Below are 72,089 nucleotides of genomic sequence, written 5' to 3'. Positions count from 1 at the left end.
AATGCTGTAAGGAAGGTGGCACTGCTGGCTGACACAAAGATCTCGTCCTTGGTGAATCCACCTAATGGTGTATGGTTGTGGATGTGCTATAGTCTTTAGGCCCAACCACTTCACGACCTCTGTTGAAATGAGGTTCTTTTGGCTCCTGCTATCAACAATGAACTGCATCAGAGAACCCTTCAGCCAAATCTGTGAGTGGAAGAGGCATTCCCCCTTCTTTGGATCTCGAGCCTCAATCTTCTAGATCTTGGTGGTGGCCAAGCTAACACTGGGCTCCACATCAATGATCTACTTCCATTTTCCAGTTCCCTTATCGAGTTTTGATTCAGAGTCAGAACCCGCATCTGATTCGGAAGCCTTCAGCTCTACCACTAGTGATTGCTTGGCCCGCCACTCACTTGTATTGTGAGGGGATCTCTTATGGAACTCACACCATTTTCCCATGTCCTTCTTTGTCTTTGGGGTGTTGTTTTTTTCTTGCAGCATCGACGGGTTGTCCTGGGTATTGTCGCCTTGGCTTGTTCCTTTGTTTTGTGGTTTGGGGGCGCCTTTTGCTTGCTTTGGATTCGCATATCCAAATTCTCACTTCTTTTGTTTAAACTTTTGAATCTTGACAGCGTACCAATACGCCGTGCCAAGCGAAGAAATGTCCAAGAACTCTGTCTCATCCTGGATGTACTTGTGTAGACAGTTGCAGTACTTGAGCACCAAATTCCGATCAGTATACTTGATACCCAGCTTCGTGCAAAGGGTATGCAAAGTATTTGTGAACTCTGGCACATCTTGGTCCCTTCCCTACCATAACATGGTCCAATTTATGTATTTGTCTTCATAGCTCCCGACAGGGTAGTATTGTTCCTTGATGGCGTCTCGGAAAGAATTCCAAGTGGGTGTGGCTGAGAACAACGAGGGTTCACTCTCGTCCTTTTATTCATAGTAGGTTTCCCACCAATCCTTGATGTGTGGGGCGGCTTTAAGAAGTGCAAGAGTAATATTTTCTTGATTGGAAAAGCCATGAACTGAAAAATATCCTTCCAATAGATTTAACCATTTATTTATGGCGTCTTCATCTATGAGGCCTTTGAATATGGGGATATCAAAATTAACTTGTACCTTAAAATGAATGGCGCCTCCAGAGTGCCTATTGGATGAAAATGCATCACATGTGGGTAGTCGTCGAAGGATCTGGGCAAAGTTATCCATCATTGTGTCCCTTTGTCGCTCGAGGGCTTCCTCGAGCAACATTTTGAAAGGATCTCCTGCCCCCTCATCTTTCTTTTCTTTTGCCATGGGAGGTAGTCAAGTTTTGAAAAAATAGTAAATGCTGAAATGAACAAGGAAACATATGAAACTGACTGGGGGGTCTAGATGGAATAGGAAGGTGGGCACCAATATCCACCTAGATCATGTTGGGTCCCTGCCATGTCTTCCTAATTTAATTTAATTTGATTTGATTTAACTTAATAATTTTAACCTAATTGAATTTATATTTCTTTTTATTTTAATTTCTCTTATTTTTATTGCCGATTTTTATATGTATGTTTCCTTGTATCTTATTTTATTTATTTGTTTTTATCTATTTTATTTTTTGTTTTTTTATTACTCAAGGGTTTTTATTAATTTTGATTATTTTTTCGTTTTAATTATATTCTCATTGTTTCCATATTGTTTATTCAAGTATTTATATCTTTATTATTGTTTCATTGATTATTCAAAAAAAATTAATTTATTATTTGGGTTTTGACTCTATTATTTTTTATTATTTTTATGGTCTTAACTCCTAGTTTGACTTTGAATTTTTAATTTTATTCTTATTTTAATGTAATTATTTAACTAAATATGGAACCATAACTTAATATTTGATTTTATTTAATATAATTTAATCTAAGTAATTGATATTATATATTAAAATATTATCTTTCCAAAAACTATATGTTTATTATAGTAGTTAATATTATTAAGGGTGTTTACATTGTTCTCTCTATTTAATATATGGTGCCAAGAATCTGTCTCTCCATCTTGTCTTGACGATGAACTACACTAGATGATTCTAAAAGCATCAACAAAGCTTAGCTTCTCTTATGTGATTATTAATGAAATTTTTTCTAAATTGTCCAATATAAATCACAAAACCTCAATTGAAAAACAATTTTTTTTATATAGTTATTATTTTTAATAATAACTTTTAATATTATATTTTTCATGATCTTTTAAAATTTTGATAATAAAAATATATAACAAAAATTATCAAAATATATAATAAAATATTTTTGTTAAGATTTCTATGAACATTTATCTATTATGTTAATTTATTGCATTCCAAACCATTTCAACCCACCTATTTAATTAATATCGTTATGCAAATTTGCGACATTCCAAACCCAAATGAAGTGATTTCAACTTTTATCAAACTCCGCTCATCTTTGGAGGGAAATGTGTAACTTTAAAGTTGTTTATAGAGTTCACAATTTTGCTATAAATATATTATTTGGTTTGAATTCTATAATTTTTTAATTGCAAAATCTTAAATTTTTAGTATTTTAATTATAAATTTTAGTATTTTAATTATAATTTTAATATTAAAAATAGATTCATCATAAAAATCCATCGTAGCACTCCAAATTCCACAATTTAACAACTGTAATTTAAGTTTTAAATTTTTTTACTAGTTTTAATTAAAAAATATGCTCCAAAAACCACCATTTTCTAAACAAAAATGTCAGGTTATTTAGATTAGACAGTACCTTTGTACCCAAGAAGATATGGACATACCGAACCCATTCATAGAAAAACACCTCTGTCATCCCAATAATTTTTGCTTGGAAAATTCTTATAATATTTTGATAAATTTCAGCAAGGATTTTTGTAAATCCAGGTTATAGTTATTAAATTTCAATATTTTGGGTGCCTTATAAATTTTTGATGGCGTTGAATCTATTTTCACCTTGAAAAACACACGATTTAAACACTCTTCATGTAAGATTTGTTGAATTTTTTTGCGTGAATTTTGGCCAAAAGTGGTTGTCCAGCGATTCCTCTGCCTCTGTAGACATGTCCAAATTTTAACTTCTCAATTCAGTTTTTGCTACTCCAAAATCCCTATCGTCCTATTCTCAAATTTTACATCTCACGAGTCTATGGCCAACCTCATTTACCATACTATTGATCCATAAATGAGAGAAGACCGTGTATGAGCGAGATAATATATGCCCACGGCTAAATCAAAACAAATACATTATCCACTTTAATCCACCTTTAGCATTTACTGCACAGCGCAATTAACATAATAAATAAAAGTTGTCACCCACCATAGACTCGTTAAATTATTGCGAAAATAATTCTACTTAACCCCACATATCACGATTTTCGATAGTAGTAAGTGCACAATAAACGACAAATCTTTGAGTAATTATTTCTTCGAGGAGAGTCGGGGTTAACTACCAGTCTCAGTCAATCAGGACTCCGGAGATTCCGTAATAGTGGCCTGCCGTTAATTTTTATTTAATATATCCCTGCGACTAGAGTTAGAATTTCAAATTTATCTTTCTGTGAATGGAAATTTGATGATTTTTTTTCCTATTTGATATTGTTGTTTTAGGTAGATTAGTTAGTGTTAGTTTTTGTGTTGTTATGTGTTATATTGTTATTAAAATCGAAAAGTATTTAGATTTATAATACCCCAAAATATAGAGGTTTAATTAGTTTGGGGAAATCATAATTTGTTGGATGTGAAATTTGAAGGTTTAATTAGTTTTTGGAAATTATATTTTTTGGATGTATTTTTTCTGGTTTATTTTAATTAAAATTTTATAAATATTTTTAAAAATTTGACTTTAAATTGTTTTATCTATAAAATACTCTTGTGCTAAGAGTTTTTCAGAGTGCTGAATCTATTTATGTATTCAAAAAATATTTTAAATAACAAAAAATCACCAATTTACTTGAAATTATATTGCCAAATTCCCATCAAAAAATTATTTTGTCTATAAATTAAACTACACTTGTAAAAATATGTTTATTTATAAAAACCCTCAACTATTATATAATCAATCTTTTAACAAATATGTAATTATAAAATTTAACTTTTACAACCTTACCTGTTATTTCAAACGTACTTATTTATTTTAAGCACATATATTGATACACATATATTGATGTAAATGGGAAATACTCTTTAAAAAATTCTACAATGTAAGATCAACAATACCTCTTTCCATCGTATATAGAAAAATAAAATTACTTTAAAAATAACTCATTCATATAATTGACAGATAGAAAACAATACAAATAAGATTTTTTTCATTCATCATGGACTTTGAAAATGTCTTTAATCAGAAGCCGGTCAGTGTCAACTCTGAATCGGAAAACCGTGCTCATAGTAAACATATAGGTATATTGAATTGTATAAATATGAGAGGTGGCATGGCGATTTTACCATCGTTGCAAAACACGAAGACACTAAAGAGAGTAGGGAAGACTACCCAAAAATATATAGAGTTATTAGGATTTTTTTGGAGTTTAAGGTATATTTTTCGTAGGAATCGGGTGAAAATGGTTGAGTTGATTTTTTTAATGGTTTATATAGATTTAGCATTTTTAAAAAAATGTAGATATTTTGATTGTGAAGAGTTTAATTATCAAATTTGTAATTTCAATGAATCTCTATCAGATTCTAGACAAATTAAGTTGAAAATAAACCAAAAAAAAACTTTCTAAAAAATCTTACTTAAAATCTAATATTGAAGCCAAAATGCTAAAACTATAGATTTCCTAATATGAGGTGACATAAATTTTCCCATGATATGAGTTGATTTTCCACATTTTTATGCCATTAATGTCTTCACGCAACACAATTTATCCATTACAGTTTAGGAGCCTGGAGAGTCTTTAGTGTCACTTTTTGGAGTTTCTAGTGCCCGAATCCTACAGAGAAATTTGAGGTGAAATCTTGATTTGTGTTTATTTAAACTAGATTTTTGACTATATATGGATTCAGCAACTTGGACACTTTTATTGTGTAGGGGTTACCGATCAAACTTGTGATTTCAATAAATTCTTACCAGATTTGAAAGAATTTAGACCACAAAAATCCTCTAAAAAATCACACTAAAACTATAAACCCATTAATATAATCCAGTTGTATATGCCCTGTTGTTAAATTTAAATAAAAACATATACAACGGGACCGCAGCTTTATAAACTAGAAAATAAAAATTGCTACCCATAAAATTAACCCTGACATCTAGCGTGTTAAATAGATACGGATCTGTACTGTTTTTGTTTAATTGGTGGAAGCCTAATCACTACAGTAATGCTTTTACTGTTCCCCTGATCTGGAACAGAGGGCAGTTACAGAGCGCAGTAACAATGAGAAACACACAGATGGGCATTCTGGGCATACCGGCCCGCAGGGTTGGAAATTGACGGGCATTTTGTCTGTCATGAGGCATTTCACCCGTAAAATACGTTTTAAATTTTTAAATGACCGTTTAAGGTGAAGTGTTCTGAAATGTGAAGAACGTATTTTTGACGGGTTAATTTTTTTGAAAAACGTTATTAATACCTTATCTCGCACCATTCCATTAGCCGAAGATTTTTTCTCTGGGAAAGGATATAGTATAGTTTCGGGATGGTAATGTTGATCAAATACGGAATGGTCTGGTCAGCAAACCAACATTAATTTGGAATCTTTCCCTGGACGATTTCCGGGATCTGTGCATGGTCTCCCTGTCTTTCCTCTTTCATCTTCGGATTCCAACAGTAGCAAACCCAACGAATGTGGGCTTGTTTTCTTTGTACAATCGAGTTCATGAATCAATCTAAGTGTTGTTGCGTGTAATGGTAGAATTCTTCAATTCTTTGATCATCGGAGACTGTAAAACTGTTGACACGCTGCATGATAGTTTGATTAGAAAAAACTTCTTCAAACTGATTGGCCTCTGAAGCTAATGTACCTGGTCCCTTGCAGAAATCTTGTAACACAAAATCTGTTGAAGAATCGCATGGAGGCAAAATCAGACTACAGTCTAGAGACGATAGCTCGTTCAACTCTAGCAAATTTTTGGCTAAAAGAGCTGCATCTGCTCCAAGATAATAGTAAGATGGAGATCTCTCCAATGCTAACGACGACATAGATATGGTAAAAATTCTACTTTCTTTAAAAAATTAAGGACATTTTGCCCGGTAAAATGCCCTATGATTGGGAAAAATGCCAAATTCCAACCTTGTTGAAGGAAAACAACACGAGAGAATAGAATGAAGTGGTGGTTGTATGCAAGTTGGGTTTCGAACTTTCCATGAAACCAGGTCTGTTATAAGAATAGCCCTGAAACCAAATGCTAATACAGTAGAGGCATTTTGTATGAGTCTGAAGATTCTGCGTGCAGGGGTGGGTTCTTAGTATCAAGAAGTAAAACAATCGACCCAAATTAATATCATTATTGCTGGCATTTCTTGTTCCATGAATTCCTTGGGTTTTTTTTAATATTCTATTGACTCCATTGGTTATGCGTGCATTTACTTATAATTTACCTATCCATTATCATTGTTGCCCTTAATTATTGGTTTCGAAAAATCCAATCTATGGAATGTTTGGATCATAGATTTGAGTTACTACAAATTTAATTCATATATTTTTAATGCTTAGAAGAAGGGAACTATCCACAATGATTTGTATCATCTTTTAACAAATTTTTGTTTTTGCACATTGTGGGAAACAGTGAAGCCCTTGTATCATCTTTTAACAAATTTTTGTTTTTGCACATTGTGGGAAACAGTGAAGCCCTCTATAACTGTGGTAGACTCTATTGCTTGATCACCTCACTAATCACGGCACACCCATTGCTTTAAATACAATTGGAGGACAACTCTGTTGTAGAAATTCTACTTTGTCATGCTTGGATATATGCCTTCACATTTATTTTTCCAAGGACGACTCTATTGCTTGATCACCTCACTAATCATGGGACACCCATTGCTTTAAATACAATTGCAGGACAACTCTGTTGTAGAAATTCTACTTTGCAATGCTTGGATATATGCCTTCACATTTATTTTTCCAAGGACAAACCTTGTTCGAGTTCTCAATTTCTGATGGCCTCAATATTCAAGTACTCATTCTTTTATAAGTATATAGATATATATCAAATTTTTATAATCTCATACCATAAAATAATTAGTTATAGTTGTTGTACCATATTCTCGCAGATTTTTTAGCTTGCACTTTATTGGTAAATGGAGAGTGGAACACTTTACAATTGTTGCAAACTTTGTTTCTTAATCATCTCTCTAATCATGGATACTAATTTTCTTATAAATAATTGTAAGATACTTTGTTTCAAAAATTCTATTTTGCAAGCTTTGGTTATACTTCTCCACGTTTACTTTTGCAATAGTGAACCTTATTTCAATTTTCTATTTATGGTAGGCCACTTTTGCATTGGTAAACCTGGTTTAAGTTCTCAATTTATGGTAAGCTACAACATTCATAGACCCATGCGTCTATATATATAGAGATAGATATTGATTTTTGATAATTCAATATCGGTAAAAAAAAATTAATCACCATAATTGGTGAATAATTTAGGGCTCATTATCCATCATTTTTTCCATTTGAAAACATTGTGAATAGATTTACTGTTAGTAAATATATTATGAGTTGAACCCAAACAAAAATGGGTAACTCACGCAAACCCCACTACATTAGTCATCCACCATCCCTCACATCTCGGTCTTGACTACTTGAGCTACTGAGTTGTTAATATTGGAAACATTGATTGCCATCTTGAGATCAAAATTGTGCACTTTGGCTTCTTGTTAATTGTAAACAAAATAATGTAGATTTACAATAATAATGTAGATATGTTACCTTGGGATTTTTTTTTTGACAAAACCATCTAGAAATTGCTTTGTTTGGCTCTTTTTATGCTTTGGCAATTATTACAAATAGAAGCTATAAATTTGTAGATATATATGTATATATATAATGTATTTTTACTCCTAGGCTTCACATTTTTAGTCTTTCTCTATTTGATTTTGTGCCACAAGTATTGTAAGCTTTCAATTTTTCACGGGTAAATCTATTTAGGCCCCTTTTGATTTGTTGATGTGACTTGAGGTGCATGTTACATATGAATGTTCTAGCATGTCCAGGTCAAGGACAACAAGTTATGGAGATTTTATTGTTATTATTCATGAAATTTCAAACTAAAATTCATGATTCAATAAATCTTTTCTATGTTATGGTCATTTTGTTTCTTTGCTTATAATAAATATGTGAAAATTTTTAACATACTTGTAATATTGAAGGGTAATATTTTAATCAAATCTTCATTGGTGAAGGGTTAATTTATTATTAAGACGTCACTTTTGAAGGGAAAAATTTTAAACATAACGTTTCTTGATGGGCAGCATAAAGACGCAAAGGTCAAAAAAAAATTGTCTGACAGGTAAAGAGGAATCCAATTTCCAACCCTGCCGGCCCGTAATCAAATTTGAAGTGCTTTAATTTCATATCAATCAAAAGGGCATATATTGATGCAGTTTTTTTATAATGAAAAGTAAATAAAAATATATTTAATTTGACGATAATATATTATTTTTAATTAAACTTATTTGTATTAAATAAATTAAATATTTAAAATTAAATAGCTACAGTGATTAAGAGTATGGGTTGTCCAATGTAAAGTAGAAAATTGTTAATGTTTACATTATATAATATAATAGCTGGTTAAATTTAATAAAATTTAACTGGGAAACAACATTAAAAAAAACTATGAATTGTCAAACTCTAAAGTTAAAAAATTATGAAAGATAAATTAATAAACTTATTACAATTTTATTTTAATTATTATTTTTATTGATTAATTTAATTTAATTTATATGTAATTCGATGAGTCAAAATGTTAAAACAAAACATTATAACATTTTTTCTATATTACACAATAACATTTTTATTCTAGAGAATGGAAAAATTTACACTTTATTAAGTTTTTTTAAAACTCTTACACAATTTATTTTTATAAAATTACATTATAAAAATAAATATAAATAAAAAAATATATATATTTGAGAAACTTGGATTTGTTCAATCTTGAACGAGTCATGTAACAAATTCTCATAATCCTCTCAGAAATTATCAAAAATAAATTTCTCAAAATATATTATTAATATATATTATTTTACAGAAACAATTATAAATAAGGTAAAAAGTATTTGTTCAGGCTTAAACCAGCCTGGTAACAAATTCACATAATACTCTTCCAACATTAAATTGTAAATAAAAATTATCATAAATATTTTTCTCAAAGGTATATATTTTAGTATTTTACAGAAATAACTATAAATAAGCTAATTTGCATGAGCTTTATAATATATATATCAAAATAAAAAACTTAAAAACCATATAACTAATTTATATCAAACAATTATTGTAATTTTTTTTTTCAAAATATATATATATATAGAAATTTCATTTACTTATAGTATTTTTCTTTAAATAAAAATATTAACTTAAAGCCAATTTTAACCAAATTGATCCTTTTGCGGGTTTCTCCCTGAGATAATTTATCATGAAAGAAAACGTGATTAAATCTAATTATCACTGGTTACTGCCAAAGTTTGATAGATATTAGAGTGATAATTAGTTTGAATATTATCGAGGTGAAGTGATGTGTGTGGGAAAAGAAGGAATTACAAAAGGTGGTAGTAAGGAGTGTATGTAATCTTTTTTTTGATAATTGGTTTCTCATGCAATTTTTGCCAGTAGTAATAAGAAATTAGTTAGTTTTTTTAATAATATAAAAGGTGAAGGTCATACAGATGTAAGTGAAATGAAGATTTGAGTTGGCTCTTTCAATGTGTGTTAGGGAGCATGAACAATGAAGTGAGAAGCTACTTCATATAAATCCAAGAACTAAATCTCTTTACTCTTAGTTTCTTTCATGTTTTTTTCTTTCTAAGGGTATTAGCTTATTTTAAGCCCAAGGGGTCGTGGACATGTCAATACATCAAAATCAACCTAATTTGTTGCAATACTTCAGACCTAGAATTTGATTATATAATAATGGCCCAACATACTTTGTTGTAGTACTTTGGACTTAGAATTTGATTATATAACTGTGGCCCAAACATAATTTGTTGCACTACTTTTGATCTAGAATTTGATTATATCACCATGACCAGCTATTCTTGTAACAATGTTTAAGCTCCGGCTAGAAAGACCTGTATTTGATATTATCCAAAATGTCTAGAGATTTGGCGAGCCAACAATATACATGGTGAATGTCTAGAAATTTGGCGAGCCAACAATGGACCTATAATAGCAATTTTTTTGTTTATTATTATTATAAAAGATAAAAAAGAAATCTTTCGCTGTAAAGTAAAACAAATCAGATAAAAAAACTTCTAATTGAGTTAAAACTAAAACAAAGTAGGTTAGACCAAAAAAACAAACCTTCAATAGATTCCATTATTCTGAGCTTGACTGTATTCATGGACAAGCTAAAAAGATGTTTACATGCTTTAATTTAATACCACTTAAATTAAATAGTTTGACTGACTTCCTAGTAGATCCAAATGTTTTGGTGCAGTGTGTCCAAACTTGTTTCAGGCAAATGTATAAGTTGTGAGGTTATCTCCTTGCCCGTAGCCACCGGCTACATATCATGATATTTCCTGCATGCATGGTCATGATCAACACAACATGATGGTATCCCTCACTAAGAGACATTCATGTGGATTCCCTTCATCCATCCATTTCGATTTTGACAATTTCACCACTAAGAATTCCAGGTTACATGTACATGTACATGTGGGAGAAGGGGAATTTGAGTGGAAAATGTAGTGGAGTAGAGATGAGATCAATATTACAAATCTTTTTGCATCTGTAATATGATCTGATTGCATAATGCATACGTACAAAAAGACATTTTCCCTGACAAAAGTTCTGAAGGCAATGGCAGGTTCACGTCATTATCTACGTATGAGAAAACGAAATTGAGTGGAACATGTGCCTCCATACAGATAAAATCCATATTCCAAATCTCTTTGCATTTATGATCTGATCTGATCTTTGCATTTATCGTCGATAGTTCTGGGAAAAGTAATGGAAGGTTAACGTTGTTGGTTGTCTGTGATTGGATTGAGTGACATATATATATAATGCTATGGAATTGATTCCAACCTGAGTGACATATATATATAATGCTATGCAATTGATTCCAACCTGGTGAACCAGATTCCAGATCCAGATCAGTTACAGTGTCTGCGTAGCACAATGGTTAATAAAATTTGGCATTTACGTAAAGGAGTACTTCGTACATCGACGACAACAATTTATCGGGCAATCTTTCACGAGGCATTTTCTTGTATTATTTAACTTTTTTTGTCGTATTATTTTTTTAATTTTTTGTGTTGTAATTATTTTGTTCGTAGTTGCATAATATAATTCCGTAGATCAGCACTCTGCATCTGTTATTAAGACAAAGAAAACCAGTACAAGTAAAGGTATCAAGAAAGCACAATCACATACATTCAAGTAAATATTTAACAGAAGCACAACAAAATGAATCCCATTAATCTGGAACATTTTAGTTCTTGAATATGTAACGGTGGTGGAACTGGAATTCGAAGCTACTATCATTGCCCGGTAGAACCTGCAAAATGATATTTGGTAAAAAAATAATTAGACAACTCAAATAAGCTTATATGTCTTATTGTGATGATTACACACCTTAGTCAGACAGGTAAATCTAGACACTCTACACTGGTGTAAGTAGTTGCGAGGTTGTAGAACTAACTACGCACTTTCATTTTTACCTTGAAAATTTCTGCTAAACATATTGCCATTGTTTGATGCGTATTTGTAGACAAAATTGTATAGATATTTATTTTAGTTTGGTCAAGATGCACATATATTCTAGTATTTCAATGACCAGTCCATGGCGGTGCCTAGTTCCTTGTGAGCACTGAGGACTGATATAGGAATATTGGGTTATGGTGCTGTATGATTTGTCGACATGTTATTGATTTCTAGCTGTGAGACATTTTCTAGTACCTCCTGTCGTTAAGAACATGTGATCATCATCTGTTAGAGCTATTTTTGGGTATGGATTATTGATTCATCCTGCCTCATAAATCCTATGCCATAAACAACGATAAGAAATCATTCCCATAATTCAAGGAACCTATTTGGAATTCATAGCTTTGGGCCTCCGTGTCATTATGTTCCTTAAATGTCTAAAACACCTACAACCTTTTTCAACTTCAATGATTCTTGTGAAACTTTTATTGGAAGTATGTATACTATGTATTTTTGTGCTCTTTTATTAACTCGAGGATTTTTTTTGTTAACTAGATGAATGTATTCCTTGGAAATTGGGCTTCCTAAGGAATGATTGAGGAATTACTAAATATGTAGGACATTATCAGACTCATCCATCACTCATAGATATCACGATTATTTAATATTGCTACCTTTGGGTATCATGAAACTGGTTCTTTTAATTATTTAAAATTGCTACCTTTGGGTATTATGAAACCAGTTTTTTCATGTAAGGAGTTGTGTTTGCAATTCTATTATTTACTTGAGTTGTGTTTTTACTATTATCTTTCTTTTTAATGTTGTGAATTGATATATATCAATTATTCTTTTGTTAATTCTTTACCATTTAGGGTAATCTAATAATTATTAGGAGCAAGAATGTCTAAAGAAGGCATCCCTTAGATTGGCAAAAGGAATGTTGACATGTTGACATATTCACTTTATATTGTTCATATTAATCCCTCTTCAAGCACCAAATAAGCATTTGATTATTTGTAGGTCACCTTGAATGGCTCATGAATCTCGGTGACCTTTGCAAATTTTATAAATGATTTTGTTTTTAAGTGTTTACCATCCGCTCATATCCCACTGATTCATCACATCACAATGTCCCCTCCTAGTGAAGCCCCTGCACTTGGAGGTGAGGGTAGTAGAGTCAAATTCTAGAAGAACGCCAAACAAGTCTCCTAAGAGGGAAACAACATCCTAGATATAGGTTTATGCAATAGAGGAGAGAATAATCCCAACATAGCACTATAATGTAAAAAAAAAATGAATGATAAGGACATGAAGAGTATGACAGTGGTAAAGGAAAAGGATCAAACAATTATAGATTGGATGTGGCATGAATAACTTATGTAGGAAAGTTTTCAATGGGAACATAAATCCTCTTCAAAACTTGCTAATAATGAAGCAAGGATTCTAGGCCAAAGACCGAGTTCTATTGCAAGAAATGGTTTGGCAAGAGTATGAATTGGTTAGGCAAGAGTATGAGATAGAGTTGTCAGAGTTGTCCATTCACTTGTAGATTAAATCTGATGGATGAGAAGGTGGAATGTCTTACTAGGAAGCATTTAGAAAGAATGAGAAAACACCACAATATTTTTTCTAATCGAGTAAAATGAGGTAGAACAGTGTAACTGAAGTGGAGTTATGCAATATAATAACTTTAGGTGCATTTCAGTAAATGTTTGTTTTTCATCTAGGAGTTGATGGCAATTGAATTTGTGTGCAAATAAAGACAAATTGATTTGTGAAACTTGCAAGTAGGTTGGAAAAACTATCTAGTTGGCTAAAGGAGCAAGAGAGAACAAAGAAGCACAACAAACAAATAAAAAGCCTCTAATCTTTGTAGTCATCTGGAAATATGTAGGATTATGATTGCAATTGGGCAATGGAGATGTCCCTATCATATTCCAAAGCTAATTATTTGACCGTATGCACATATGCATCTACACCTAAAATTCAAACACCAAGGTAGCCTTAATTGATGTCATTTAACATCTCTTATAAACACTAGTTGAATTACATTAACTAATAATTCAAACATTTTGATTGATCTAGCTTAATGGGTAGCAATCCATTAGTCACAAATTCACAAGAGTGTACCGATTTCCCATATCATAAAATTTCTATTGTCATGTGGCTTGTAGTTTCGGTAGAGCTCAAAGTTGTTCAGTGTACTAGGTCACCAACTACCATAAAATCTCATTAATATGTGAAATAACTTATGACCAACTTTTCTTCTTAGTGGCAAACTCCAAATAATGCCAACAAAATTTATATGTAAATTCCGTGTACGATAAGATTTCCATGCCAATTTTATAATTAATACCAAATTTACTTACACAAATGTCCACATTTTCAACACAAACATCATTTGGAGACTATGTAAAAAATAAATTAGATGTGAAGAAACGTGGCAAACCTATGATCCATCGAATTTAGATATATATCAAACATTTGAACTCAACGCACTAGCTCAATTTTTCAGTAAACGTAAAAATTTCCATGAAAGGAGTACCTTATTGAAGAGTTAATAAGTATACGTAATAGTCAAGATAACCTTTGATGGTTGGTTAATGCACATCCCATGATATATCCTGACTCAAGAAACTATAAATGCAGGAGTTGTATAAAGAGGATAGATTTACAATTTGGTTCTATTCACTGGCTTTCTGTATCCTACCATCAATGCCAAGGGCATTGTCATCTTTTATGACCAACGGAATGGCTTTAGCACTGTTCTATGCTTCTCCTAATACAATGCCTTTGTAAGGAGGGAAGGTGGTAGGAGTTTCAATTTTACTGCCATCTATGGCAGTCCAAGAATGTTTTGCTGAGGATGATTCAGCATCTGCCATTTGTACATCTGTATTTTCTTGCTTCCTCTTCCATTCATAAAAAGACAACTAGACGTTGTTCTTTTGCATGTATGTTTTCCATTCATGGGATAATTTGATTTTTTCTGGGTATGGAGTGGTAAGGTCAAAACTTTCAGCCTCAGGATGAGTGTATAAATCCCAATTAAGCATATTTTTCATCCATTGATGATCAATTGTATGCTTCCTACATCCTTCCATAACCGAAAATAACTTGTGCATTTCTGGTTTTGACGGCTTCTTACAATCAAAAGGCACAAATTTGTCAAATCTGGATTGAGGGATTATTTCATCAAGTTGTTTTAGATATCCTAGACCATAGCGAGGCATACCAGTAGGATGCATTTTGCTAAACATGTCTTTGAGGCGGGGGTCTTCATTTTCCAAATATGGAAGCTCATGAATCATTAATACATGATCAATATCATGAGGGAAAGGTATTTCAAAACACTTAGGATTTGGGCACGGAGACGGAAGTTGTAGGAGGAGATACTTCTGTCCTTGGATGGTGGTTCTAATGTACGATAGAATCAGCAAGGCTACCGAGATTTATCTTTTGATTGCAACTTGGGCAAATGACTTGCAGGGATGAAAAATTTACAATCTAGGCATATTAAAATAGATCTATATGAGGGAAATTTACAGATGGTGTAAAAGAACTAGCAGTATCTACTACTTGTGGATCAATATACATGGATGATGCTTTGCAAGCTAAATTGATTCTTGTACGATCTATTGTAGATCTTCTAGGAAAGGATACTACAACAAATGATGGTCCTTCTTGTATATCAGCAGAAGTAATCTTTTTCATTGTTGGAGGTTTTGGGTTATCAACAACCCAATGTTCTAGGAAACTTAGGTCCTCCAATTTAATAATCTGGTGTTCTAACTTTTGATTCTGGGTATCTATTAGAACAACCACACTAGATTTGGATTCTTTGCTGGGAGCATGGTGAACTGTAGGATAGAGGGTATTTGTGTGTCTAAAACAACCACGAGTTTGAATGGAAGTATTATTTCTCTTTTTCTTCATATCAAACCATGTTGTTTCAATATGTAGTTGTAAAATATCCTTGATGTGCTCATCAAATGTATATATAGAAAAGCTGGGATAACAACCAAAGTATACTGGTCCATTTTATAATCTAGCAACCATTCCTCCTATTAATGAATCTGAATACTTTTTATGTGTCATATCTCTGACTATGACAAGAACAAAAGTATTCAGTCCTCTATGGACTAAGGGATTGATCCCTACCCTTATGCACCCCAGACTGGTTCCTAGTCTTTTGGCTTCAGCCTAAAGTTTCTTAGTGTCAAGAAGAGAAAGTGTTTGTATAGAATCTGAGTTCTCTTGTATTTGACTAATATTTTATTTGATAGATATTCTAGTTACAGCTTTAAGATGGAACATAGATAAGTCAGCATGTACTTTTGACGAGGAGATACTGAGTAGACACCACTTAGGTGTAGGTTGACTTCCAAAATATTCAAGTTCTGCAGAACTTATAACCCTTTTAGATGATGAAGCAAACATATCTTTTAATGGGTTTTCTTCAACTTGTTCTTTAGCTTCAAGCGCTCTGAAAGAGACTGATCTTCTAGAATTATCCATTTTATAGACTTATAGACTTTGAGTACTAACTGTAATGAACCAGACATTACTAGCTCTGATACCAATTTGCTGGCAGTGGCTTTAGACGCGAAGCTTGCTCTCATTGAGTCTCTTCTCTGTGATCAATACATGAACCCGTACACGAACCTTTGGACTTTCACACTCTAACGTCCTTCACACGACCTCCTGCCTTTAACAGACTAGTGTTCCTCAGACCTTGGCGAACCTCCAGCAAACCTCAAGCGAACCTCTTGTCTCACAGATACTACCTCAACAAACAGTTTTAACACATGAAAAAATGAAAAATGTACTTAAGCGGAATGTATCATGCTCAGAAAATGGATACTCATATATTTATGTAGAAGTTTCTTTACAAATTCAGAGAGAAATTCTGAAGCTCCTTTCCAGAGATACACTGTTTAGGCATTTATCAGATGTTGCAACTTGTCAAGCAAGAAGCTATCTTAAGGCTTCCTGGCCTTTCACAGACTCTGTCTTAGAACTCGAATTCTTATGAAAACATACAAACTTCAAAAACCTAAGAATCTGGCCACTTTAGGTTATCACCAAAGCTCTCACTCTGATGCATGGGCTTCTCAAATCCAACTCTAAAGAGTTGGAAACAAGAACTTCCTCCTCGGACTCAAAAACTCAAAAACATAACCAAAATCATACTCACACTCTGAATGCCCAAAATGAGCCTTACTCCATCCTTATATAGGAAAATGAGGGGACAAACATCCGACAATCAGGCAAAAAGATTCAGTACTATCTTTCTTCAGTCAAAGAGATGTGGCTCAAAGCTCACCAAAAGTCAGAGAAGTGCTTTGAGTCTCGTGATTGAAGAATCTTCGTACTAGGTTACACTATGGAAGATTTGAACAAATCCCATGGAAAACAATGTACTGTAAATAACTTTTACATAGTGGATGCTTTTAAACAGAAAAGCCCACGAGAAAGATAGTCACATTCAATATTGTGAGTAGACATCATTATTACACTGTGGAAGCTTTAAGGACAAGCCCATGAGAACCATTAGTCCCCCAAGGGTGTGGTCCCTAGAAATCTTATCTGAGAATATCTACAAGAATCCCAAGCCTTTGTATAAATTCTTCGTACAATCATAGGTTTTCTTAAGATGATTTGGTGTTTAATCTTAGTCATGACTAACCATTCATGGTGTCTTTTCATAAAATAACCAAGAATTTGACTGTCTTGATAATTATTGACATCTCCAATAGTTTTACATGGAGAATGCCAACATTCAGTTAAAAATCCACAAGTGTCACATTCATATCGAAAGTCACGCTGGAAGAAAAGAGGATCCATAGCAGTCTTGTTGAGGCCAAAATAGTTCCACCATTGTTGAAGCCAAAATAGTTCCACCCTTGTTGAAGCCATTCACCTTGTCGTTGTCTTTGTGTGGTCCCTGTGGCCCTAAATTTTACTCTTGTGTAGTGAGTTTCGTTTTTTCCATCTACATTCATGATGTCCCACCACAACTTTTTGTAGTCTAAAAAGTTGTAAATGGTATCTGGGAAGATAATGCTTGGATTACCCTGTGGCCACATTTCTGGCATGTCGTACCATCCCGACCATCTGGTCTGATTTATGGCAAGATATTTGTTGAAGATTCTCCTCTGGTTGCTTCCTTCTGTCCAGATCATAGTGATATCTCTAAAATTTTGGCTTAGGGATTCTTCAGCCAAATGTGCGGCCATCATACTCCTCTGATACACCATGTCATGTATCCATTTGCTACCTTTGGGGTAGACTTTCCTTTTAGGTACTAAGTGTTGAATATCTGAATGAGGTTGCAAATTTGCATCGAGCACTTTTGTGTTTCTTAGCTGCCATGTTGGTTTCCATTTAGAACAATATTCTTCCCAATTCTGTGTTTCAGAAATACTTCTCAGAGTCTCTATATGTTTGGAAGGGTCCCATTCTATTACTATCACCATGGCAGTGTCTTTCTAATTTAAATATTCTCTACTTATGAATTCATGAAGACAATTCTTTTCGCCTTTGATGTGTTCGATTTCAAAGTCAGAATTTGCAAATAGAGCCTACTACCTTGCGAGCTTAGCTTCTCCTGCTTTCTTTATAGCTTTACTAAGAAATTTCTTTAGTGTAGAGGCATCTGTTCTTAAGAGAAACGTTTTGTGTATTAGGTGGATATCAAATTTATCAATGCATTTCCATGATGCTTTGGCCTCTTTTTCTATGGTAGAATAGTTTTTCTCAGGTGGGCTCCAAGTCCCTGAGAAAAACTGAACTATTTGTTCTTTTCCTTCTTTCTTTTGCTTCAAAATTCCTCCCCACCCTTCATTGCTGGCATCTGTTTCAACAATTTTGAAAGAATCTTCATCAGTGATATGAATAATAGGAAGAGTTTTTACCCTCATTTTAATTCTTCTGACTACTTCAATGTGGGCCTGAGACCAAGGTTCTGGATGTTTTTGCAGTCTTCTATTGAGTAATGATCTATCTTTGGCGCAATTTTTGTAAAAGTTGCTTACATAGTTTAAACATCCCAAGAATCTTTGTAATTGAGTTTTGTCATTGATAATATCTGGAAATTTATCAACAAATTCGAGAGCATGTTTTTGCAGAGTGATCTGCCCATCTTTAATTGTACGGCCAAGAAACTTGATACTTGTCTGAAATAATTCAACCTTTTTCTTGCTAAGAACCAATTCATTGGTTTTTACAAGTTGTACCAACTACTAGATATGTTTAAAGTGATCATGGACGTTTTTAGAAAATATAAGTATATCATCAATGTATACTAGTAACCAATCAAAATATGGCTTGAAAATATTATCCATAACCTTCTTGAATTTGGAGGGGGCATGCTTTAGTCTGAAAAGCATGAAGTTCCATTCATAGTGTCCTGCTGGGACACTGAAAGCAGTCTTAAACTTATCATCTTCATTAATTGCCACCCACAAAAATCCTGATTTCATATCAAATTTAGAAAATGCTTTAGCCCCTGCTATTCTTGTTAAAAGATTTCCTTTGTGAGAAATGGGGTGAGTATCATCTGAGAGGACAATATTTAGAGGTTTATAGTTTATGACCAGTCTTGGGATACCTCTTAACTATTCTGAATGCTTATTAACATAAAAACCATAGCAGTTCCAAGGACTACTGGATTCTCTAATCAATCTTCTTTCCAAGAGGCTTTCTATCTCTTTTTGACAGAGATCTCTATATTCTTTGTTCATAGGGATTGCTCTGCTCTTGCAGGGTTTCCCTTCATACTTATCTTTGTAGGGCAATTCTACACAGTGTTGTTTTCTATGCCAAAACACATTTGGTTCTTCAGCACAACATTCTTTTTCTATATGTGATCTTAGAGTTGAGATCCTTTGTTTAATTATAGGAGTCTGAAGATAGTCTCCTATCTTTATGGTGGTCTTTAGCTCCTTGAGCTCTTCAATTTTATTTTTTGCCTTTTCGATCTGCTGCATTGCTTGTACCATAGTAGACACTCTGGGAGTAGAGACAAAGGGTAACTTGATTGTTTGTAATTTTCCATCTGAGCTTGGTACATATATAAAATAACCAGCCTTGCCATTTTTCAATCTGGCTGATCCATGTGGCTCCACAGCTGCTAAAAATACATTCCCCAAAATACAGTCAATAGGAATGTCTGCAACAACAAATTTTAATTTGATGCAATGCTCTTTAAAGAAAATAGAGGCCTGAGGGACTTCATACAGTAGATCTTTGTTTCCTAACCCAATCACTTGTCTAAAGGATTTTACCCAGTACTTTGCAAGTACTATTTTTGAGTTCAGAATATTGACATTTGCCCCAGAGTCAATAAGTGTTCTTAGGGAAAACATTTCACCATTTATACAGATATCTAGCATAACATGATGTTGCTGATACTGGATAGCCATTACTCTCATGTCGGTGAATCCTATAGTATCATCCTTTTTTCCTTCAAATATTTCAATATTTGGGTTAGTGTAGTATTCATCATATGCATCCTCAGTTTTCTTCCCTTTTTCTAACTCAGAGACCTGTGCTTTTAGAGAGACAATCTCTTTTTTGAGATGATGAATCTCTTGGCTGACTTCTCCTAATGTGAGGGCTCTGGTCTTAGATTTCTGTTGGCTTCTTTGGAAAGATCTTGTATTTCTTTCAAATGAGGCATCGATGAATAATGCCTTTGGTTCAGTTTTAGAGGTAGTCTTGGAATTGAATGTCTAGTGAGATGGAAACTCTTTTTTCCTATTATTTTCATTGTCAAATCATTAGTTTACAAATTGATCTCTCTAAGGTCCAAAACATATTTGTCAAAAACACTCTTGAGAAGTACAACAATAACAACCTAAATAATGATTATAATAAAAATTATATAAAAATAGAATATATATATTTTAATTTAAATGGATTGTTGTTTTCATTTATCTTATTTATATTTCATTTCTTCACTTACTAAAAATAATTAAATAATAAATTTATTATAACACTGTTTCAAATTTATCTAAATCTATAGTAAATATTAATAAACATGAATTTACCAGAGACATCAAAACATTTATGTCATGGTACATTCACTCCTAAAATTAAAAAAAATCATAGAAATAAATTATATTATTACTTCATTTTTAAATTATTATTATTATTAATTATAAAATAAATTAATATATAATTAATATATTAAAAAACTATACATGTAACAAGATTTTTTACCATGGAGATTTATCATCATTTTATTAAGAGTTTTTAAATTTTTAAATAGACTTTATTATAATACTATGGACCAATACCTTGGTTTAGCAATACCACATGTCCAAAAAAATATAATTCATTTCACAGTAAAAAATTCTATACATATTTTATTAATTTACTTTTATAATGTTTTTCAAATTAAATTGGAAAAAACAAAAATTACATAACTAATTTTGAAATAAATCTCAAACTCTCTATCTCAATATATTAAATCTTTGGTAAATCTAAATAGACATCAGTCTATAATAAGCATCAAAACACTTAGCTCATCATACATATAAAGTTGTTAAAATTACAAAATTCATAGATATAACTTTTTATAATATATATATATATATATATACACACACACACACATATATATACATATAATTTAACCACATATATACAATTTTTAAAAACATGTAACTAGATTTTTAACCATAGAGATTCACCCCCACTTTATCATGGAGATTTTTAATTTGCAAATAAGATTTGTTATAATACCATGTGCCAACACCATGAGTTATCAATACCGTATGTCTAAAAAACCATAATTCATTTGTGACACTTATTTATATGGCATTTTTATAATTAATGAAATTAATTAAAAGGACAAGAAAATGTATAACTCCTTTGAAAATAAATCAATCTTTGATTTGTGTACACTATTAAGTATATTCTAGAATATTTTATGGAGGTTAAATCCATATCATAAAATTAATAATTATTGATAATTAAATTAAAATTATGGAAGTCCTATTCCAAAATAGACATGCTTATCAACTTATGCGGATATTTTGTAAATATTAAATACTTTTAAATACCTACCATCAATCTATTAGTTGTTGATAATTAAATTTAAATTATGGAAGTCCTATTTCAAAATAGGCACACTCATGAAGGTAATAATTGATTTAATTTTATAATTGATGGAATACATATGTATAATTGATTTGATTTTACTCATTTTTGTTATAAAAATTAAGATATTATAGCTATGGAGATTTTGTTCCTTAAAATATAATGTAAATGAAGCAAGAAAATAATTAAATTGATATTGAGTATTATAAGTATCATAGAAGTGTAAAGTACAACCAAATGTAAAATACAAAATAAAAGAAATTCAAAGTTCAACATGAAAAACAATTTTTTTTGCAATACATTTGGCATGTAAACAAGTTTGTAATACATTTGATAGTATAAATATATTACCTTAGTAGTGGACTACACAGTTTATGTTTCCAAATATTGTTATTGGTCTGCATAATTATATAAACTATTTATCAATGTTTTAAGAAAAAAAATATGTTTTATTTACAGTTTATGCAATTGTTTATATATCTACATTGCTTATTTTCTCAAATTCCAATTCCATATTTGATGATCTGACCACATTTTGTCACATGAAGAACATTGTCCTTATTATCGCCTAGGCAAGAGTCTAGAAATTTGATTTGCCCATTGACCACTATTAGTTTAACATTTACCAATAAAATTTATAATGTTTTAAAAAATAAATATTTTTTCAATATAATTAAAGAAATTATTTTTCAAATATTTGATTGGACCATAACTTGAAGGTATTATTGCAACTTGTTGTAGTGGCTACAACCACCCTCCAAAATTTTGCCTTAGCTTCGTTTTGAAGCCTCCCTACCAACCATCTTTAGTAGCATGTCTTGCATTGTCAAGTACATAGGCTTCAGTTGAGTTTCAATGGCCTACCAGCATGTGCATGTCATCTTGTTTGTCTCCCTCTCGCGGGTTGGCATTCTGGACTTAGACTATTTGCTGGCTAAGACACTCCCCCGGAAAATTACGTAATTCTGGAGGGGAACCAACCTTCCCTGTAGAAATTGCGCAAATCAGTTGGGTAGCTTGTTGGGCTCTAGAATTGCGCCGAATGGTTAAGCAGTCCTCCTTCAGAAAACTATGCAATCTGGCTCAGCACTACAGCTCAGCCTAGAAATTGCGCAATTCTGGGAGATAGTCACTTGTTGACTCCAGAAATTGTGTAATCCCTCAGAGACAACCAACCCATCTCAACCATGAAACTATGCAAAGTTTCATCCCAAGTTCGTAGACCGATGCATGTGCCTTTAGCTTGACTGGTTCCATCCGGGACCAAGAAAAACTGATTTGCATGCATGGGCTGCTTTTTTCGAAATAGCAAAAGGCATCATGCAAGAGAAATCCATAGATTTGAGGGATATATTTTTAGCAAATCGAGGTTACATGCATAGATCATTTTAGGAACCTCTCGCCAAGTGTCGTTTTTCCCCTAGATTTATGGCATGCGCATCATAACCTCAATCTTATAAAAAATTATGAACCAGACACTACATAGCTCATTCCTCATATCGACCTTGCAGCTCTAGCATCCCACACTGAATCCAGGAGTCTTCGGCACTTTCAGCTTAGCTAGTTCAGGGTAAGTCTGCTTTTCATGTCTTGCGTTGCATTTTTGTCGCTTTTTATGTTTCGCTTCGTGTGAGTGTTGTCTGCTTGATTTCAATGAGTGCTTGCTGTTGTTTTAATGTATGTTAGCTTATAGAAGCATCGTTTCATTTTTTGTTTGCATCTAACTATTGTCACATGCATGCCATTGTTTTTACACCGACGATCACCGTTGCAGCAACCCGCTTCACACACATGCATGTTTTCCCGTTTTCTGAATCCTGCACTTATTTTTTGCATACATGATCATTCACTCTTGTTTACACTCAGTTTCACCATGCATTTAGACTTCCCATGATTTCAATCACCCGTTGGTGGGTTTGGGCTGCCTTGGCCTGGACCTTGCCTTGCTCGGCTAGCATTGTGCATTTCTGGAAGTGAAGGCTCTTCATTCCCTCCAGGAATTGTGCAAGTTTGTCCCAACACTGACCTCCAGGCTTGCATTGCACAATTCTTGGAGGCAGTGCCTTGCTGGCCCCAAAAACTGCGCAATGTAGTTTGCTGGTTTGCATGTCACTGTTGACTGAAATTGTGCATTGCGTAGTTTTAGTCCCTAGCAGGCTAGGTTGGACTGTGCATTGCACAGTTCTAGCAGTCAGTCAGCCTCCCGATAGCCTAGACTGTGCCTTGCGTAGTTTTGGCAGTCAGTCTCCCAGCCTCCCAGTGAAAATTGCACAATCTTCACAGACAGTCACACATGTATGTTGCATGTCCGTCCTCCAGTTTGTTTTGGTTTTCAACTGACAGATTTCCTGCCATGAGTGTTGCTATTTCTACATGTATTATAGGTGTTCGTCTACCTCTCAGAAGCATAGGTACAATGGCTTCCAAGAGAGAAAAGTCAAACACATCGTTGAAAGCGCAACTGGGGATGTAGTCGATCAAGTGTATATGAACTTACCTATCTATGAAGACATCAAGTTGTTCATGGATAAGCATATCAAGATGAAATGGTAGCGGCATCACAACGAGCAACACCATCAGTGGCAGCAGAAGGTATAAAACCTACATGTAACAAATGCAAGAGGAAGGTTGTTGACAGCGCAGAGGTAGAGCAAAGTTGTAGTTCAAGCAGCTCTACTCATGATGAAAGCAACTTTGGAGATTAAGGCTACGAGGTGACAGTGCGATAAGAGAATCGTGCGAAGGTAGAGAGAGAGAAACAGAGAAGGAGTTGCAGGTGTTGAAGCGTCAACTCAAGGAAGAACAGGAGATGCACAGATGAGAGAAGGAGTTACAACAGGAACATGTACAACAGGAGGTGCAACATGCACAGATTGATGAAACTACACCCATACAGGTTATAGACCCAGCCCAACAGCTGACATGGAGTAGACAAGGTGAGCAGTGTTGTCAATTGCATGCAATGGTGTTGAGGAGCATGGATGTCATTATGTGCATGCATGCGATCCCACCCATTGGCACACTCACCGAGGCAAAGACAAGAACCAAGTCCGATCGGAGCTGAATATGTATTTCGACAGGTTGATGTGCATAGTCACTAGCACACACTTGAAGATCAGTGCAAACACTATGCATCAATATGTTTCTGGTCTAGCTACACTCAAGACGATGATGCACATGTTAATCAGACGAGTTGGACAGAGGAGCCATATCAGTGTACCCAAATGCAATGGAGGCAAGAATTTGCTTTCAGTGGGATGTCACCATTGAGCACGCGGACACCATCATGAATAACCAAGCTTGGCATCAGTTTGCCACCGTTGATCATCGAGAGGATGTTGAAGAGTTGGTCTTCCCACAATGTCTAAGTCTTAGTGATGTCTTGCATGGCTTGCTCAAGCCTATTTTTTCTCACATGGGTACATGTGCAGATTGTATGTAACATCTTGTAAAGTGAAAGTCCAAGTGTCGATAGTTGAATGTAATAGTCATCTAGTAGTTGAAGAGTCATGAGTGTAGGTGAAGAGTCACAAATGGGAATGTTAAGGGTGACCCCACCCTTTTCTATTTATAGAACCTCATAACTCATTGTAAGGGCTTTTGGGCAACCAAGCTTCCGATAGGAGTATCTTAGAGAAAGCTTGGAGTGTATTGTAACAAGCCTTGACTTCTCCACAGTGTAGAGCTAGTACATCTCTTTGGAGGAGTAGGTGGCAGTGACTATAATGTTCCATTATCGGGACTAGTGGTTGGTCATGGTTGTACTATATGATTGGAACTTTCACTTCTTAATATAACAGATCCAACACGTTTCATGCATTTGTTGTTATTGTATTTCAATTATCTTGGTTACTCTAATGATATATGTGTATTTTTTCTTACGCATGTATGTATAGAATCTTTCTGTATATGTATGTATGAATCTTACTGAGATGTGCTGTTGGTTTAACCATCACTTTCGATTGTTGGTTCACCTGCCTTCTAGTTCGTGATGCATCTTTGCTCATGTGTTCCCTTCCAAGCTCCGTGTTTACAAAGGTTTCCAAGGGGCGCACTCATTCCACTTTCTGTGTGTTAGAACCATTCATGAACCTTCCTTGGCTTGTAGCGCATGTCATACCCTTGCTACCAACAAGGACATCTTACTTACCTCTGCACGCAATCGCAGTCAAGGTGATACCGTATGACCCACTGTTGGGACTCCATTTGAGGTCTAGTTGGGACTTCTTACTGGGGAGATCCTGTGACATGTTGGTAGGTCCAACACCATCAACACAACCTTTACATAATATAATGCCATGTGGATAACTGCCTCACATATTTTATCCCATAATTTCTAAATGTTGTGATATTGATGCATGAATTTTAAATATCTGTGTATTGATTTTTATTCTTTAGCTTTGTAGGAAAACCATCCAAAATTAAAATATTTCAAAATAATTAATATTTAAGTAAATAATATATATAGTATCAGTTACTTCCCACCATAATTATAGCAACTCTTTGCAACAAAAAGAATAGAAAAAAATGTAATTAAATCTACTTATTAGGAGTTATTTCTCACCATTATTTATGTAGGAGTAAAGTTGTAAATGTGTAGACATCTCAATTTATTAATTCCTGCAAAAGTAAGACTATGGGATTTGATTTTTCTATTAAGCACTATTAATTTAACATTGACAGGTGAGAGTTTAATCCAATTTTTTCGAGAACATAATTTCTAAGCTATCCTGCAACACTTGTTTTAAATAAATTGTTAACTTTACATTCAATAAATTTACATATTAATCTATATTTAAGGATAATCAAATTTTAACCTCTCTCTATTCGGTGGTCTTTCCCTGGCTTCAAAGATATACTAGTATATACATAATCGTGGAAAGTCTCCAAGATCAATTATACATCAAATATCAAATATACATATATAATTTAAAACTTGTCATTTTCCTATATGCCAATCATTATGATACTTCTTTATTAGTCAAATAACACGTGTTTATTTTGAAATAAACTGTATTTGACTGTTAAAAAAGTGAAAACATGTAAAGGAGCATCCATTTTAAAGCGCCTGGTGAGACAAAGGCAAAAGCTATTCCCACCTCTATTGATACATTAATGTGATGCCTTATAGTACAGATCCCTCCCGCGATCCCTCCTCCTTACGTCATTTTCATCGTCGTCCCTCACACTATGCATCCATGCATGCGATGGCATGTTACATCTCACAAAAATCCGGCGACCCGATGTTTCTGCCCATCTAGCCTGCCCGCCTCCACTGCAGCGACGACCTACGGGTATTAATGGCATTTAATGGCATTTGATGTTTTAAACGCATCACATTCCACCGTCATATTTTCCACATATTAATGCTTCCGATATTAATAGATTTTATCCATTCTTTCGCCCAATTTTGGCTATCACACCTATTCTGGGATAATACCACTTAATTTATTCAAGCTCATGTCCAGTTTCGATAGCTTCTGAAGTTTTCCAAGCTCTCTAGGAACCTACCCATGAAACTTGTTTATGCTAAAATCCAATATAACCAAATCCCGGAGCTCACCCACATCACTAGCAATAGAACCATTGAACAAATTCCCAACAGAACACGAGCGAACAGAAGTTACAGAGGGTAGGATCACGCAGTGTATGCAGCGTTGCCTCCCCGTCTACTTTGAAACAAGTATTTCTCAGTTAATTTTCTATTATGTAAGAGAAACAAGAAATCCGCCATAGATTTGAACTATTTACCATTAATTCACCCCGTGTATCACCTTGCAGTCAGAAAACTTCTGCCTATATGCTGCTATTTTCCTTTTAAAGGAAATAATCTATGTGGAATTTTCTATCGATTTGGAAGAAATTTGCTATCGATTTGAACTAATTTGCTAATCCGAAAATAGGCAATATCGTCCTCCGTAATTTCCCCCTTTACCCACCATTCAAACAGAAAATTCCTGTTATTCTGTTGTTGCTTTCATGTAGAAGAAAGAAATTAGCTTCTCACGAGTCATTTACTGATGTGTGTGTGCTCTATTCTTTTTGTTTATGTTGTAGTTATTAAGAAGAGTTACACCCTCCAAAATTCTGATTTGCAAGATGATAGATATAGGTTCATATCTGACTAGATAAGGATTTATCAGGACTTTACTAGGTTTATCAACACCTTGGTTGACCCGAGCACAGTGAAAAGTAAATTAATAATAATAACAAGTAATATGAATAATTATTTTGAGTTTTTGACATAATTTATTTGGTAAAATATTATGAAGTTTTTAGTTTTATTCTAAAATTAATCCATATTGAAGTTAGGGTACATTTAATATACCTATATATTGCTCTACTGTTTAGCCTATCATGTCTTCAAACCACAGAAATGTCTGAACAACAGCAAAGTCACCAGTGAAACAAGTATTGGCAATATGTTTTGCAATAAATATTTTATAATATTCTCAATTTGGCAATACCTAGAAAACCGGGAATCGGAGGGGGATCAAGATAAGTGCAGAGGGGGATGGGAATAATGTGCTTGTATCGATCCCAATATATATGATTACGTTAAGGCTCTTTACTTCGACTAATTAGTCTGACCAATACAAAAAAAAATTAATTCATTCGCTTCAAACCTATAGGGAATGTGCAAAAAGAAGTCATGAAAATCTCCAGTAATTGCCATCAACGATAACGATGAAAATCTAAAAGCGCCAATTTACGGAATTTATGAGAAATATGTCACTGATACAATATATCACCGCCTCCAGTCAGCGCAGCAATATACGGGAAGTGTATATCAATTTTATACAGCAGAAACAATTAGAAGTGGGCGGCAATGCTCGTATACTAGGTTCAACACTAGGAATATTTCCTATTGTACAAAGTTAAAACACGATGATATTCTCCCATCACTTTGGCTTTGTTGCTTCTGTGTTACTCTTGGACAGGTTAGTTGTGATGCAGAAGAAAATGGGTTAAAATTGTAGTCCTTCAAATGTCTGGCCGAATTGCCAATTTGCAGGAGCAACGTTATAGGAAGTGATGGTTCTCCCATCGCTGGTGGTGACCTGGAAGGAGAGAGTCTGCCCATTCAAATAGGAGTTGCTCTGCCAATTCTGTCCCCAGTTGCGGGACATTGCTTGCCAACCAGTGTTGGAACCTTTGATGGAAACCGCCTCCACATCCCCTGCACCTCCTACATTGGTAATGAGTACCAAATTGAAGTAGGAGTGCCCATTGATCGTGAATCGAACTCCACCTTTCCTCACGCATGGTACTCTGCATACATAAATATTAACCTTGCAGCTTAGGATTTCATCCCAATTAAAGTCAAGTTGGGAATAAATTTTCAAGATTGAAGAATAGGAATATAGTGTTGACAGACTAATTAGGGTAATAATTAATTACCTTCTGAACATGATTGGAACAATGCCACTTTTGTAAATGGCAATCTGTTGAAAAGCAGGTTGAGCCATGTCGAAGTGTTGGAGAGGTGGATTGCACCATCCTCCATTGTCGTTGGGAAGAGCAGAGTTAGGGGGGCAGAGGTTAGTAGCAGTAACTGTGACAGTGCCCGGTGAATGGTGTTCAGACCAATGCTTGGTGAATGGTGTTCAGACCAATGCATATCGCATTGTGTTCTTTATATTCTTGCCACCATCTCATGAAACCATCACCGATGTCTATCTCTTGTATGCTAGCAAGTGGTTTTGGAATGAATTTGAATTTGGTTATAAATGGAGAAAACTTGGAAGGGGAATCATTTCCAAAGCAATAAGTGGCTATTGCACTGAGTTACTAGAGAATTCAAGCCTTGCATTGCAGAAAAATTCAAAAACAAGCAACCAAATATATTTTATTACTATATTATGCTTCTAAGTTCTCAGTCTTGAAATTACCTACAGAAATTGCAGCAGATTGTAAATTGTTCAGATATTTGTGTTGGTGAAATGGACAGGCTATAAGTCACAGAACAGTTTTTGGCTATTAAAAACATTGTTGTTTAATTGTTGGAGGAGAAATAAATAAATTTTTCACTTTCTTTTTTCAATCTGTATTATATTATAATAAAAATAAAAAATAAAAATCAGTCTGCAGTGGATTTGAGTTGCATGAAATTTATGTCTTTTTCTATTCAATATATTGGATCTGTGTTGAGTTTTTATCATCTACAGAAAAAGTTGAGTTGCAACAAATAGATATATTTTCTGTCCAGTAACATATTATATATAACTTTTTAAATAATACAAAGATTTAAGAACATTTTATTCTATTCGAGTTTTTAAAATTTTAGTGTTTAAAATGGATTTTAGTGTTTATTCTATTATTATGTTGTCCTTTTTAGATTATGGTATATGGAGAGCATCAGTGTCTTTACTCTCCTGGTTTTGTTTGCAGGGAAAAAATATGTCTTGTAAATAAATGGCATCCTATTTTGCCTTTGTTGAAGAGTCCATAGAGCCCTCCCCCATGGACTGTGTGGGTTACGAGCAACATGTGCATCTCCCCAAGCTCAGTTCCATGTGGGAATTCAAGGAATAGCCTAGTTGGTCTAGAGAGTGGTTGGTAAAGGCTGCCTTACAGTCATTGGAGATTACTTTTCGGTTTGTTTCATCTGTCCTCTGTGACACAAGGACTTACATTGACAAAGAGGAATGGAAGAGAAGGCTTGAATCCTTAATTAGTTCCCAGATTGAGTTGATTTCAATGATTTGTGAAGATGACAAGCAGGTTCCCATTGTTCAGTTGTCAGTAAGTAGTGGTGTTCTTGCTACGAAAGTTTTCCATGAGGTATGGCAGAGACCTGGTGCTTTACCTGTGGTTAGCAAAACAAGTGAAGAGAGCTTACTTCCTCGTTTGGGTACATGGAAAAGAGCTGAAGCTATGGTTTCTAGAATATGGCTTGCCATTGAAGGCCATATGCAGAGGACTCCCTTCACTTTAGGTCTGGGGGAACCAAATATGTCAGGTAAGCCTATTCTTGAATATGATAGAATCTGCAAGCCAAGATATTTTCACTCTTTAAAACAACATAAACAGTTCCATAATCCAGAAGATGCCAAACTTTGCAATGTCCTCCAGATCTTTGAGGTCTGGGTATTTGTAGGCAAAGAATTGTTGCACAAAATATATCAAAGAATAGACTCTGGGGATTTTGTAGGAGCATCCGCAGACTGTTGGATGGTTGAAAGGATATGGAAGATGCTCACAGAAATTGTGAATTTGATTCTAGTGATGGACCCAGATGATTTCCTTTGCCTTAAACACCAGTTGGCAATTAGCAGCACTAGTACGCTTGTAGGCGCATATTGTCTTTGCTCTGCCCCCCTTAGAGACCTTACAAATGCATGCAAGGAACTAAGGCATCTGGTGCCCAAAGTCATGGGTGTTGAGGCTGATCCAAAGGGTGGACCAAGGCTCCAGGAGGCACTTATGCATTTGTTTCATTCACATGGACTTCCCTCACATAGCACTTCAGGTGCTTATCATGTTGCAACAATACATGTTATATTGGCCTTCCAGGCAATAGAAGCCAGGGTGAAAAGGTTTTTCTTCTCATATCAGCAATTGGTATTAATAGCCATGGGTAGCATTGAAATGGAGGGTCCATCATATCTAGGTGCTTGTGATGTCCTGGATCAAATATATTTTGAACCACCTTATTTCCCTAGTGTGGATGGTGCAAAGACATTTTTGGGTTACTATTGGCACTAAAAGTCTACAACTATGGTGGATGGTACACTGGAAGATCTACAGACAAATCAAGTGAAGTTTACAAGACAAAGAACAGTGCCTTCAGTTTTTCAAAGTATAACCCCAAATTCATACATACACTTCTTACATTGACAGTTTTGAATACTATACATAGAATTATATTGGATATAGGATTAGACTCATTTTTGTTCATCCCCATCAGTAGGAGCAATCAATAGAACAGTGCTAGAAATTTGAACATTTTTTTTCCCCTCTCCAACATGGATAGGATACTAAGGATTCATAGTGTGCAATTCCTCCTTCATTAAATACTGTAAGAGATTGTCCAAAATTAAAAAGGTAATTATTAAAATTATTAAATTTTACGAGTTGTTTCTTCTTTTAATTTTTTAATTCTTTACCTAAATTCTATGATGAGTTTAATGATATTTATATAATTCATTATAAATTTTAACATGAAGTGTAGATTAATGCTGTTATTCTTTTTTTAAGATTTTTTAGATAATTATAATTTTAAGTTGTTAAGTTTATTTAATGGAATGCATCATAATTTTTTTGATGCATTATTTTTTTTATATTTAATCATATTTTTTGTTTTTTAAGATTTTTTAATTCAGTGTGTGAAATTGAGATAATTATAATTTTAAATTATTGAATTTATTTAATGGAATATATCATAAAAATTTTAATGTATTAAATCTATATCATATTTAAATATATAATTTAAATGATGGAACATTACAATTTCATCATGGGTCATACTAAATAATTATCTCTTTAAACTAGGCCTCAAAAAATATAATTCTTTTATTTGAATATTTTCTGCTTCAAAATTAATATGAGTGAACCAACTATCCATGGGTCTTATTGGATCTTGTTCTGATTTATTGATTTAATGATATATAAGATATATCATTATACTATTGATGAGTCATCTTATACGGTGACTTTATCCAATTTTCTCTTATTGACGAAGATAGTTATCTTATATATATATATGTATATGTATGTATAATATATATATCAATTTTTTGGATATATTGACATCATACCGTTACGTTTTTTCCTTTTTGCCTTACATTTGACATTTCTGTGTTACGTGTTTGTGTCATAATAAATTTGAGTGAGCAGTAAGGGGTGAATGAGACTATTCTAAAGGTTGTCTCCTGCTCATCATGTCTGCAGCGCTTTTCATGGTGGGTTTCTACTTTGACAGCGATTTTCTTCCTTTGCATATTGTTCTTCAGAAACCATTTTGATGCTTCTTTTCTATAAAAGTGGACATACTTTGTAAGTCAAAACACCAAAACCATAATGAAATTTGTTCCTTCATACTTTGGTATAATTGTAATAAAATCCATTATGGCCTCTTCCCAACACTCACTTGGTATGGACAATGGTTCTAGTAGACTTGGTTTCTTGATTATTCCTCTTTTGTATTCGAGCTACATTCCTACCATAAATATCCACTCATTTCCAATGTTTTGAGAAAAAATATTACAAAATGCATTTTGGATTGACTAATAACATATAATTGGTATAATTTTTTATCTCTACATTTATTTTACAAAGTACTTTGATACTTCTTTATACTCTACCTTAATTTCCTTGCACATGGCCTTGTGTTATTGCTTAGGATGTCATTTAATTTAACTGAATTTATGATAAAGGTATAAATTTTGCCTTTAGTTCTTCAATACTAATTTGTTTTAGTGAGATTGTAAATTTTAGTTAAATTATTTATAGTATAGTATCATTTATAAAATACATTGTTCTTTAATCATATAAGTTTAAATTTAGAACATTGATAATGCATATTGCTTATAATCATTCTCACTCTTAATATCTATAATTTGGCTTAACACTTATCATTTTCTTGTAGATTGACACACGGTTCGCTCGCTTGTGCAGAGCCTAACCCCATGGTTTACAGAGAACAAAAACAATCATTGTAATTTTTCTTTCGTGGGTGACTGGCAACCTTTAGTGAATTGCCTTCACCTCTGCAATTCTTTTCTAGATAGTTCAGATTGTTTTAATAATCAGTATTAGTAGGGCAATTACTTAGCCTTTACTTTAAATTTTTTACATTTCACACATAGCTTAATTAAGGGGAAAAGTAAGTGGCCATAATCCACACATTTTTTCAATTTGTTTTGCTATTTTACCCAAGTCACATAGCTTAATTAGCAAAGGAGTAAGTGGCCCATAATCCACTCATATTTTTTACTAACCAAAGCATTTTTACTTCATTAGCATTGGGACTAGGAACTGGTGTTATTAAAGAAAGGGAGTAGCCCCTGCTTCCCTTGCGTCTTTTAGACGATCCTAGGCTTGCATCTGAAATCTTTCTCAAAGCACTCAGTTTTTCATCTCCCTTTTTAGGCTCACATAGTGTAATAGGAAGGAAGTAAGTGGCCCATCAACCACACATTATTTTATTTGCAGGTAAGGAACAAACATAATTTAGTGTAAGTAGACGATTTTGAAAAGGATCATCGCATATCCACATGACTACAAACTTTGTATGTTCACTCTGTCACTTACACACACATTTCACTACACACACTAAGCTACTCTAAACTTTGAACAAAGGGAATCAAGTGTAAAAACCTTTTGTACTTAGTTTATTTAAGCTTAATTTTTCACACCATAAGTGAAGGAAGACACCTAAAAGCAATCATAACTTGAACAAACTAAATTTCCCCACACAGGCCACAAAATAATTGATAGTTTAGGTTAGGACTGTTGGGGGTAGGCATCCAATAAGCCGCCATGGTCATGTTACATTTTGAAACATAGAAGTTGTCTTTTAGGGTGCTTCAAATCCTTCAATCATCCCACAGAAAAGACTACCCAGGCAGCACAGAGACTCGATTCAGAGGGGGTTCGGCTTAGGCTCAGTGTGTGCGGTACTATATGGGGCTACCTAACCTGTATAGTGCTCGGTACTGATAACTGATTACCAAGAAGCTAAAGACTCGACTGCCTTCGTGAGACAAAGGTATCCTATTGGCCAAATTTTAGGGCATATTTCCCTATAGGTGGAGCTGTTGGAAGCACTAAAGCCTCATTCAATACCTTGGTTGATTCTTTTTGCTGCTGGAAGCGTCACCAGTTCTTTTAGGACATAGCCCCAGTACCCGTCATTTTTTGGCTGCTGGAAGCGTCACCAGTTCTTTCGGGACGTAGCCCTAGTACCCGTCATTTTTTGGCTGCTGGAAGCGTCACCAGTTCTTTCGGGACATAGCCCCAGTACCCATCATAAAAGATATCTCCGCAAGGCCCAGTTACTTGTAGAGTGGAAAGGATGAATAGGTCTTCATAGGACCTTTTATCATACGCAAAACAAACTAAAATATTTTCCTTGTTTGATTGATCACATAGCTTAACTTAAAGGGAAAGTAACACTTTATTTTTCATTTTGCTTTATGTATGTAATTTCTTTTTATACACATTCCTCTCCTCACCACAAAAGTGACACACATTCCATTTTAAGAATACATAAATACTTTACTTTTTCATATTAAGAATAACAAGACAATGCTACACAAAACATTCCAATTCTTGTTTCACCTGAATATACATTAAAATAAATTCTACAAATAAAAATTGAAATGAAACATTTTTTTAATTGATTTAAAATGAATTATTGGATAATTTGTTATTTATTTTGATATTTTTTGGGTAGAAAAATTGGAGGAATTATCTTTTGTGACATATTTTATGATATGTCTTAATTTTGAGATTTAGAATTTAAAGCCCTCTAAAGTTATTTTGGGATATGAAATGAGTGAAAACTTTGTGAGCATAGCTCTCTGCCTCTTGATGTCATTTTACACACCAATTCTAGCTTTCAAACAATGTGAAAATCACCTTAATCAAATTTCATATGTAGAAGCTATGCCTCCCACAAGTTCAGCTAACTTGTTCACACGGTGGTACCAAGTGGATGTTGCATCAACGCCATTACTTAGATATGTGGAGTTAGTCACGTGTGGACATTCAAGAAGATCCTAAAAGGTCCAAAACCTTAACACTAATAGTGGCTTGAAAAATGTGAAAACCCTAAACCTTAAATAGTTTCCAAGCTATGTTAAACACTACGTCACTAGGAAGAGAAGGGGTTCCATCTTTTTAGGATTGTATTAAAACATAGTTGAGCACAACATCTAGGAGTGGGATTTGAGATCAAAACAAAGGAGAAAGATAATTTGCAACAACCATATAGACAACAATGTCATAGGCAACTCAATAGTCAATACCCCTTTCTTTGTATTTGTATTTCCATAATTAAATAAAAAAGAGTAGAGTATAAGCCTCACCTTCTAATTAGGTTTTCTCTGATATGATATCCCCTGAGTTATATCTTGTATTAAATTATATGATTTTTATATTCATTTACATTTTTTTCTTTTATGGGTTTCAATATTTATATGTATTTAACACTAACGAAGTGTTGAAACATGTGAAAACCATAATATGAAATCATTATCAAGCTATGTTAAACACCAGGTCACTAGAAAGAGGGGGTTCCATCTTTCTAGCATTGTATTGTCTCGTGGTAGAGTAGAGCATTTAAGAGTTAGATTTAAGAGCATAACATAAGAACCATTTAGAATACAATGTCAAAAAAAACTTTGTAATAAATACTCGTTTTTTGTATGTATAGTTTCATAATTAAATAAAAGATAATAGAATATAAGTCTACTTTTTAATTAGATTTCTCTGATATCATATTTTCTAAATTACATCTTTTATTAAATCATATAACTAATATTTCCATTTACTTATTTTTTATTTAAATTATTTTTAAATATTTGAATAATAAAATAATAAACAAAATTAAAATTCAAAAAATAAATTAAATAATAAAAATTCAAAAATGACAATGTAGGCTATAATAAATTATTTCGGGTGAATATCTACAATAATTTATATATTGTTTCACAATAACTTAAACTTAATATTACTTTTTGAACAATTCATTCTCAACTTTCAATACCATGACATCTCATGGTGAAGACCTCTCCAATCTACTTATGTAAAAAATGAGGGGTATTATTAGACTCGAGAAGCCTCAACCTATGCTTTTACACTTAAAAGTTACCTTTCTCAATGACTCATTATCATCTTTAACCACATACCTTGAGATCTGGTAAAGGACTCTCCATAATCTACTTAATTAAAAAAGAGGGGTGTTATTAGGCTAAATAAGCCTCTAACTTATGCTTCTAATAAAGCAAAGATGCGGGGTGCATCAGCTTATGTTAAGTTGGTTCATTGTTTAATATTAAGTATGTAAGCTAGGGTGAGCAATGATATTATGGGGATGACTAACTTAAATTCTTTTTTTTGTTGAAGCAAGAGTCGTACCTTCTATTCATTAGAAACAAAGAAACAAATTACATATAATACAACTACCCAAAGAGACCTAAGGGACATAGAGTCAACTATCCACTCAGGGCTTGGGTACCAAGCCAAAAGCTTAACATCCGGGCCACGGGCCCACAAACTTAACTGCGAGACCTTCAAAATACAAACAAAAGCCTAAACCGCCCGATCTATTTGCAAAGATCTGACGGATGAGACACAAATCGGAGCCAAAAAAGGCATATTCTTAGATTCCAAAAACAGACCCGATGAAGAAATAGAAACCATACTAAACGGATTTCGAGTCCGAATGGTGGAATAAACTTCGCGCATGTGATTCTCCCAAAATCCACGGATTCCAACCTCAAGGCTCAACATGCATGGAAGATAACAATGAATCCAGACCCGAATTCAAAATAACCCAAAATTGCCACCCGCCCCCAGTAGCCCGCGAGATCTCCCACAACTGAGTCCCCGGGAGAGTCCCTTTGATCTGAGCCATCCATTCCGGTGTCTAAACCAACGGCCTCGGATGATATCGCACAACAAAAACGATCGAAGTTTAACAGGCCACCCCTCCAAGCTGCACGAACAATCTTGACCGTTGATCCACACAGAGAGATCCAACAGTAGAGCATAATATCCCACCGAACAAGCTGACCAGACATTAGTGTGCGATCGAGGGTGGTTTTCCAAACCCTCTCTCTGCCACGTGTAGGATGTTGGATGGGATAGCTGCAAAATCGCTAAAACTGTTTCCCACTTAAGAGCAGTGCAAACATCCAAAAACCGCCAAGGAAGCGATTTTACTCTCCGAGGCCCAAAAATGTAAAGATTCCAGTTTCCGGTAAAACAAGGATTCCTTCCATGCCTGCTCAACTTTCTTGCCTGAACCTGGATCCCAGAAAAGAAGAGAGGCTCTCCATTAATTAAGGAACTATGGTATCTGTTGTGCTCATGCCAATGAATAGTGATGTTCATCTCACTGACTCCAGGTATTTTAGCGGCCAGCCTGTGATTTCCATAGAAACAACTGTTGTATTTTATTGAGTTCTTCTTGTGGTAACGAATCTACTCCTCCCGTGGTTCCCTGTATCAAAACCCTTCCAGATCTAGGTTTTCTTTATCAAGAATTTCTTGTAGTTCATGATCTTCCAGGTCCATCTCATTTTGGGTCATTTCCTGATCCATCTCCAGTTCTGCATCACTCATTATGGCTTCCTTCTGATAATCGATGTCCTATGTGTTTTCACGGTTTTCTTCAGATTCCTTGTCTGCAAGACTTCCTTCCATTGCTTGATCTTCTTTTGAGATCTCTTCATCTTCCTCAAGCACTTGGAATTTGTTCTGACTGATTTATTGACCTTCATCTTGATGTTGTTTTGGTCCTCTTTTGCTGCCCTTTCCACGATTCACCACTTTCTGAAAGCTGTCTGTTTCCTTCATTGTGTTATTTTTGCTCTTGCTTACTACTTTACTGAGCAGACAATCTCTGAAAAGGTGTCCATGTTCATGACATCTGCGACATCTGAACGGAATGTGCTCATAATCTACTGTTTGCACCCATTCTTCATCAAAAACTTCCAAGATCACCTCATCTAGTAGAGCTCCTGATAAATCCATTTCCACACATATTCTGGCAAAGGAAGTATATTTTTCTTTTCTTGTGGCTTCAGAAGCTTTAACAAAACGACCTAATTTATTGCTGATAGTGGCTAACGATTCATTTTTCCAGTAATCAAGAGGTAGAGAATAGAGCCTTACCCAGACCGGTACTGAAGTAAAAGTTTCACATTCTGGAACAAAATTCATCATCCATGGCTGCATGTAGAGTCTAGCTGCTGCATAGAAGTAAGGTCCTCCTTCAAAAACTCTGTCCTTGTCTTCAATATTCGTGAATACCACAGTAAAAAATCCCTTTGACCCAAGGTGTAGGTCAATGCTCCCTTTAGGTTTCTAGTGGTATCTGATCCATGACTGTAAAGCTTTTTCAGTGGGCCATAAACCCATGAATTTGCAGATGATGGCATACGTCTTCATGTGATCCCTGTGCACCTGCAGAGCCGGATCATTTAAAATAACTCTGGGTGTGATCTCTGCTTTGGGTTTGTAGGGTCCCTTTTGTTTTTTGTCTTTAGTTCCCTGTTTTTTGTCTTCTACCTCCTCGTCTTTTGGGCCATTATTTTCCTTATTTGTGGCTTCTCCTATCTCCTCTTCCATGTTTCTTGTCCCTTCCTCCACAGTACCTCTGGCCTTTTCCAGAGGTTTCTTGCCTCTACTGGCTACGACCTCCTTATAGGAGGGAGTGGAGCTCCCTCCTCTGCGGCCCTCCATGTCGATCACCGGTTAACTTCTTGGATGCTTTAAGGGGGAATAATTCTTTGATCAATATATATGCAAATCAATGCCACCCTTTATTCTTCAAGGATGATGGTTATAGGCTTTGGCTTTTTAGCTAGAGGAACTAGATTGCAAAATGAGGTGTGGTTTGGTGAGTCTTGTCTTTTTGAGCTAGTTGATCCTATTCTATCCTAGTTGAGTCCCTATCCTATTCTATAACATTACTAAGTCACCACCACCATGTATTTTTTTCTCAAATAAGATTTAATAGAGGGCATTTCGTCTTGTCTTAATTCACAAATTGTTTTAGTGGTTTTACTCTTGATATTGGGGGGTTTGTTGGGGAGAGGTTTTATGTCTCTCCCTTTCATCCCTATTTGAAGGGACCCATTAGTGCACCATCTTATGTGTCAGTGTTAGGTAGTTCCCTTTGACCCCTTCCAGCTCAGTGACTCATCACAAGTCGCCCCTCGACAATAACATGGTGGCACCACCTCCAGAAAGAATTCATATGTCATACATGGTTAGTCTAAATTTGTCAGAGATATTTAAGCTTATTAATGACCCAATATCTTATGATCTTACTTATCGTACAATGTCATCTAAGATCCCCTCAATATTACTTAATCCCAAAGTGGTTTACATGAAAAGTATAAAATATTTACCTAAAAATGAGACTTCCATGCTTAGTACACTATGCATTGATCAAGACCATAATATTTACTCAAAGTAAATTATTTTCAATGCAATTTGTACAGGTATTTTAAGAATGACTAAGTGGGAGAGGATTAACGAGTTGGAAGTTGAAGACCCGGAAGATATGATACAATTTTCAGCAGAAGACTTAACATGGACAGAGATTGAGGGGGACCAAGTTGCAGTTATTTGATGATTTCATAAGTGGAGAGGAATCAAATGAAAGTGCACCCACTCAATTTCTTCTTAAGAATCATCAAAGTAAAAAAATAGAGGATATCAAACACACCAATTACTCAACATATCTGGAGTACACTGTGTGAGTCTCTATATGCTTTTTCAAGATACGTATAATTTTTTCAATATGCATAAATATTATATCTAATTTGTAGTAATTTTTCTACGTGCAGTTATTGGTGTTCATATGGTCCACAGTCGAAAAGGAGAATTAGGAGTGCATCATCAGATCCAAAGACAAACCACAATCGACATGAAAGTATTAAAGTTGGTTGCCAATGTCACTTCTTTGTGCGACGACTTCAAATGAGACTAGATAATGTTGTAAGAATATATACTGCATGTAGGCATATTGATAAATCCAATGTTATTTGTCATGGGACAGATGCAATCAGTAGGTCCATGAGATTCAATTATGCACCACATTTAACAAGGGATATGCAATCTAGTGTCCAACATTTCATTAAAAGAGGTTTTAATGTTACAATGATATGGGACAAGTTCATTTATGATGTGAAGGATAGATCTGGTGAGTTATATAGAGGGATACCTCGAAATACATGCATGACAAGAAAAGGTATAAGTAACATTTACAACGATACCATAAGGCTAGAATATGTTAAAGATCAAAGTGATCCAAAGAGTGTAGAATGCAGGTATAAGGAACACCGAGAGAGTTTTTTCTTCTACCAAAAACAAGATCTTGTTGAAAATATGCCTTTTATCATGGGATACAAACAAAGTGGATGTGTTCAATGATGTTGAAATACTCTCACAATAATATTATCTCAATGGATTCAACCTTTAGTACAAATAAGTACGGGGTGAGTACATATTTATCCTAAATCTGATTCATTTATTTAACCTCATATTAATGCATGTATCTTATATAAATATAATTATGCACATTTTTTGTAATGCAGTATCAACTTTACACCTTAATGGTTTTCGATGAACATCACAATGGGGTTCCAGTAGCTTGGGTGATATCATCACGCAATACTATAGCTAATCTTTCTAAATGGATGTTGGCCTTATTTGCAATTGGAAACAAAGAGCGACCAGATTGGCATGTTCTTGCCTTCATCACAGATGATGCTACTACTGAAATTGAAGCGTTGAGGTGATGTGTTTATTATTTTTATAAGAGGCATAAAAAATATTGTTAATGTATAATCTCTCTAAAAATTATGTTATTGCAGGTCTTCAATCAAGTGTAAAGTATTATTATGTGTGTGGCATGTTCGTCGTGCATGGTTGAAGAATGTTGGAAACAAGGTCCAAGGAAGGGAAAACCAAATACGCATTTTTCGTGGTTTAGGAGAAATCATGCACACGTGTAAAGATGATGAATCTCTGAAAAAGAAAGTTGAAAGCTTATTTGAAGAATTCAGTGAACAAAAAAGCTTTTTGGAATATTTTAGAAATACTTGGTTAGCCAACAACAAAATATGTAAGCTTCTTATTGGTGGTTTTAATGACTCTATTTTTCATGTCATATGTATACTTATTAATATATAACTAATAAATTTCTTTCTACAGATATGTGGGCAAAAGCATATAGAAATTTTCCACATTCAAATCAAGATACGAACAATGCCATTGAATCTTACCATCGGTATATCAAGGAAAGGTACCTATGTGAGAAGAACAATGCATGCCATAGAAGGGTTGATTGGTTAATCTATGTTTTGTTGACAAAGGTTGTATTATATTACAATCATATGCACTGTTTAAAAGAAGCTAGTTTTGTAAGACCCAGAAAAATACATGAACAATTGAATTCATCCAAGTGTAGAGCTAAGAAAATCCCAAATGAAGATTGTGTGCCTAATGAAAAGAGTAATGATTATTGGGTTCGTAGCCAAAATAATGATACTCGTGACATTTGGTACAATGTCATATATAAGGGTTCTAATCTACACTTCTGCAATTGCAATTGGGCCTTGAATGGAAATATCTGTAAACATGTATTGAAAGTTGAGATGTTAGTGAGTAACACTATTTTGGGTGAAAATGTAGCACCTGGTGTCACTGATCCCACTACAAAAAGGCCTAGAATTTTATTTGATTTGAATGAAACACTTATATTGGGCCCAGAAATCCAGACAGAGCTTTCGCCATGCTTTGATTCTCCTCCCAATCTGAATTATCATAATGAAACAAGCATTGATAATTTCGAGAATTTCTCATACAATGTTGAATCAACCAATGTACGACAAGATAGTGCATTCTCTAAAGATGATGAGATGAAACATGTTAACTCATCAAACCATTAGAAATTGAGATCCATAATACCCACAAATTTGGAACAGGCATATGCATTGAACAACTTAGTAGACAAAGCATGTCGAGAATACAAAAAAATGTTTTTCAATACTATAACTCCATTCAAGATCACTACCAAGAGAAAACATAGTTTCTTGAGTCGAGTAAATAAAAAGAGGCGATGTGGTCGCAAGTCAAAATCAAGGACAAATAAACTACAATTTGAAAGGGTTGGGCGAGTTCATGCAAGGAAAAAAAGAATGGATGAACAATTGGAGTCATCTTCTCAAAAACAAAGAAATGTGGACCACGCGCCTGAGATAATGCAATATTCTATTATACCCAATATTGGTATGGAAATTTCATGCTATGCATTGTTTTATGTTAAATGCGATATATTATCATGTTCAACAAATTTGCATAACTATATGACTTATTTTTATTGTTACAGCTGAGGGACCCACATCTCATAACATTCCAAATTGTCGAATTCGTTTATTTGATGAACATGCTATTGAAAAAACATCTAGCATTGGGAACACTGCTTCAGTCATTAACATCCAAATATCCTCCCCAAGGGTGCTCCCCTATTGTTGAACCAATTAGGATGTATCATCGCCCACACCCACCACCTTTTTCTTCCATAAATTCTTCCATGCCTATAACCACCTTTGTAATACCTTCCCAATGCTCACCCCTACCCTTCAGTCATCCACCATTCTCATTTTTACAATTGTCCACCCTTAACATTCCAATTTCCCCCCCTAGGTTAATCCCCTGACCTACAGTGATTCCCACTATCATACAACCAGTGGGGGTGTATCGTCGCCCACACCCACTACCTTTTTCCTATTTCACATCCACCATGCATTTATCCAGCACCCTTGAACCATACCTATATCTGTCACCAAGTGCTCCACCATCTACCTAGGAAGGGCTATCTCCATTGCCTCAGATCCTCACGGTGAGAATGAGTATTTGATCAAAATATCATCATGAATTAATGAAATTGATTATATGCCTTTCAATTTTTACAACTAATTGATTATTGTAATTTTTGCAGAGATATCAATTTGGAAATCCACCTGGGATTGCCAAGAGGGATGAGGGTGACTTATAGACCCATACTTTAGATCGATCATGATGTTTTTTTTCCATTATGTCATTTATGGGCATGAGATTCCATTATCTATGTTGGAAATGAAGTTCTATTTTGTAAAAAAGAAACATGTATAGTTGGACCTATTTTGAATAAAAATACATAAATTTAGACTTGTGTTTATGACAACATCTTCATTGAATTTTAAATCCTTATGTGGATGTGATGTTATATTCTATCAATATTACATTACTTTTGATGAATGTAGTTGTAATGGATTTTGCTTTTATTATTTACAAATTATCAAGTTTACAAGTTAAATTCTTTTATATTTATATCTTATTTGATGTTGCATGCGTGGAAAAACATATCATCATGATATACTAAAAGTTTCACATATACAAAAGCTTCACATATACTAAAGATATACGCATATATGGAAGTTGCGCACATATACAGAAGTTATGCATATTTACGGAAGATTTGAACATATATAAGAAAGTTACGCATATACAGAAAATATGCGAATATATGGAAGTTGGGCATATACGGTAGATGCACATATACAATATACGGAAGTTGCGCATATACAAATGATATGCATATATATTGCGTATATGCACAATTTCCATATATGTGTAATTTTTGTATATGGAATTTGCGGATATACGAAAGTTATGTATATACGGAAGATATGCGCATATCTTCCGTATATGTACAATTTCCGTATATGCGCAATTTCTGTGTATGGAATTTGCACATATACGATGCAGATACATGAACGACGTGCATATTTTCGTATAAGTGCAATTTTTGTATATGGAAGTTGCACATTTTCGTATACGTGCAATTTTTGTATATAGAAGTTGCGCATATACTGTAGATTCACATATATAAAAGACATGCATATACGGAAGATATGTGAATATACAAAAGTTGCACATATTTTCCGTATATGCACAACTTCCATATATGAAAAATTTCCATAATTGGAAGTTGCACGTGTACGGTCGATGCACGTACATAAAAGATGTACATATATGGAAGATATACAATTACAAGAAAGTTACTCATATACAAAAGATATACGCATATCTTCCGTATATACACAATTTTCGTATATGCGCAATTTTTGTATATGGAAGTTGCACATATATAGTAGATGCACATATATAAAAGACGTGCATACATGGAAGATATGCACATATAAGAAATTTACGCATATACAGAAGATATGCGAATATACGGAAGTTGCGCATATAGATATGTGCATATACGGAAGTTGCGCATATACAAAAGATGCATATATACAAAAGTTATATATACTAAAGTTTCATATACATAGAAGTTATGTATATATATGGAAGTTGCACATATACTTGGGAGATATGTGCATATAGAAAAATTTCGCATATACAAAAGATATGCGCATATCTTCAGTATATGCACAATTTCCGTATATGAAAAATTCTCATATATGGAAGCTGCACATGTACGGTAGATGTACACACATAAAATATATACATATATGGAAGATATGCATATATAAGAAAGTTACGTATATACATAAGATATGCACATATCTTGCGTATATGCACAATTTCCGTATATACATAATTTTTGTATATGCACAATTTCCTTATATACGTAATTTTTGTATATGCACATATCTTCCATATATGCATGTCGTTTATGTATCTGCATCGTATATTCGCAAATTCCATATACAAAATTTGCACATATACGAAAATTATGTATATACGAAAGATATGCACATATCTTCCGTATATACACAATTTCCGTATATGTGCAATTTCTGTATATGAAAATTCCACATATATGGTAGATGCACATATATAAAAGACGTTCATACACGGAAGATATATACATATATGAAATTTACCCATATACGGAAGATATACGAATATACGGAAGTTGCACATATACGAAAGATATATGCATATACGGAAGTTGCGCATACACAAAAGATGCATTTATACAAAAGTTATATATACTAAAGTTTCACATACATGGAGGTTATGTGTATATACGGAAGTTGCATATATACCTGGAAGATATGTGCATATAGAAAAATTTCGCATATACAAAAGATATGCGTATATCTTCCGTATATGCACAATTTCCTTATATGAAAAATTCTCATATATGGAAGCTACACGTATACGGTAAATGCACACACATAAAAGATGTATATATATGGAAGATATGCATATATAAGAAAGTTACGCATACAATATCTTCCGTATATGCACAATTTTCGTTTATGCGCAATTTTTGTATATGGAAGTTGCGCATATACGGTAGATGCACATATATAAAAGACGTGCATATACAGAAGATATGCACATATAAGAAATTTACGCATATATGGAAGATATGCGAATATACAGAAGTTGCGCATATATAGAAGATATGTGCATATACGGTAGATGCACATATACAATATACGGAAGTTGCATATATATGAATAATATGCGCATATATTGCGTATATGCACAATTTTCATATATGCGTAATGTCTGTATATGGAATTTGCGCATATATGAAAGTTATGTATATATGGAAGATATGCGCGAATATCTTCCGTATATCCCTAACTTTTTTGTATGTACATATCTTCCGTATATGCACATCGTTTATGTATCTGCATCGTATATGTGCAAATTCTATATACAGAAATTGTGCATATACAGAAGATATGTGCCGGTATATGGAATTTGCGCATATATGATGCAGATCCATAAATGACATGCAGAAATTGTGCATATACGGAAGATATGTGCCGGTATATGGAATTTGTGCATATACGATGCAGATCCATAAATGACGTGCGCAATTTCTGTATATGGAAATTGCACATATACGAAAATTGTGCATATACGGAATATATGTGCATATCTTCCATATATACATAACTTTCTTATATGTGCACATTTTCGTATACGTGCAATTTCAATATATGGAAGTTGCGCATATACTGTAAATTCACATATATAAAAGACATGCATATACGGAAGATATGCGAATACACAGAAGTTGTGCATATACGGAAGTTGCACATATACAAAAGATGCATATATATAAAAGTTATATATACTAAAGTTTCACATACATGGAGGTTATGTGTATATACGGAAGTTGCACATATCCCTGGAAGATATGTGCATATAAAAAAATTTCTCATATACAAAAGATATGCGCATATCTTCCGTATATACACAATTTCCGTATATGAAAAATTCTCATATATGGAAGCTGCACATGTACGGTAGATGCACACACATAAAAGATGTACATATATGGGAGATATGCATATATAAAAAATTTACGTATATACGGAAGATATGCACATACAATAAATTTACGCATATACGGAAGATATGCGAATATACAGAAGTTGCGCATATACGGAATATATGTTCATATAAGAAAGTTACGCATATACAAAAGATGCATATATACAAAAGTTATATATACTAAAGTTTCACATACATGGAGGTTATGTGTATATACAGAAGTTGCACATATACCTAAAAGATATGTGCATATAGAAAAATTTCGCATAAACAAAAGAGATGCACATATCTTCTGTATATGCACAACTTCCGTATATGAAAAATTTTCATATATGGAAGTTGCACATGTATGGTAGATGCACGTACATAAAAGAAGTATATATATGGAAGATATGCACATATAAGAAAGTTACACATATACGGAAGATATGCACATATCTTCTGTATATGCACAATTTCCGTATATACGCAATTTTTGTATATATAAGTTGCGCATATACGGTAGATGCACATATGTAAAAGACGTTCATATAAGGAAGATATACACATATAAGAAATTTACGCATATACAGAAGATATGCGAATATACAGAAATTTCTCATATAAGGTAGATGCACATATACAAAAGATGCTCATATATGAAAGATATGTGCATATATTGCATATATGCACAATTTCCATATATGTGTAAATTCCGTATATAGAATTTACACATATACAAAAGCTATGTATATATGGAAGATATGCGCATGTCTTCTATATATGCACAATATCCGTATATGCACAATTTTTATATATAGAATTTGTGCATATACGATACAGATACATAAACGACGTGCATATACAAAAGATATGCACATATAATAAAGTTAGGGATATACGAGAGATATGCGCATATCTTCTGTATAATTTCTGCATGTGAAAATACGCATATACGAAAATTGTGCATATATGGAAGATATGTGCATATCTTCTGTATATACATAACTTTCTTATATATGCACATTTCCATATACGTGCAATTTCTGTATATGGAAGTTGCGCATATACTGTAGATTCACATATATAAAATACATGCATATACGGAAGATATGCGAATATAGGGAAGTTGCGCCTATCTTCTGTATATGCACAACTTTCGTATATGAAAAATTTCCATATATAGATGTTGCACGTGTATGGTAGATGCATGTACACAAAAAATGTATATATGGAAGATATGCATATACAAGAAAGTTATGCATATACGGAAGATATGCGCATATCTTTCGTATATGCACAATTTTTGTATATGGAAGTTGTGCATATATGGTAAATGCACATATATAAAAGACGCGCATACATGGAAGATATGCACATATAAGAAATTTACGCATATACAGAAGATATGCAAATATACGGAAGTTGCGCATATACAGTAGATGCACATATACAAAAGATGCCATATATGAAAGATATGCGCATATATTGCGTATATGCACAATTTCCATATATACGTAATTTCCGTATATGGAATTTGCGCATATACGAAAGCTATGTATATATGGAAGGTATGCGAATGTCTTCCATATATGTGTAATTTCTGTATATGGAATTTGTGCATATACGATGCAGATACATAAATGACGTGCATATATGGAAGATATGCACATATAAGAAAGTTAGAGATATACGGGAGATATGCGCATATCTTCTGTATATGCACAATTTCTGTATATGGCAATTTCTGCATATGGAAATTGTGCATATACAGAAGATATGTGCATATCTTCTGTATATACATAACTTTCTTATACGGAAATGTGCAATTTCTGTATATGGAAGTTGCACATATACTGTAGATTCACATACATAAAATACATATATATATGGAAGATATGCGAATATACGGAAGTTGTGCATATCTTCCGTATATGAAAAATTTCCATATATAGAAGTTGCACATACAAGGTAGATGCACATACATAAAAGATGTACATATATGGAATATATGCATATACAAGAAAGTTACGCATATACGGCAGATATGTGTATATCTTCCGTATATGCACGATTTCCGTCTATGCGCAATTTTTGTATATGGAAGTTGCGCATATACGGTAGATGCACATACATAAAAGACATGCATACACGAAAGATATGCACATATAAGAAATTTACGCATATACGGAAGATATGCGAATATACGGAAGTTGCGCATATACTGTAGATGCACATATACAAAAAATGTCCATATACGAAAGATATGCACATATATTGTGTATATGCACAATTTTCGTATTTCGTAATTTCCGTATATGGAATTTGCGCATATTCGAAAGCTATGTATATATGGAATATATGCGCATGTCTCAAGTATATGCACAATTTTTGTATATGGAATTTGCGCATATACGATGCAGATACATAAATGACGTGCATATACGGAAGATATGAACATATAAGATAGTTAGGGATATATGGGAGATATGCGCATATCTTCCGTATATGCATAATTTATGTATATGCGTAATTTATGCATACGGAAATGTGCACATATAAGAAAGTTGTGTATATACGGAAGATATGTGCATATCTTTCGTATATAAATAACTTTCTTATATGTGCACATTTCTGTATACGGGAAATTTCTGTATATGGAAGTTGCGCATATCTTCTGTATATGCACAACTTTCGTATATGAAAAATTTCCATATATGAAAGTTGCACATGTACGGTAGATGCACGTACATAAAAGATGTACATATATGGAAGATATGCATATACAAGAAAGTTATGCATATACAGAAAATATGCACATATCTTCCGTATATGCACAATTTTCATGTATGCGCAATTTTTATATATGGAAGTTGTGCATATATGGTAAATGCACATATATAAAAGACGTACATACACAGAAAATATGCACATATAAGAAATTTACGCATATACCGAAGATATACGAATATACGGAAGTTGTGCATATACCGTAGATGCATATATACAAAAGATGCCCATATACGAAAAATATGCGCATATATTGCGTATATGCACAATTTTCGTATATGTGTAATTTCCGTATATGAAATTTGCGCATTAACGAAAGCTATGTATATACAAAAGATATGCACATGTTTTCCGTATATGCACAGTTTCTGTATATGGAATTTGCGCATATACGATGCAGATATATAAATGACGTGGATATACAGAAGATATGCACATATAAGAAAGTTAGGAATATACAGGAGATATGCGCATATCTTCCGTATATGCACAATTTCCGTATATGCGCCATTTCGGCATATGGAAATTGTGCATATACGGATATTGTGCATATATGGAAGATATGTACATATCTTCCGTATATACATAACTTTCTTATATGTGCACATTTCCGTATAGGTGCAATTTCTGTATATGGAAGTTGTGCATATACTGTAGATTCACATATATAAAATACATGCATATACGGAAGATATGCAAATATACGGAAGTTGCGCATATCTTCTGTATATGCACAACTTCCGTATATGAAAAATTTTCATATATGGAAGTTGCACGTGTATGGTAGATGCACATACATAAAAGATGTACATATATAAAAGATACGCATATACAAGAAAGTTGCGCATATACAGAAGATATGTGAATATCTTCCATCTATGCGCAATTTTTGTAGATGGAAGTTGCGCATATACAGTAGATACATATACATAAAAGACTTGCATACATGGAAGATATGCACATAGAAGAAATTTACGCATATACGGAAGAAATGTGAATATACGGAAGTTGCGCATATACGGTAGATGCACATATACAAAAGATGCCCATATACGAAAGATATATGCATATATTGCATATACGCACAATTTTCGTATATGCGTAATTTTCGTATATGGGATTTGCGCATATACGAAAGTTATGTATATATGGAAGATATGTGCATGTCTTCCGTATATGCATAATATCCGTATATGCGCAATTTCTATATATGGAATTTGCGCATATACGATGCAGATACATAAACGACATGTATATACGGAAGATATGCACATATAAGAAAGTTAGGAATATAAGCCAGATATAAGAAATGTATGGCAAAAACACCTCCTTCTAAGCAACCCATTAGTTTCATTAGGTGGAGAAAGGGTATTGAACTTTAGAATTTAACACATGCTAAGCTTATGAGAAAATTGCCAACATCCTACCAAGGATCAATAAGGTTCATTTTTCTAGATAAGGTTTATGCTTCAAAGACTTAAACTCGCACTTTTTGCACAGGAAAGCCTAAAAGACAAGGATTCCAAGACCCTAAATGATTCACTTATCTTTTATCTTTATTAACAAGGTCACATTAATTTTGGTTTTCTCAAGAGTGCTTTCAAATTTGAGAGATTCTAAGCCTTTAAAACTCATAAATGCTTAAGTCTTTTAGGTTTACATATGTTGTAAATAAGTTCGAACATAGTTATCAAGGCTTTGCAAGGGAGTATATTTATATACACACGCACATAGATGAATGTGCACACATTCTCTTTCTCTATCTCTCTCTCTCTCTCTCTCACACACACAAAGAGTAGGGATAATGTAGCAGAGTGTGAATTCTTTCCTCAAGAATTATACAAATATGCATAAATAGTAACATGCGTATACTACTTTACAACATTCCACCAATAAAGTGTCCATCAACAATATCATAGTTATATAATAACTTTAAGGAGGGTTCATAATAAAGGCTCATAATTATCTAAAGTTTTATCATGGCAATTAAATTTTCCAAGCCTTATAGCCATAAAGTTATTTTCCAAGTTCTAAATTCATTATATAACAATTCATAACTCATATAGAGACTATAAAGAGGAGTTCACACTATAATTATACTCACAATTTCTTACAAACAATTAGGATTCAAACAAATCTTGAGTGTAGCATGATCTCACCACTCAATGGACAAACCATAGCATGTAGAGTTACATACATACATATACATATTAAATAAATCCACGTTTATATCAATTAGCTAAGACTCCATTTAAGGGATGTTGTAACTTAAAGAATGCAGTTCGGGTGAAATAAGGCAATTTATGAATGCAGTTAAAAAAAAGCACTCATATACACCTTCATCAATTATTTCCACGCAACTTCTCATTACTAATGAAACATTATACCCAAGGGTATATGCCTTAGACTTTAACACATGTTAAAATTATGAGCAAATTGCCAACATCCTACCAAGGATCAATAAGGTCTCTTTTTCTAAATAAGGGCTATGCTTCCAAGACTTAAACCCCAAGCTTTTTGCATAGGTAAGCCTAAAGGCCAAGGGTTCCAAGACACTAAAAGATTCACTTATCTTTTATCTTTATTAACAAGGTCACATCAATTTGTGTTTCTCAAGCTTGCTTTCAAACTTGAGATATTCTAAGCCTTTAAAACTCATAATGTCTAAGTCTTATGGGGTTTAAACATGTTGTAAATTAGTTCCAACATAGTGATCAACACTTTTCAAGGGGGTATATTTATATGCACATAGTTAGATGAATGTGCACTCATTCTCTCTCTCACACATAGAGTAAAGATAGTGCAGTAGCGTGTGAATTCTTTCCTCAAGAATTATCCAAGTACACATTAATAGTAATAGTTACATGTATATACTACTCTAGAACATTCCACCAATAAAGTGTCTAGAAACGATCTCATAGTTATATAATAACCTTAAGGAGCTCGTAATTATCTGAAGATTTATCATGGCAGTTAAATTATCCAAGCCTTATAGTCATAAAGTTATTTTCCAAATTCTAAATTCATTCTTCAACAATTCATAACTCATATAGAGACTACAAAGAGGCATTCACACTATAATTATACTAACTTTTCTTACAAACAATCATGATTCAAAACAAATCTTGAGTATAACATGATCTCACCACTCAATGGACAAACCATAACATGTAGAATTACATACACACATATACATACCAAAGCAATCCATGTTTATATCAATTAGCCAAGACTCCATTCAAGGGATGTTGTAGCATACTTAAAGAATGCAGTTTGTGTGAAATAAGGCAATTTATGAATGTAGTTAAAAAAAACACTCATATACACCTTCATAAATTCTTTCCAGGCAACTTCTCATTACCAGTGAAACATTATACCCAACCATGCATGCATACTTCCCTAATAAAGCATGAATGTATACAAAGTAATAGTATGAAAATTGAGAGACTTACCTATATGCAAGTTTGTACAATCCAACTAATTGAAGGTGAGATATTTTCCACCCATAGACATAGTTGTACCTTATCTCTTCATATCTGACTACCCCTAGCTTGACCATAAAACCATACAAGTGAACTTTGGGCAATACTAAGGAATTTCTAGGCACTTTATAGTCTCTCGCAAGTATTTTTTGTAGGAAAATCTCGTTTTTGAGTTCATAGGACTTGTACGCATTTATTTGAGCACCTCCTTGTTAGCTCTACACATAATAAGAGCAAGCTCTCTTCCCTGCTACACAATCCCTCAAGAATCCTCCTTCAATGTTTTCTCATGTGCACCTAGCAATGTTCATAGCACAATTCAAACCTTCAATAATTTGCAGAGAATTTTCCTAAGCAAATAGGGGTTGAACTAGGCAATTTCTTGGATGAATTTCACATAGGATTCCATTGGGTATCTAAATTGGTTGTCCTTCTTGTACTTACAAAATTATGTACCCAAAGTCTCTCTCCTCTTGCCCTCTCCCCATGCACACATGCTAATTGTTTTTTTTTTTTTTCAAATTTTGGTCTTCCAAGTGTTTCAAAAATGGTACTTTTCCCCCATTCCCATTACTAGTTTCTTCCAAAATATTGAGTCATAGTCTTTAATATGCACCTTTCTAAGTATGTCACATATTGCATGAGAAAGTTCTTTTTGTTTTTTACCTCCTATTTCTACACACTCACATAACCATGAACCTATGATTTCTTGATTGTTCCCATCTTACTTTTCATATATCAACCCATGTGAGTTACTTCTTCTAACCAAGAGAAAATCCTTGTCAGTTGGTGTTGACTAGGTGAAATACACTGCTTACATTCTAAGGGGATCTCTCTGGTATGATGTCCTAATTAGACTTCACACTGTTTGGGACTAAAGTCCCATCCGAAATGGGACACTGTCCCATTTCGGATGGGACTTTAGTCCCAAACAGTGTGAAGTCTAATTGGGACATCATACTCGAAAAATATGATGTCCCAATTAGACTTCACACTATTTGGGACTAGAGTCCCCTTCGGAATGGGATGGTGTAATGTCTAATTGGAACATCATACTAAAAAAATATGATGTCCCAATTGGACTTCACATTGTTTGGGACTAGAATCCCATCCAAAATGAGACGGTGTAAGTCTAATTGGGACATCATACCGGAAAGATGCCCATACACTCTAAGCCGTGCATTTTTCCAAGTCAACATTTGGCTATTCTTACCTAGAAAGGAAGAAACATGTTAAAAATAATATTAATAAGATAAAAAGAATGAGATGATCTCATACTGGAAAGATGCCCTTACACTGTAAGCCGTGCATTTTTCCAAGTCAACAGTTGACTATTCTTACTTAGAAAAGAAAAAACATGTTTTAAAAGTAAAAGCATGTTAATGTGTCTCATCATATGGAAAAAGCAAAAAAGTACTCAAATAAAAAAAGATAAAAAAAAAAAATGAATATAAAAATATCAATTAAATGAGTTGAGTTTCATACTTGTTAATTATAAAAAATAAATGCTAAATTTGTAACAAAGCTAACTGACAATAAATTTTGGTAAAAGCTATAGTGAACCTATTTAATGGATTCAAAAAATATAAATAAAGTTATAAAAAGTAAATACTATATTTGTAAATAAGTCATCTAATAGTAAATATTGGTAAAAACTATGGTTAATCACTCACAAAATATAATTAACTTTTTTAAATATGCAGGTTTAAATATGTAAAGTTAAATGAAATGCTAAAACTCTTTAAAAATATATACAAAAATAGAATTATAATTTCTAAACAAATAATTTTATATATTATATTTTGAATAATATAAAATATGTTATTATAATCATAATTAAAAAAAAATTTATAAATTTTTTTTAAATATATTTTAAAAATTTTCAAAAAATAATTTAACATTTGTTATATGTTATTTTCAAATTTCTATTAAAAAAGTTGATTTTATAAACTTGAAAGGGTAGTTTCTTGGGTTGCAGTTTTATATATACAAAAATATTATCATTTTTTCTAGTATTTCAATAATAATTAAAAAATATTCTTACTTTTTATTTTTAAATTTGTTTAGCAATCTTTAGAATGTTTACAACACATCTCTTTAAGAAATTGGAATTAAAAAACATAAATCAATAGAGAAATAGGGGGTCGTAATTTTGTCACTACTTGAAAATTTATGTAAAATATTAATGAACATCTTTTGAAGAAAATGAATAAATTAGATAAAAAAATATATATTAAATTTTAGAAAAAATATGACATGAAAATGAATTTAGATTGACATGTTTTGTCTTCTTTTACCACCACCTAATTCTTGATGATTTTGTAAATTTAAGAGTAAACATTCCAACTCCATTTATTTTTATAAAACTTCTTTGCCACAAAAGGGAAAAAGTGATACACATTAACATGCTAAGATAAAAAAATTGTAGAAGAGATGTTTTAAAAATATTTACTAATTTTAATGATCACTTGCTTAAAAAAATCATCATAAATCTATTTTAATCATGAATGATTTATGAAATCACATAATTTTTAAAACAATAATGATTAAATGTTGATTTATGTTTAATCTCCACTAATAATAAAAGTTAGTAAAATATTGGAAAAAATAAATAAAAAAACTAATTTATAAATACTCTTAAAAAAATGAAGTGTATGATAAATACGGAAAATAGTGTTTTTAGGGTAAGAAAAAAGTATTATTTTTTAAATGTAAAAATGAAGCGTATGATAAAAGAGGAAAATAGTGTTTTTGGGTAAAAAACAAGTATTATTTTTTAAATGTTAAAAATTGGGAGATAAATATATCCCAATTAATGTTAAATTAAAAAAAATGCTTGACCACACTTTAATAAAGTATTAAGATAATATATTCTAAATGGAGATCACTCTTTAATAAATATGGTATCTCCCAAGCTGGGGTGCAAAACCCCTTGAGAGAAGCCTATGAATTTGTACTTCTGAAATAGTTCGAACTAAAGCTAAAACCAAGATTCTCCACAACAGCTCTACATCTATTAAACACCACCCACCTAAATAAAAAGCCTCACATAGAAAGGCATGTCAAACCTGAAATCCTTCCAACCAGAGTCGGACACTTCGCTCCTCCTGGGAATCATAAAGATCTAATTCAAACCCAAAATCAAGAGACATGCTTGGGTATTTCTCGGCAATTGACTAAGAGGAATCCCCATGAGGGTTGCTTGAGGGTCGTTTTCCTTAATACTTTTGTGCACCCAAAGTTTGAATAACTATTCAGGGCAATGAGAGGATTGATTCATAGCTGGCCATGGAGAATAGTAAGTGTGACTGGGAATTACCTGAAACAACGATTAAATGTGGTATGGTACTGCACTTTAAAGCGTGACAAGGATGTATTTTAGGAGTTATTGGTGAGCCCTCGTAAGCCCTAAGCCCAGATGATAGTTCATTTTATTTATAACACTTTTGAAAAAAATAACAATTATTTTTATATATAAAGTTTACATGCAAGAAATAAATGGATACATTTTTATCTTAAGGAAATTTTATAATCTAAAGATAAAAATATTTTTCACGTATTAACATATAAATTTAATTGAACAATTACTAACACTTTTTATGTAAAGTAATGCATTCAAGAAATATATGCATCTTTAAATACATGAATTGTATATAATATTTCGTAAATAAAAGTCATATCTTTTTGCATTTTTTATCACTAGCTCTTCAATGAATCAAATTCTATCTTGAATATCATAGATTTCTACCCATCCATAGTGCATAGAAATACAGTTACTGGTGAGCCCTAGTAAGCCCTAAGCCCAGATGATAGTTCATTTTATTTATAACACTTTTGAAAAAAATAACAATTATTTTTATATATAAAGTTTACATTCAAATAAATAAAAAAATGGATACATTTTTATCTTTATAATCATAATTATAAGGAAATTTTATAATCTAAAGATAAAAATATTTTTCACGCATTAACATATAAATTTAAGTGAACAATTACTAACACTTTTTATGTAAAGTAATGCATTCAAGAAATATATGCATCTTTAAATACATGAATTGTATATAATATTTCGTAAATAAAAGTCATATCTTTTTGCATTTTTTATCACTAGCTCTTCAATGAATCAAATTCTATCTTGAATATCATAGATTTCTACCCATCCATAGTGCATAGAAATACCAACAAAAATGTGACTAAACTATATATAATATTCCAAAGATTGATAACCTTTTAAATAACATTTGTTATAAAACAAATTTTACTTAACCCAAGATCAAATTTAGCAAGATTTTGTCAAAACTTTTGATTTTAAAAAATGATAAAGATATATGCCTAGTTGGAGGGAGCACATGTAATATTCCACAAACAAAAACTCATACTTTATATATCTAAATAAAATGAGTTCTCATTAAACAAAATGTATCTTTCGTGTTTTAGGTGCCAAAAATATTGGTATTCAAAACATTTAAAACAAAATAAAAGAAAGTTAATATATTGAAACTGTCCTTGTAGCCCCTTTATAGACAAAACAATGGCTAAAGTTCTATTATTGTAGCCTAAGTCATTTAAACTTGTTGGAATGTTTAGCCTTCAAAGTAGCAAACCTAGTGGGTTTAGTGAGAGCAATGCTAGTTGAGCATATATGCTCTATGTATTGTTTGCGTGACTTGAACCCATGTGCTTTCAAGTCCTTTGGCATGATTTTGGTCCTTTTAACCATAGCATCAACATTTATCTTTTTTGTTTTCTGTGGAAATTAAAACATTATCAATAAATATCAAAATCCACAAAGATATCATGAAAATATGCGAACCATGTAATGAATATGAAAAGCCAATGCATTGACTAGCTATCAATAAATATCAAAATCTATATAGATATAATGAAAATATGGGGAACATGTAACGAATATGAAAAGAAAATGCATTAACTAGTCATAAAAAAATATGTCAATGTTATTATGAGCTAAGATATATAGTATATAACTTACCTCTCTTAATTTATCTTGAAGTCTAGGTGAATGTCGCAATGGTTGAGGAGAATGTGATTTTTGCTGAGTATCATGTCCACCATCATACATGTGCAAAGGTGTTTTAGGAGATGTATATTCCTTACTCTGAACATTAGATTATACATAGATATAAGTATGTGACTCAAATAGAATTAAATGTAAAAATATGATAAAATTATGAGAGTATAAATAAATATAATCTTACCTTGCATTGTGACATTGGACATGAAGATGGTTGTAGCATTTGAACCATTTCATTTCCATTCTTCTTAAGGCTTCGACAATCTTTAGGGGTTTTCATTGATTGTAATGGTTCCAAAGGGAACACCTGCACCATAAATAAGAAATAACACACACACACACACACATATATATAATCAAAACAAATCAAGGATAACGATATAGAATATAGAACATCCATTTCTCATCCCATCATTATGGTAAAACATAACAATTTATATATTAATGTTTTTTGTGGAATAGGTTATATGGATTAAAAACTTACTGGCCCAATAACCCCTTGAAAACCTTGAAATCTAGGCGAGCGTCGTAATAGTTGGTAGCTTGAATTTAGGGAATTTTGTTGATTAGGCTATGCATATCAATAACAATGAGAAATTAGTATACAATTATAATAAATATAAATATTATTTAATGTTAAAATGTCTAAAAAATTAATATATGCAAAAAAATGGACTCAAGTATGTTGTCATTGTCATGATTAGTTTCATCAAAGTTTAATATATGGTTGTGCCCATCTAATCCTTCTTCCCCCACATCATCAAGACCTCAGTCCTTCCTTTCTCTTTTAAAGCAATATCTATGCGCTTCATTGTCTCCATACGTCTACGAGGTAGACTCTGATCCCAACGTTGAATTTTTTCACAATTTTTTTGCTTTGAAGTATCATTAAGCTGATCAAATGTAACAACTGATTGTGAAAACAAGTTTCAATGAATTTAGTCCACAACAATAAATTCATATTAATAAAAAACATATACAGATAAATACTAATAAATACTTACAACTGAAAGAATTTCTTCATTGACAATATTAATAAAAAAGCATATACAAATAAATACTAATAAATACTTACAGCTGAAAGAATTTCTTCATTGACAAATATTTTATATGCTTGTTGTCGTGCACGACATAGCCTTGCATCTAAATCATATTGTATTTTTGCATTTTCCTTTTAACTGCACTTGTTGATTTGACAGCCCATGTAGCATTTTCATCTCTTACTCGACCTCTTTGACATGGAGGAATTGGTGGGAGATTGTGTGTGGTAGCCCGATGATGATTAAGGCCAGATAGCTTAGATCGACTCAAGATACCTGCACAGCCACCAACAAGACAAGCGAACACTTGCTTGGTGCCTTTGATAATACCTGCCATTCATGTCTATTTTCCTCCATTTTCTTACTTCCTTATAAATGAATATGTAAACAATAGTGTTGTTTAAAACATCATAAAAACACTTTAAAGTAAAAATCAACATTCATATCTAATTCTTTGTGGTTACCATAACTATAAAATTTTTAAAAATATAGGCCAAAATATTTAAAACAACTCTTCAAGGTTCTTGTTATATCAATTTGCATGATTTGTAAATGTTACAGTTTTAAGTTCTTGTTAGATCAATTTACATGCTTTGTACATCTGACAATCTTAAGTGAACACAGGTTGGGATAAGTGGACTCAATGGATTGCCTCCATCAAATGGTGTCCTACCTCAATCCCTAATGCATACCAAAAGTTTGCCGACACTTAGGAGATAAGTACATGAACGTAGCAGATGCCTCAGACTATTGAGGATCAGAATGCTCGTCTGGCAATTGCTTTTATGAACAATTGGTTAACAGATTGTTGTATTAATATGTTTACTAGATAACACGCAAAAAACTTATGAAGACTGCAAGAGAAAGCATCGAGAAGAAAGCAACATTGAGTGAAGTGTATGAAAGAATGCAGGAAACTTTTCAAAAGCTGGACACACCGCTATCGTCTGTTCACTCGCCAGCACTGGTAATGCTAGATCCATCCATCCATGTTCTTTTTTAATATTCATCCTGATTAAATGTAGTAAACGAGTTCTTTTGTTTTTCTAAAAATTAAGTTTCTACTCTTCACGATGGGGCTAAGTGTTCAGATTTGAACTTGGTTTCATGAGGATAAGTGCTCAGATTTGCACTTGATTTCAACTTGGTCTCAACAACAACATTTGAGTGTGCATAAACACAAACATGACATTTGTGTACAGCTCAGATTTGTACTTGGTTTCAACCTGGTCTTAACAACGGTTTAGTGTATGTACTATGAACACAAACATGACACTTGGACAGATTTCAATATGGATGGGACAGATTTCTGTAAAACCTAATTGAGATCTCCCATATCCCAGTGTAGAGCACCTAGCGTGTCTAGTTTCTGTTAACCTCTTGACAAACCTAGTTAATACAGGTAATAAAACAATTACAGTGTTACACACACTTTCTCTTAGCTTAATAAACTTATAATTATTTTGAACCTAAACTATGGAGCCACATTCTGTTACTCCAAGAGGTCTTTAACACTTCCTGAATGTGTTCAACAAAGTTCTTTACCAGCTCATCTTTTACTTCACCCAGTTCTTAAACAAGTCTTGTATTTTTACAATGTAATTCATGCAAATTTCACTTGAATCTTTTTTCAATATAATTGTTGCAAATTTAACATGAACTTCAATATGTTACTGGACAGAAAATATATCTATTTGTTGCAACTCAACTTTTTCTGTAGATGATAAAAACTCAACACAGATCCAATATATTGAATAGAAAAAGACATAAATTTCATGCAACTCAAATGCACTGCAGACTGATTTTTATTTTTTATTTTTATTATAATATAATACAGATTGAAAAAGAAAGTGAAAAATTTATTTATTTCTCCTCCAACAATTAAACAACAATCTTTTTAATAGCCAAAAATTGTTCTATAAACAGTGGACTTATAGCCTGTCCATTTCACCAACACAAATTTCCAAACAATTTACAATCTGCTGCAATTTCTATAGGTAATTTCAAGACTGAGAACTTAGAAGCATAATACAGTAATAAAATATATCTGGTTTCTTGTTTTTGGATTTTTCTGCAATGCAAGGCTTGAATTCTGGAGTAACTCAGCTCAATAGCCACTTATTGCTTTGGAGATGATTCCCCTTCCAAGTTTTCTCCATTTATAACCAAATTCAAATTCATTCCAAAACCACTTGCTAGCATACAAGAGATAGACATCGGTGACGGTTTCATGAGATGGTGGAAATAATATAAAGAACACAATGCGATATGCATTGGTCTGAACACCACTCAGCAAGCATCGGTCTGAACACCATTCATCGGGCACTATCACAGTTACTACTACTAATCTCTGCCCCCCTAACTCTGCTCTTCCCAACGACAATGGAGGATGGTGCAATCCACCTCTCCAACACTTCGACATGGCACAACCTGCTTTTCAACAGATCGCCATATACAGAAGTGGCATCGTTCCAATCATGTTCAGAAGGTAATTAATTATTACCCTAATTAGTCTGTCAACACTATATTCCTATTCTTCAATCTTGAAAATTTATTCCCAACTTGACTTTAATTGGTATGAAATCCTAAGCGGCAAGGTTAATATTTATGTATGCAGAGTACCATGCGTGAGGAAAGGTGGAGTTCGATTCACGATCAATGGGCACTCCTACTTCAATTTGGTACTCATTACCAACGTAGGAGGTGCAGGGGATGTGGAGGCAGTTTCCATCAAAGGTTCCAACACTGGTTGGCAAGCAATGTCCCGCAACTGGGGATAGAATTGGCAAAGCAACTCCTATTTGAATGGGCAGACTCTCTCTTTCCACATCACCACCAGCGATGGGAGAACCATCACTTCCTATAATGTCGCTCCTGCAAATTGGCAATTCAGCCAAACATTTGAAGGACTGCAATTTTAACCCATTTTCTTCTTCATCACAACTAACTCGTCCAAGAGTAACACAGAAGAAACAAAGCCGAAGTGATGGGAGAATATCACTGTGTTTTAACTTTGTACAATAGGTAGTATTCCTAGTGTTGAACCAAGTATACGAGCATTACCACCCACTTCTAATTGTTTTTGCTGCATGAAATTGATATACACTTCCAAAATATTGTTGCGCTCACTGGAGGCGGTGATATATTGTATCAGTGACATATTTCTCATAAATTCCATAAATTGGCACTTTTAGATTTTCATCTTTATTGTTGATGGCAATTACTGGAGATTTTCATGACTTCTCTTCGCGCGTTCCCTATAGGTTTGAAGCGAATGAGTTAATTGTTTTTTGTATTGGTCGGACTAATTAATTGAAGTAAAGAGCCTTAACGTAATCATATATATTGGGATCGATACAAGCACGTTATTCCCATCCCCCTCTGCGCCTATCTCGATCCCCCTCCGATTCCTGGTTTTCTGGGTACTGCCAAATTGAGAATATTATAAAATATTTTATTGCAAAACATATTGCCAATACTTGTTTCACTGGTGACTTCGTTGTTGTTCAGACGTTTCTGTGGTTTGAAGACATGATAGGCTAAACAACAGAGCAATATATAGGTATATTAAACATACCCTAACTTGAATGTGGATTAATTTAAGAATAAAACTAAAAACTTCATAATATTTTACCAAATAAATTATGTCAAAAACTCAAAATAATTATTCATATTACTTGTTATTATTATTAATTTACTTTTCACTGTGCTTGGGTCAACCTAGGTGTTGATCAACTTGGTAAAGTCCTGATAAATCCTTATCTAGTCAGATATGAACCTATATCTATCATCTTACAAATTAGAATTTTGGAGGGTGTAACTCTTCTTAATAAGTATAACATAAACAAAAAGAATAGAGCACACACACATCAGTAAATGACTCGTGAGAAGCTAATTTCTTTCTTCTACATGAAAGCAACAACAAAATAACAAGAATTTTCTGTTTGAATGGTGGGTAAAGGGGGAATTTACGGAGGAGGATATTGCCTATTTTCGGATTAGCAAATTAGTTCAAATCGATATCAAATTTCTTCCAAATCGATAGAAAATTCCACAGATTATTTCCTTTAAAAGGAAAATAGCAGCATATAGGCATAAGTTTTCTGACTGCAAGGTGATGCATGGGGCGAATTAATGGTAAATAGTTCAAATCTATGGCGGATTTCTTGTTTCTCTTACATAATAGAAAATTAACCGAGAAATACCTGTTTCAAAGTAGACGGGGAGGCAACGCTGCATACAGTGCGTGATCCTACCCTCTGTAACTTTTGTTCCCCCGTGTTCTATTGGGAATTTGTTCAATGGTTCGATTGCTAGTGATGTGGGTGAGCTCCAAGATTTGGTTATATTGGATTTGAGCAGAAACAGGTTTCATGGGCAGGTTCCTAGAGAGCTTGGAAAACTTCAGAAGCTGTCGAAACTGGATGTGAGCTTGAATAAATTAAGTGGCATTATCCCAAAACAGGTGTAATACCCAAAATTGGGCGAAAGAACGGATAAAATCCATTAATATTGGAAGCATTAATCCATGGAAAATATGATGGTGGAATGTGACATGTTTAAAACATCAAATGCCATTAAATGCCATTAATACCCGTAGGTCGTCGCTGCAATGGAGGTGAGCAAGCTAGACTGGCAGAAACATCGGGTTGCTGGATTTTTGTGAGATGTAACATGCCATCGCATGCATGGATGCACAGTGTGAGGGGCCGCGATGGCAATGACGTAAGGAGGAGGGATCGCGGGAGGGATCTGTACTATAAGGCATCGCATTAATGTATCAATAGAGGTGGAAATAGCTTTCGCCGTTGTGGTGACAATGGATAGCACTGATATTGACCTCACATGTCACGAGTCTCAATGTTAATAAGTGTGCAATAAACGACAAAATCTCTAACTAATTATTTCCTCGGGGGTAGTTAGAGTTAAACCATCCACTTCTGTTGGTCAACATTTAGGATATTCCATAACACTTATCTGTTGTCAATTTGTAATTTTAATATCTATAGTCTAACGAGGCATTTTTTTTAGGGAAATAATGGAAATTTGAACAGGGCAATAATTTTTTGAAATCCAAATTATAAATGTCAAATTTCTTCGAGATTTTGGGTATCTAGAGATTTCTGTTGGCATTGAATTTATTTCTGCCATCAAAAATACTATCCAAACACTTCTACTGTCATTTAAAAAAAATACCATATTACAACGATTTTTAGTCTTCAAAATAAAATTTACGACTCTGTAAACAACAGCATTCTAATATATCTCTTATACCACCACCCTCATTAACGGGCCATCCAAATAAAATTAACGACGCGGTAGACAACACCATTTTAATGTCCATTAATCCTTTCTAAGTCGTCATCATAGACTAAAATTGAGCTTCCAAATAAACCAAACGACCGAAATTAGGATTTAAACACAAATAACTAGTATCACAACTTAAACCACAGAAATATTTTGGTAAATCATAATAAAGCTATAATTATAATTTAATCTCAAATAACTAGATTCTAACCGAGATTAAAAAACAAAATGATATCATAATCTAAACAACAAAATTATTTTGCTACCTCGTTATAAACGATAATTCTAATTTAAAATTGATTGAAATAATAGAAATAAGTCATAGAGGATTCCAAAAAAATGATACAAGTGCCCATTATCATCAGAAGTTCTAACCGTCCACTTTGAATCGAAATACCTTGTTCATAATAAATATACCGTATAAATATGAGAGGTGGCATGGCCATTTTGTTGCAAAAATACCAAGATGATACACAGAATAGGGAGGTCTACCTAACATATTGTCATAATATGGTTGCTCTAAGTTTTGTTTTTCCAATGTAAAAATAATAACTAACATAATTATATTAGTAAATGTGGTTGATATATGTCAATCAATGTCAATTTTCATACATTGATTGGCATATAGAAAATGAAAAATGTTGTCGATTATTATATATCAACCACATTTACTAATTTGGTTGTGCTAGTTGATGGCCAGTGTGCATGGGGAATATTAGTAAATAATTATTGACTATGGTTAAATTTATTCAAGATACGTTTGACAATGGTTTATTATGGTCAACATATAGTTGACTATGGATGACCATGCTTGTCCACATCAAACTATAGTTGACTATGATAGATTATGATTGATAATGGTTGACTACAGTTGAGCATGGTTGTCCATGTTTGATTATGGGTGACAATGGTCAACCATGATTGACTCTAGTTGGGCATGATGACCATGGTTTGACCATGTTGACCATGGATGAACATGGTTTGACAAATTTGGCCATGGTTGACAATAGTTTTCTATGATAGATTATGGTTTCCCATGTTGACAATGGATAGCCATGGTTGACCATGTTCAACTATGAAGACCTTGGTTGAAAATGTTTGACCATTCCAACCATGGTTGGCCATGAGGAATGGGAAGAGAATGGGTTGTTCAAATTTGACTATGGTTGACAATAGATTACCATGACCATGGTTGACTATGGATAACTAAGGTTATCTATGGTTGAACATGGGTGACAATGAGTGATAATGTTTGACCATATATGCTCATGGCTAAGTTTGTTCGACCATCTTTGACCACAACTAGGATTGGTCAAACATGATTGACTATGGCCATGATGTGACTGACTATGAGTGTATATGGTCGATCAAACTTGTCAATGTTTACCTACAAATGGTTGTCGTTGACTATGGCTAACCATGTTAACTATGGTTGACCACATTCAACCATGTTTCCCATGGTTAAACACTACTAACCATGTTGACTACGCAAACCATTATTGAAAATGGTTTAACCATGTTTGGCCTTAGTTAACCATAGTTTCCCAAGTTGTCTATGATGTACCATGGTTGACTATTGCTAACTAAGGATGATTATGATTGACAATTCCCAACATATGGTTGATTGTGGTTAATTATGGTTAAAGAAAGTTGATTATGGTTGATTATGGTCAACATATGGTTGCCTAAGGTTGACCAGTGTTGACCATTGTTAATGATGGTTAAAGAGGGTCAACCATGGTTGATAATGGTTGATGATGGCTAACCATGGTTAACAAGGTTGATGAGGATTGACCATGGTTGACCAAGGTTTGATAAGGATTGACCATAGATGACCATGGTAGGTCATTGGTGACAAGGATTGACAATGATCAATTATGGTTAAATATGGTTGACCATTAATAACCATCTTAAGAATGGTTGACTATGGTTGAACTTCTTGCGCATGTTTGACCATGGTCAGCTTGAGTTGACCATGGATGTGATTATAAGAACATGATTAACTGTGGGTGAACATGATTGATCATGGTTGGTAATGTTAACAATAAATGAATATGGTTGAGCTTGTTGACTATGTTTGACAAAGTGGTTGACCTTGGATGTCCATGGATGATCATGGTGGCCACAATTGAATATGGTGACCATGGTTAACCATTTTTTAGTTGTGTCAAGCATAGTTCAACATTGTTGACTAAGTTTGATGAAGTTGACTATAGTTGATTATGGTTGATCATGTTTTCTATGTTCAATGTGATGATTATGGTTGACTATGCGATGATATTGACTATGGTTAACCATGTTGCAATGGTTGATCATTGTGACCATGATTGACCATTGTGACAATAATACTTTGTGACCATGTTTAACCATGTTATAGATGATTGTTGATGTGTGAACATGTTTAACATTGAAGGCTACGTTAATGTATATCAACCATGGTTAACCCATAGTATGGCACATACACTGTATCTTGTTTGACACATTACAGTGATGTTTATTGTTGGTCACATTATAACAACATTTTATGTTTATCACATTACAATGGTGTTTGTTGCTCAACATTTGTTGTTCGTCACATTGCAAACAACATTAAAATAATCAAAGTTATATTGTGAACAATATAAAGTTTTTTCCAAAAGAAAAATCATAATTTTATTCATATTGAGCAAAATTACATGTTGTCTATGCTACATTAGCATATGCTGTATAAACTTGTCCTAATGCACTGGATCTAAAAAAAGAGAATAATTTATGAACTATCTATGCTTTCCTCCCTTTCTTTTTTTCCAGTTTTCGCCTACCTCTAGCGTTGGGAGTGGATGTTACAATGGACATTTCTGCCTCTTTGGTAGTAGTTGGGGTTTCTTTGTCAGAATCTGAACTTTCTGTCGAGTTTATTCGCTTGTTGCCACCGATTTCCTTCCCTTGGATGAGTTGCTCATTTTTCTGTTGTGGGCCGGTTGTCATTGGAACTAAAGCGAAGCAATTATGGTTCTCATCATTTTGTGTGTTAAGTTGGGTGCCTTGTTCATTGAACTCTGGGATATTTCCTGGGTGTTCTACTTCTTGGAATGTGGTGTTTGTGGTATTTTCTGCATTTCCTTCCTCTTCTATATCATCTATTGGAGAGGCTGCAAACTGCCATCCTTTATGCTTTGGTGGTTGTCTTCTTTTCCTGTCTTTTTTATTTTGTGGGCAAGCACTTTGTAGATGACCAATTTGATGACAAATGTGACATCTGAAGGCAGTGTTTTCATAATCAAGAGACTAGGACCATTGCTTTTCATTGTGGAATAAGATGATGCGGTCTGGTAATCCTTGACTGAGATCAACCTCCACGCAAATTCTAGTGAAAGTGTAGATATCCTTGGTAAGACGCTCACTGTCTACTTTTAAAAATTTCCCAAGAGCATTGCCAATGCCTACTAATACTTTGATGTGCCAAAAATGCAGAGGTAGGTTATATAGTTTTACCCACACAAGCATTTTGGAGACCACCATGGTGTTTGGATAAAATTCTAGAAACCATGATGTCCAGAAAAGGCAAGAATTACCCAAAAACCATGGTCCCTTATTCAATGTGTATTCCTTGTCATTGACTGTGTAGAATTTGAAAATGAAGAAGCCTTTTGAGCATAGGTGTATATCACAGTTTTCTATCCATATGGAGTAAATCCATTGACTTAGGGCTTCTGGTTTGGGCCAAAACCCGTTAAATCTGCATATCACTACTTTTGATAAATAATCATCATGTATTTCATTTACCTCAGGGATAGCAATTGATAGAGCAGAATTCTAAGTTGTCTGCTCGACGATGTAGGCACCACGAGTCATGGCTTACTGTTCTGATTGCATTTGAGGCCCCATTTTCCCTTTTAATGCATCTTTGAAAGAAACAGGTCCTTTGGAGCTTGTACCAGAGCAACTACCATGGAGTCTTGTATTGAGGTAGATAGTTGACTCTCTACCTACGTCGTATTCTTTTAGCTTGTATTTCTCCTGCAATACTTTTCCTATGTGGGTCAAGAGTTGTTTGCAAGGTGGAATGCCCATCCTTTCTTATATCCTCTGTTTGAGGGTTTTTATCTTCTCCCAGCTCCCTATTTTTAAGCATACTGTATTTCCTTCTATGGATCTGATGAAAAGGGTAATTTGTTTACCTTCGAGCGACTCTACTACCGAAGCTTCCAAATCCAGTGGAGAGTTGATCTCTATTTCCTGTGGTTCATGTTCAATCGCCAAAGCTTGTTGTGGATCTGGACCGATTTGTTTGCAAGCTCGCAATCCCCACTAGTATTTGCAACATGCATGCCAGAAGTAAGCCATATCCCATGGCTTTATATGCCTCTCTACCCTGAAACAATATTTTCGGCAGGTTTGTAGTTCGTGATCAGAGGCAGCTCCCTCTTCCAGACTATTGTGGCTACTATGAAATTCCTCCCTTCTACCTTTATTGTGTGCGAGATCTCTGGGGAGAATAAAAGCCCCAAAGCAGGCACTAAGTACAGAAACCCTCATCATCCCTTCGGTGAAGATGGTAATGCAGGAGTTCGCCTCTAATGATGTTGCCAAATTTTTGGGGCTTCTGTTACCCGTATACGAATCTGAAGAGCTTGGCTCCATGGGAGCCATTATACAACTTCGGATACCAGATCCCATTACAGATAGGTGCCTTTCGAGTGTGTAGAACCAAGAGTGTATTATTCTATCTGTTCCCTTGCCTTCCAAGTATGAGTCTGATCCGTGGATAGATCTTACCGCAATATGCATATGTGGGGAAGGGTATCGAAATATGGGAAAATAAACCTGTAGATCGCTGTCTCGGCATCTTGGATCCGTTGATAGAATAGTTTTAGGGCCCAAAAATACTTCATCTGGAGGGTGAGAGCTACAGATCTTCTCAGCCCTGACATCCAATGCATAGCCAAAATTGTCATCAGTCAGAGGTTTAATATGTTGAGTACCAGGTTCACGAAGAATGGTAGAGCCATAAGCCCTCACCTCTCTGCATACACTAGTTCTTGCCATCGCCACCTTTTCTCTCCTAAACACCTTCGTCCATCGTGGTTTAGTCGTGAATAATATAAAGTTAAAGTAATTTTAAAATCATATTATAATAAATTATAAAGTTATATTAAAACATAAATATTGAAACACTTAGATGTTAAACAATATTAAAATTAAAATGATTAAATATTATTTTATTATATAAAACTATTTAAGTGAAAGTTATTAACTTTAATAACTATATTGATGTCTATGTCCTTGTTGACTTTGGGCATGTTTAACATCATGCCTGTGGTTGAATATGGCTAAACATGATGCCCATGTTGACTAGGGTTGACTATTATTTATGTGTTTACCTATATATGATTGTGGTCGACCATGATGCCCATGGTGACCATGGTTCATCATGGCACCCATGTTGACTATGGTTGGTGTTAAAACACATTGACCATTCAAATTAGGTATGTCAACTTTTGTTAAAATTTGGCCATGGATGATCAATTGCTCTTGGTTAACCATGGTTGATCATGTTTGACCATGTTGTCTCAAATTAACTATTACATGTAATAATTTGTCTTATCCTAATTTACTAATGTTAATTAATGCAGGAGCATTCAGCCCAAGGAAAATTGTTGTAAATAGTAGAAATAGGGGGTCATACATTTTAGGAAATAGTTTTCCTAAGTCTCAAGTCAATGTAAAAATGTAAGATTTTAAGTGATTTAATTAGATAATGGAAGAATATGTAAATGCTCTCAAAATAAATAAATGAAAACATGAGTGGTAGAAGTAAAATCCAACTCTCTAGGAGCAAGAGAGAGCTTTTAGGAATTAATTAGAGTAGATATGGACCATTGAGCTGATAAGGAGACTTTTCTGCTTTAAAACAGAGGAAAAAGATGGAATGGATAAAGTCTCAAGGAGACTTATCTGCCACATATGCATGCATGTAGAGCTTTAGGCTTTTGTTAGAGGATTGATCGGACCCTTCAATGATCTGATCCAATGTTTCCATATAAAAATATGTAAGCCTATGGGTAGAAGGAAGAGACCACAAGTGTTGAGAATTAGGCCTGTGCGAGACCTGGGAGTCTCGAGTGTAATCTGTGCTTTCATATTAATATATGTAGAGTTTTCCTGACTATGTCAGAATGTATGAAATGAGTGTTCTATAATTGTTTATGATGTGAAACTGTAGGTTTGCAATAATTGTAAGCAAACACAGTCGAGGCGAAGCACAAAGAGAGAGGAGAATGATTCAGAAGAATCGAAATGGACCATCGAGTCTAATTGAAGCAGCAGAGCGAAGCTCTGGAGAAGCAGCGAAACAGAGAGTTATAATGGACCTTTGAATCCATTCAAGGGAGCGATTAAAGTCCCAAAGGACAGTGATAGAAGGATCCCGCAGAGTTAAGCTCAAAAGAGAATGAATTGAGCTGCGAATAAATATAAGGCCGAAACCTTTCAATAACCCAAAGAGTCACAGAAACCATTGAAAATGGTGTGAATTCTATGTAAAGGGACGAGCCAAGAAGTGTATATTGATGCTCAGTAGCCGTTAGATCTCATAAATCAATGGCTGTGATTTAATCGCATCGGTGAGAGACCCTTTTAAAGTTATCGGAATAAACCTTGGAAGTTTGCAAAGAGCGAACAACAATTAATAGTGGACCATTAGATCATGGCCAGATCAATGGTCACGATTTAATTGCATATCAGCGATCAGAGGTGCCAAGGGTCAGCAGTTTAAGAATGTTGCAATATCGCCGATAGAGATATATCGGCGATCGACGTTGGGGCTTATCAGCGATCGGGCATCGGGGCTTTGGAGATCAAAAGTGGATAGAAGATACGGACCTAATGGAACTATAAGGTCGAGTGTATAACATTTGAGGTTTGATATATATGTTCAGAGCGGGGTTTAAATGTATTCCCATGTATTACGGGCTAATGCATTTCCATTGGAAATAAAGCGCCAATAGTGTTTGTGAGCCAATTGTGATCAAGGAACCTTGGGGACTATGTAGAGTCTATACAGAAGGTTGAAAAGATGTGTTTTTGCGGGGTTTTACCTTTATAATTGAATTATAAAGGAATTAGCGTGATAGAAGGTTTTATATGTAAAACCATATATAACCAAGGGTAGAAGAGGGAAGGTTATATATATATGGATTTTGGGTTATAAAGGTTTGAGGACTGTTTTTAGACTCGATGGGAGGTCTGGAGGGGTGATTGAAGTTCCATCACAAAGGAACTGTATAAAATGGCCATTTGACCATTTAAGGTCTAAAGATTTGACTCCATTGTAGAGTCAAATATCCTGGGACAGTTGTGGATGCATTATTGTGTTAAATGCATACGGTGGGTATGTGCGGGTGTTACCTTACCCTACACCATTAGTGGTATCAGAGTAGAAGTTTGTATCAGAGCAAATTGGTATCAAAGCAGAAGTTTGTATCAGAGTAGAAGTTTGTATCAGAGCAGATTGGTATCAAAGCAGAAGTTTG

General features: G+C 33.8%; 1 protein-coding gene and 1 pseudogene across 1 annotated transcript; one reads left to right on the top strand and one right to left on the bottom strand.

Moving 5' to 3' along the window:
- Window positions 1-28,875: 28,875 nt before the first annotated feature.
- LOC149226643 (expansin-A2-like) lies at window positions 28,876-37,656 on the bottom strand. Its single transcript, XM_089380252.1, has 3 exons — window positions 37,381-37,656; window positions 29,309-29,499; window positions 28,876-29,179 (listed from the first exon to the last, which is right to left on the bottom strand). Exons 1-3 carry the CDS (start codon window positions 37,654-37,656, stop codon window positions 28,876-28,878), a joined length of 771 nt encoding a protein of 256 aa, XP_089236378.1.
- Window positions 37,657-37,927: 271 nt separating this feature from the next.
- On the top strand, window positions 37,928-62,189 carry LOC149226642 (expansin-A2-like; annotated as a pseudogene).
- Window positions 62,190-72,089: the final 9,900 nt, after the last annotated feature.

This window comes from Pinus tabuliformis, chromosome J (assembly GCF_031772625.1).
Source record: "Pinus tabuliformis cultivar Carrire ecotype Pingquan chromosome J, CPIR1, whole genome shotgun sequence".
Classification (NCBI taxonomy): Eukaryota; Viridiplantae; Streptophyta; class Pinopsida; order Pinales; family Pinaceae; genus Pinus; species Pinus tabuliformis.
The sequence above is the reverse complement of the archived record's forward strand: the minus strand, read 5'-3'. Positions and strand labels throughout refer to the sequence as shown.

Bases quoted from the DNA above. Each gene is read 5' to 3' on its own strand.
- LOC149226643 (XM_089380252.1), bottom strand. From the start codon at position 37,656: ATGTCTGGTCAGCTTGTTCGGTGGGATATTATGCTCTACTGTTGGATC. The intron at 29,500-37,380 runs GTTATCTTCCAT...CCATTCACCAAG, and splicing joins AATTCGGGTCTGGATTCATT to CATTGGTCTGAACACCATTC. The intron at 29,180-29,308 runs GTAATTAATTAT...TTATGTATGCAG, and splicing joins GTTCCAATCATGTTCAGAAG to AGTACCATGCGTGAGGAAAG.